Source organism: Macaca fascicularis, chromosome 19 (assembly GCF_037993035.2).
Source record: "Macaca fascicularis isolate 582-1 chromosome 19, T2T-MFA8v1.1".
NCBI classification, from domain to species: Eukaryota; Metazoa; Chordata; class Mammalia; order Primates; family Cercopithecidae; genus Macaca; species Macaca fascicularis.
In genome coordinates, this window is record NC_088393.1 from 61,541,800 (window position 1) to 61,611,769 (window position 69,970).

At 48.5% G+C, this 69,970-nt stretch overlaps 1 protein-coding gene, 3 long non-coding RNA genes and 1 pseudogene across 24 annotated transcripts in view; 3 read left to right on the plus strand and 2 right to left on the minus strand.

Annotated features, from left to right (window-relative positions):
* Positions 1-229: 229 nt before the first annotated feature.
* Positions 230-5,386, plus strand: LOC135968607 (uncharacterized). Its single transcript, XR_010583525.1, has 6 exons — positions 230-348; positions 936-983; positions 1,218-1,289; positions 1,443-1,565; positions 4,571-4,734; positions 4,824-5,386. It is a non-coding gene; the product is annotated as an uncharacterized lncRNA (long non-coding RNA).
* A 2,857-nt stretch (positions 5,387-8,243) lies between these two features.
* Positions 8,244-18,671, plus strand: LOC123570314 (uncharacterized). 5 transcript variants are annotated; one of them, XR_010583136.1, is made up of 9 exons: positions 8,244-8,404; positions 8,494-9,082; positions 9,599-9,763; positions 10,966-11,065; positions 12,866-12,987; positions 15,669-15,791; positions 16,037-16,159; positions 16,363-16,992; positions 18,320-18,671. It is a non-coding gene; the product is annotated as an uncharacterized lncRNA (long non-coding RNA). The 5 variants fall into 5 exon arrangements; XR_010583134.1 differs by having other exon boundaries at positions 16,363-18,671; XR_010583135.1 differs by having other exon boundaries at positions 9,641-9,763; positions 16,363-18,671.
* Positions 18,672-20,174: 1,503 nt separating this feature from the next.
* LOC123570272 (uncharacterized) lies at positions 20,175-37,731 on the plus strand. 8 transcript variants are annotated; one of them, XR_010583139.1, is made up of 10 exons: positions 20,175-20,278; positions 21,162-21,395; positions 22,214-22,336; positions 25,265-25,351; positions 25,486-25,608; positions 26,693-26,815; positions 29,536-29,634; positions 30,495-30,698; positions 35,487-35,577; positions 37,334-37,731. It is a non-coding gene; the product is annotated as an uncharacterized lncRNA (long non-coding RNA). The 8 variants fall into 8 exon arrangements; XR_012427961.1 differs by lacking the exon at positions 20,175-20,278 and having other exon boundaries at positions 20,382-21,395; positions 29,512-29,634; XR_010583141.1 differs by lacking the exon at positions 20,175-20,278 and having other exon boundaries at positions 20,390-21,395; positions 37,330-37,731.
* Positions 37,732-66,749: 29,018 nt separating this feature from the next.
* LOC135968393 (ubiquitin-ribosomal protein eS31 fusion protein-like) lies at positions 66,750-67,333 on the minus strand (annotated as a pseudogene).
* Positions 67,334-69,110: 1,777 nt separating this feature from the next.
* The window catches only part of NLRP12 (NLR family pyrin domain containing 12), a 32,185-nt gene continuing 31,325 nt past the window's right edge, over positions 69,111-69,970 (minus strand). For 9 of the 10 annotated variants that reach the window (XM_074024637.1, XM_074024636.1, XM_074024634.1 and 6 more), the window contains one exon: positions 69,111-69,852. In XM_074024637.1, the coding sequence (XP_073880738.1) occupies positions 69,765-69,852 (88 nt within the window). In that variant the 3' untranslated portion in view covers positions 69,111-69,764. The remainder of the gene's footprint in view (positions 69,853-69,970) is intronic. The other variant, XR_012427964.1, reaches the window with a different exon arrangement.

The window sequence follows — 69,970 nt, forward strand, 5'->3', positions numbered from 1 at the left end:
ATGGGGTTACACCATGTTGCCGGGGCTGGTCTCAAAGTCTTGAGCTCAGGTGATCCTCCCGTCGTGGCCTCCTAAAGTGCTGTGATTAGTGGTGTGAGCCACCATGCCACACCTGTACTTGTATATTTAGGTTCAAATTGTATTGAGGAGTTTTTACGGCCTAACCTGTGGTCTACCCTGCAGGATGTTTGTGTGTGAGACAATGTATGTTCTTGAACATCGTAGATTCCATTTTGGATGCTCCCTTCGTGACTGTGTGTCTCTGTCCTGGAACTCAAGTGAACACTTGGCTCTCCATCCATTGCTGTTCTCTAGAAATCCAGCTCAATTCTCTTGGTTAAAGATAAGGTATGTGTACTGGGCATTGCTTCTTCTTTCTAGAGACAAAACTCAGGAGGATTGTCCCTTGATGAACAAGGCTAACCTGCTGATTGTTTGAAGCAAGGAACTGGCGATGGTCCTTTTAGGGGTTTATGTTCTGGATTTCAGAAAACATGCAAACAGGGCCAATAAATGCATGTTTATTTTTGTGTCCATTTTAACCCAGTGAAGGAAGATTCCAACAAAAAACCCAGAGTGCTGGAGCAAGAAGATCTCATGATGTGACCCTCTAGAGCGAAGCGCTTTCTGTTGGCTAGAAAAGAATAGGAAGCGCTTCCCTTTAGAGTGTTACGCTTTGAGAAAAGCAACGCGGATCTTGGTAATACACTTGCAGAGCGTGCTTATAATCAAACGTGGAATATGGTGGGGTTTTGTGTTTGTTTTGTTTTGTTTTCTAAGACAGGGTGTCTGTTGCCCAGGCTGGAGTGTGGTGGCCCCTCCAACCTAGATCTCTTGGGTTCAAGGGGCCCTCTTTTTTGGGACAGCGTCTTGCTCTGTGACCCTGGCTGGATGCCCTGTCAGGAACTTCACTCACTGCAACCTCTGCCTCCTAGGTTCAAGCGATTCTCCTGCCTCAGCCTCCCGAGCAGCAGGGATTACAGGTATGTGCCACCATGCCTGGCTAATTTTTGTATTTTTATTATTTATTTGTTTTTTTTTTTTTCATTCATTCATTTATTTATTTATTTTTGAGACAGAGTCTCACTCTGTCGTCCATGCTGGAGTGCAGTGGTGCAATCTCGGTTCACTGCAAACTCCACTTCCCACCACAGCCTCCTGAATTAGTGTCTACAGGCGTGCACCACCACACTTGGCTCACTTTTGTATTTTTACAGATGAGGTTTTACCATGTTTCCCGGGCTGGTGTCTGACTCCTGAGCCCAAGTGTTCCTCCTGCCTTGGCCTACGTAAGTGCTGCAGTTGGAGGTGAGAGCCACCGCGCCCCACCTGTTCTTGTGTATCTCTGTTCAGATGTTACTGAGGAACATTTCCGGGGTAACCTATGGTCTGTCCTGGAGAATGATTGTGTGTGAGACAATGTGTATTCTTCAACATCTTAGATTCCATTTTGGACGCTCCCATCGGGAATGCGTGCTCATTTCCTGGAACTCCAGTGAACACTTGGCTCTCCATCCATTCGCTGTTCTCTAGACATCCAGCCCACTTCTCTGGTTAAATATAAGGTATGTGTATTGGGCATTGCTTTTTCTCTTTGGAGACAAAACTCAGGAGGATTGCCCCTTGATGAGCAAGGCTAACCTGCTGAGCCTTTGAAGCAAAGAACTGGAGATGGTCCTTTCCAGGGTTTTTATTCTGGATTCCAGAAAACATGCAAACAGAGGCAGAAATTGCATCTTTGTTTTTGTGTGCATTTTGACCTGGTCAAGGAAAATTTCAACAGGAAACCCGGAGTCCTGGAGCAAGAAGATCTCATGCTGTGACCCTCCAAAGGGAAACACTTTCTGTTGTCTAAAAGAAAAGAAGGCGCGTCCCTTTGGAGTGTTACAGTTTGAGGAAAGCAACATTGAAGTTGATGCTGATCTTGGTAATACATTTGCAGAGCATGCTTCTTATCTTCAGACTTCCATGATTATGGGGTTCTGTTTTGGTTTTGCTTTTTTATTCTAAGACAGGATCTCTGTTGCCCAGGCTAGAGTGCAGTGGCCCATCCAACCTAGGTCTCTTGGATTCAAATGGTCCTTTTTGGGGAGCAGAGTCTTTCTCTGTCACCCAGGCTGATGTGCAGTGGCATGATCTCAGCTCACTGCAACCTCTGCCTCCCAGGTTCAAGCCATTCTCCTGCCTCAGCTTCCCAAGCAGCTGAGATTACAGGCATTCATCACCACGCCTGGATAATGTTTGTATTTTTTTTTAATTAATTAATTTATTTATTTATTTATTTATTTTTGAGACGGAGTCTCCCTGTCACCCAGGCTGGAGTGCAGTGGCATGATCTCGGTTCACTGCAACCTCTGCCTCCCAGGTTCAAGCAATTCTTCTGCCTCAGCCTCCTGAGTAGCTGGAATTACAGGAGCCCAACCCCGCACCTGGCTACGTTTCGTATTTTTTTTTTTAGTAGAGATGAGATTTCATCATGTTGGTTAGGCTGGTCTCAAATTCCTGACCTCAAGTGATTCGCCCACCTCTGCCTCCCAAATTTCTGGGATTACAGGCATGCGCCCCCACGCCTGGCCTAATTTTTGTATTTTTAGCAGAGATGTGGTTTCACCATGTTGGCCAGGCTGGTCTCAGCTCCTGACCTTAGGTGATCTGCCTGCCTCGGCCTCCCAAAGTGCGGAGAATACAGGCATAAACCAACACACCTGGCCATTAACACTTTTTAGTCCGTGGAAATTATTCGGACACTGGTTTATAGAACCTCACATGGGGTCAGGTAGAATTGAAGGGGACCCCAATGTCCTTGCAGATGGGATGTGCACTGCTTCGCAAGAGTACGGAGGTAGAGTGTGTGGGGTTTGAGTTTTCATTGGGGAAATAAAGCCAAAATCTTGGGTGCATGACCAGGTCATATATGCAACGAGACGGGGTCTCACTATGCTGCCCAGGCTAAAGTGGGCTTAGATCCTCCTGCGTCTGCCCCTCGCCGGCCTTAGTAGCTGGGACTGCATGTGAATATTATTAACCTATGCACAGGAAGAGGAAAGTACGGACTGTTCTTCGATTCATGCCCCACCCCCAGTTACATTTGTATTTTAGATGAACTATGTGTTTGAGATGCACTTGAAGAACAAATGATTTGCTGTTTAGATGTGAGCATCCTTTTTTGCTCCTGATTTTAAATACAGGACAAGGCCGGGTACGGTGGTTCACGCCTGTAATCCCATCATTTGGGTAGGCAGAGACAGGAGGATCACCTGAGGTCAATTGCTTGAGACCAGCCTGGCCAACACGGTGAAACCCCATCTGTACTAAAAATACAAAATTTAGCCATTCTAAATTTGTGCTGTTGTTGTGCTGCACGCCTGTAATCCCAGCTACTCCGGCCACCGCACCCCAGCCTGGGTGACAGAGCGAGACTCCGTCTCAAAAAAAAAAAAGGCACCCACCAGCACACGCAGCTAATTTTTGTGTTTGTAGTAGAGACAGGGTTTTACCATGTTGGCCAGGCTGGTCTCGAACTCCCAACCTCAGGTAATCCGCTTGCCTCGGCCTCCCAAACTGCTGGGATTACAGGCATGAGCCACCGCGCCTAGCTTCAAGTGGTCCTCTTTTTTTTTTTTTTTTTTTTTTTGAGACGGAGTCTCGCTCTGTCGCCCAGGCTGGAGTGCAGTGGCGCGATCTCGGCTCACTGCAAGCTCCGCCTCCCGGGTTCACGCCATTCTCCTGCCTCAGCCTCCCGAGTAGCTGGGACTACAGGCGCCCACAACCGCGCCTGGCTAATTTTTTGTATTTTTAGTAGAGACGGGGTTTCACAGTGGTCTCGATCTCCTGACCTTGTGATCCGCCCGCCTCGGCCTCCCAAAGTGCTGGGATTACAGGCGTGAGCCACCGCGCCCGGCCAAGTGGTCCTCTTAAGTCAGTCTAGACTGTGGTCTATCCTGGAGGATGCTTGTGTGTGTGACAATGTATGTTCTTCAACATCTTAGATTCCATTTTGGAGGCTCCCAAGGGAACTGTGTGTCCCTGTGCTGGAACTCAAGTGAACACTTGGCTCTCCATCCATTGCTGTTCTCTAGAAATCCAGCCCGATTCTCTTGGTTAAAGATAAGGTATGAGTAGTAGGCATTGCTTTTTCTCTTTGGGGATAAAACTCAGGAGGATCGTCCCTTGATGAACAAGGCTAACCTGCTGAGCCTTTGAAGCAAGGAACTGGAGATGGTCCTTTTAGGGGTTTATGTTCTGGATTCCAGAAAACAGGCAAACAGGGCTAATAAATGCATTTTTATTTTTGTATCCATTTTAAACTGGTCAAGGAAAATTCCAACAAAAAACCCAGAGTGCTGGAGGAAGAAGATCTCAGGCTGTGACCCTCTAAAGGGAAGTGCTTTCTGTTGTGTGAAAGAAAACGAAATCGCTTCCCTTTGGAGCGTTACAGTTTGAGAAGCTCAACGCCGAAGCTGATATGGATTTTGGTAATACATTTGCAGAGCATGCTTATTATCAGGTGATGATGTGGTTCTGTGCCTTTTTTTTTTTTTCCCCCTAAGACAAAATCTGTGTTTTCCAGGCTGAAGTCCGTAAGCACTTCCAACCTAGGTCTCTTGTGCTCCAGTGGTCCTCCTTTTTGGGACAGAATCCTGCTCTGTGACCCAGGCTAGAGTGCAGTGGCGCGATCTCGGCTCACGGCAACCTCCGCCTCCCGGGTTCAAGCAATTCTCCTGCCTCAGCTTCGTGAGTAGCTGGGATTACAGGCACCCAACATCATGTTTGGCTAACATTTGTGTTTTTCTTTTTTATTCATTTATTTATTTACTTTTCAGATGGAGTCTCGCTGTCAACCAGGCTGGAGGGCAGTGGCGTGATCCCGGCTGACTCCAACCTCTGCCTGTCGTGGTCAAGCAATTCTCCTGCCTCAGCCTCCGGAGTAGCTGGAATGACAGGAACACACCACCATGCCCAGCTACTTTTTGTATTGTTTTTTTCATTTTTCATTTTTTTTTTTTAAGTAAACAGGGGGTTTCACCATGTTGTCCAGGCTAGTCCCAAACCCCTGACCTTAAGTGAGCCACCGTGTGTGGCCGTCACCACCTTTCACTTTATGGAAATTTTTCTGAACCTCACGTGGGGTCAGGTGGAGTTGAAGGGACTTCAGTGTCCCCTGCAGATGGGATGTGCACGGCTCAGCAGGAGCACGGAGGTGGAGTGCATGGGGCTTCAGTGTTTATTGGGGAAATGAAGCTGAAATCTTGGGTGCATGACCAGGAGATAAATGCATGAGATGGGGTCTCACTATGCTGCCCAGGCTAAAGTGGGCTTAGATCCTCCTGCGTCTGCCCCTCGCCGGCCTTAGTAGCTGGGACTGCATGTGAATATTATTAACCTATGCACAGGAAGAGGAAAGTACGGACTATTCTTCGATTCATGCCCCACCCCCAGTTACATTTGTATTTTAGATGAACCATGTGTTTGAGATGCACTTGAAGAACAAATGATTTGCTGTTTAGATGTGAGCATCCTTTTTTGCTCCTGATTTAAATACAGGACAAGGCCGGGTACGGTGGTTCACGCCTGTAATCCCATCATTTGGGTAGGCAGAGACAGGAGGATCACCTGAGGTCAATTGCTTGAGACCAGCCTGGCCAACACCGTGAAATCCCATCTGTACTAAAAATACAAAATTTAGCCATTCTAAATTTGTGCTGTTGTTGTGCTGCATGCCTGTAATCCCAGCTACTCAGGAGGATGAGGCAGGAGAATCGCTTGAAGCTGTGAGGCAGAGGTTACGGTGAGCTGAGATTGCACAAGTGAACTCCAGCCTGGGCAAAAGAATAAGATTCAATCTCAAAAAAATGAAAAACAGACCGGGCGCGGTGGCGCACGCCTGTAATCCCAGCACTTTGGGAGGTTGAGACGGGCGGATCACCTCAGGTCTGCCGCGGCATCATGGCAAAACCTCATCTCTACTAAAAATACAAAAATTAGCCAGGTGCGATGACAGGTGCCTGTAATGCCAGCTACTCAGGAGGCCAAGGCAGGAGAATCACTGGAACTGGGCGGCAGAGGTTGCAGTGAGCCAAGATCGTGCCACTACACTCCAGCCTGTCAACAGAATAAGACTTGGTCTAAAAAAAAAATACTTTTTTTAATTAAGAAAAAAAAAGATAAATATGGGACCATCATGAATTTGGTTGTCACCTTTGTGCAGGGGTCGTGGTAATCTCTGTCATTCCAATTATTTTTACGTGCCCTGCCAAAGCAAACACTTATGTGTAGGTATTCTTCTTCCTGTGAGAACACAATATATAGAACTTTATTTTCTTTGAGACATGGTCTCAAAAATGGATGATATGGCTGGGCACAGTGGCTCAAGCCTATAATCCCAGCACTTTGGGAGACCAAGGCGTGTGGATCACCTGAGGTCTGAAGTTCAAGACCAGCCTGGCCAACATGGCAAAAATCCATTTCTACTAAAAAACAAATAAACAAACAAACAAACAAAATATATATATATATATAAAAGCCGGGCATGGTGGCAGGCACGGGTAATCCCAGCTACTTGGGAGCCTGAGGCAGGAGAATAGCTTGAACCTGGGAGGTGGAGGTTATTCTTTATCACTTTGAGTTTGTTTTTTGTTTTTGTGTGTGTGGTTGTTTGTTTTAGAGACAAGGCCTGGCTGTGTCACCCAGGCAAAAGTGCAGTAATGTGATCTTGGCTCACTGTAACCTCCACCCCCCACCTACGCCTCCTGAATTAGTGTCTACAGGCATGCACCACCACACCTGGCTCACTTTTTTTTTTTTTTTTTTTTTTTTTTTTTTTTGAGGGAATTTTGCTCTTATTGCCCAGGCTGGAGTACAATGGCAAGATTTCAGATCACTGCAACCTCCACCTTTCAGGTTCAAGTCATTCTCCTGCCTCAGCCTCCCAAGTAGCTGCAATTACAGGCGCCCACCACCACACTCAGCTAATTTTGTATTTTTAGTAGAGACAGGTTTCCCCATGTTTGTCAGGCTGGTCTCCAACTTTTGACCTCTAGTGACCCACCCGCCGCAGACTCCTAAATTGCTGAGATTACAGGCAGGAGCCACCACACCTGGCCACCTGGCTAAAATTGTAGTTTTTGTACAGACAGGGTTTCACCATTTTACCTGAGCTGGTCTCCAACACCTGAGCTGAAGTGATCCTCCTGCCTTGGCCTCCTAAAGTGTTGGGATTAGAGGTTGGAGCCACTGTGCCTCATACTTGTGTATTTCTTTATTTTTATGTATGTATGTATGTATGTATTTTGAGACAGAGTTTCGCTCTTGTTGCCCAGGCTGGAGTGTAGTGGTACAATCTTGGCTCAATGCAACCTCCGCCTCTTAGGTTGAAGCGATTTTCCTGCCTCAGCTTCCCGGGTAGCTGGGATTAAAGGCACCCACCACCACACCCAGCTAATTTTTGTGTTTGTAGTAGAGACAGGGTTTTACCATGTTGGCCAGGCTGGTCTCGAACTCCCAACCTCAGGTAATCCGCCTGCTTCGGCCTCCCAAACGGCTGGGATTACAGGCATGAGCCACCGCGCCTAGCTTCAAGTGGTCCTCTTAAGTCAGTCTAGACTGTGGTCTATCCTGGAGGATGCTTGTATGTGTGACAATGTATGTTCTTCAACATCTTAGATTCCATTTTGGAGGCTCCCAAGGGAGCTGTGTGTCCCTGTGCTGGAACTCAAGTGAACACTTGGCTCTCCATCCATTGCTGTTCTCTCGAAATCTAGCCTGGTTGTCTTGGTTAAAGATAAGGTATGAGTAGTAGGCATTGCTTTTTCTCTTTGGGGACAAAACTCAGGAGGATCGTCCCTTGATGAACAAGGCTAACCTGCTGAACCTTTGAAGCAAGGAACTGGAGATGGTCCTTTTAGGGGTTTATGTTCTGGATTCCAGAAAACAGGCAAACAGGGGCAATAAATGCATCTTTATTTTTGTATCCATTTTAACCTGGTCAAGGAAAATTCCAACAAAAAACCCAGAGTACTGGAGGAAGAAGATCTCGGGCTGTGACCCTCTAAAGGGAAGCGCTTTCTGTTGTGTGAAAGAAAATGAAGCGCTTCTCTTTGGAGCGTTACGGTTTGAGAAGCTCAACGCCGAAGCTGATGCGGATTTTGGTAATACATTTGCAGAGCATGCTTATTATCAGATGATGATGTGGGTCTGTGCTTTTTTTTTTTCCCCCCTAAAACAAAATCTGTGTTTTCCAGGCTGAAGTCCGTAAGCACTTCCAACCTAGGTCTCTTGTGCTCCAATGGTCCTCCTTTTTGGGACAGAGTCTTGTTCTGTGACCCAGGCTAGAGTGCAGTGGTGCGATCTCAGCTCACGGCAACCTCCGCCTCCCGGGTTCAAGCAATTCTCCTGCCTCAGCTTCGTGAGTAGCTGGGATTACAGGCACCCAACATCATGTTTGGCTAACATTTGTGTTTTTCTTTTTTATTCATTTATTTATTTACTTTTCAGATGGAGTCTCGCTGTCAACCAGGCTGGAGGGCAGTGGCGTGATCCCGGCTGACTCCAACCTCTGCCTGTCGTGGTCAAGCAATTCTCCTGCCTCAGCCTCCGGAGTAGCTGGAATGACAGGAACACACCACCATGCCCAGCTACTTTTTGTATTTTTTTTTTAATTTTTAATTTTTTTTTTTAGTAAACAGGGGGTTTCACCATGTTGTCCAGGCTAGTCCCAAACCCCTGACCTTAAGTGAGCCACCGTGTGTAGCCATCACTACCTTTTACTTTATGGAAATTTTTCTGGTACTGGGATAGAACCTCACGTGGGGTCAGGTGGAGTTGAAGGGACCTCAGTGTCCCCTGCAGATGGGATGTGCATGGCTCAGCAGGAGCACGGAGGTGGAGTGCATGGGGCTTCAGTGTTTATTGGGGAAATGAAGCTGAAATCTTGGGTGCATGACCAGGAGATAAATGCATGAGACGGGGTCTCACTATGCTGCCCAGGCTAAAGTGGGCTTAGATCCTCCTGCCTCTGCCCCTCCCCAGTCCTTGGTCGCTGGGACTGCATGTGAATATTAACCCATGCATAGGCAAGAAGAAGGTAAGGACTGTTATTTTGTTCACACCCAGCCCCCAGTTAAATTTATCATATATATAATATATCATATATATAACATAATTATATACACACAAAATGCTGATTTGAATACAGAGAATACTCTGACATCACCTTGGGTATTTTTTGTTTCTTGTGTGTGTGTGTGTTTTATTTGGTTAGTTATTTCTGAGACAAGATCTGGCTCTATTGCCCAGGCTGGAGTGTAGTGGTGCGATCTCAGCTCACTGCAACCTCCACCTCCCACCTAATCCTGCTGAGTTAGTGTCTCCAGGCATGCACCACCACACCTGGCTCACTTTTGTATTTTTTGTACACATGGGGTTACACCATGTTGCCGGGGCTGGTCTCAAACTCTTGAGCTCAGGTGATCCTCCCGTCGTGGCCTCCTAAAGTGCTGTGATTAGAGGTATGAGCCACTGTGCCCCACCTGTGCTTGTGTATTTCTGTTCAAATTGTATTGAGGAGTTTTTACAGCCTAACCTGTGGTCTACCCTGCAGGATGTTTGTGTGTGAGACAATGTATGTTCTCGAACATCATAGATTCCATTTTGGATGCTCCCTTCGTGACTGTGGGTCCCTGTCCTGGAACTCAGGTGAACACTTGGCTCTCCATCCATTGCTGTTCTCTAGAAATCCAGCTCAATTCTCTTGGTTAAAGATAAGGTATGTGTATTGGGCATTGCTTTTTCTTTCCAGACAAAACTCAGGAGGATTGCCCCTTGATGAACAAGGCTAACCTGCTGATTCTTTGAAGCAAGAAACTGGAGATGGTCCTTTTAGGGGTTTATGTACTGGATTCCAGGAAACATGCAAACAGGGCCAATAAATGCATCTTTTTGTTTTTGTCCCTTTCAACCTGGTCAAAAAACATTCCAACAAAAAAATCCACCATGCACCGAGGAAGAAGATCTCAGGCTGTGACCATCTGGAGGTAAGAAGCACTTTCTGTTTTGTGAAAGAAAAGAAAGTGCTTCCTTTCAGAGGGTTACTCTTTGAGAAAAGCAACGTTGAAGGTTGAAATTGATGCTGATCTTGGTAATACATTTGGAGAGCATGCTTATCCTCAGACGTGGATGATGGTGGGGTTTGGTTTTTGTTTTATTTTTTATCTTAGACAGGGTCTCTGTTGCCCAGGCTGGAGTGTGGTGGCACTTCCAACCTAGATCTCTTAGTCTCAAATGGTCCTCTTTTTGGGGGCGGAGTCTCACTCTGTCCCAGGCTGGAGTGCAATGGCAGGAACTCCGCTCACTGCAATCTCCGCCTCCCAGGTTCAAGTGATTCTCCTGCCTCAGTTTTCCAAGTCGCTGGGATTACAGGCGCACTCCACCACACCTGGCTAATATTTGTAGTTTTCTTTATCATTCATTTATTTATTTGTTTTTGAGGAGGCATCTCGCTCGTTGCCCAGGGTTGAGTGCAGTGGCACAATCTCGCCTCACTGCAACCTCCACCCCCTCGGGTTCCAGCAATTCTCCTACCTCAGCCTCCCAAGTAGCTGGAATTATAGGAACACACCACCACACCTGGCTACTTTTGGTATTTTTTTTTCAGTAGAGACAGACCCCAGTGACAGGTGGGATGAGGGCAGCCCTTCTTATTGCCATAGTGAGCGATGCCTGTTCGTCCAGCCCTCAACACCTTTTACTCCTTGGAAGTTATGCCTGCACTGCTTTATAGAACCCCATTTGGGTTGAGGTAGAGTTGAAGGGGACCTCACTGTGCCTTGTAAATGGGATGTTCACTACATAGCAAGAGCATGGAGCTGGAGTGCATGGGGTTTGAGTTTTTATTGGGTAAATGAAGCTGAAATGTAAGGTGCATGACCATGTCATCAATGCACATTTGATTTAATTATTGTATTTTAGAGACGGGGGTCTCACTATGCCACTCAGGCTAAACTGGGCTCTGTTCCTCCCGACTCCATGGTAGCTGGGACTACAGGTGAAAGTTTTAATTCATGCACAGGTAAGAAGAGGGCAAGGAGGGTTCTCTGGTTCTGTCTTTGACTTTTTGAGGCAGTGTCGCTCTGTTACCCAAGCTGGAGTGCAGTAACGCAATCTCGGCTCAATGCAACCTCTGCCTCTTGGGTTCAATCAATTTTTTTTTTTTTTTTTGAGTCAGAGTCTCACTCTGTCCCCCAGGCTGGAGTGCAGTGACCCAATCTCAGCTCACTGCAACTTCTGCCACTGGAGTAGCTGGGATTTCAGGTGCGTGCCACCACGCTTGGCTAATTTTGTGTGTGTGTATTTTTAGACCCGGGGTTTTCCCATGTTGGCCAGGTTGGTCTGGAACTCGTGACCTCAGGTGACCCGTGCACCTCGGCCTCCCAAAGTGCTGGGATTCCAGGCATATGCCACCGCACCGGCCCTGTCTCTGACTTTTGTGAACTGAGGAAGTAACCTTTCGAAATTTACTGAAATGTGAATTATTTTAGCATATTTTCGACCACCAACATTCTAGTTTGGGAGATTTTCATCACCCCAAAGAGGCTTATTTCCATTTGCAGTCAGTTCCCACCCCACTCTTCCCCCCAGACTGTGGCAACCACTCCACGTCTCTCCAGTTCTGGATCTGCCTCGTGGGCATGTCATATAGAACAACCTTGAATGGGAGGTCTGTTGTGACCCCCGTAATTGAGGATAACAGGTTGGACCTGGTTGTCTGCTGTGTGAATCTTATCACTGAAGGGTGGTCCCTGGATGGAAGCAGGAGGCTGGGAGAACTGGGCAGAACATCCTTTGGGAATGGAGTGGGGCGGGCAGACCCTGGTGTCTGGGAAGCTCACGAGGGTGGAAGACCCCACGTTCCTCCCTGAGAACTGCAAGGTGACCCTCCTGGGACACTGGAAGGAGTGAAGGCATCCGGACTGGGAACACCAGGGCACTGCACCACTGCAGGCAGGATGAGCCAAGGGGAAAGGAGTGCCAGGCATCACTGGCTGGGGACATTTTGGGTTTGATCTGGATGGAGCAGGTGTCTTCTGGGAGAGAGAGCCCCTGGGATTTTCGCTCTGCTCCCTGGCTGTCTTTCAGTCCAAGAATCTGATGACGACAAAGGTCCTGCCCAGGGCCACTTCATTTGGTTTCTGGAGCCCCGTGGTCCTTCCTGCCTGGACTTGGGATCTTTTGGGGAAGTTTGGGATCTGGCAGGACGTCTGCATAATCCATAGAAATCCCTGAGAGTCCCTTCCCTTGGCCGACATCTCCGTGTTCCTACCTATTAGCTTCCAAAGGAGACCCTTATCTGAATTACCAAAGGCGGCTTCCCAGGCCAGGGATACCCAGTTAAATTTGTATTTCAGATCAACAGTATATTTGAGATGTATTTGAACAAGAAATGATCTGATGTTTAGGTGTGGGCATTTTATTTCCCAATTTTTTTTTTTTTTTTTTTTTTTTGACAGAGTTTCGCTCTTCTCGCCCAGGCTGGAGTGCAATGTCACGATCTCGACTCACTGCAACCTCCACCTCCCGGGTTCAAGCGATTCTCCTGCCTCGGCCTCCCGAGTAGCTGGGATTACAGGCATGCACCACCACAGCAGCTCAGTTTTTGCATTTAGTGGAGATGGGGGTTCACCATGTTGGCCAGGCTGGTCTCAAACTCCTGACCTCAGGTAATTCCCCTCCCTTGGCCTCCCAAAGTGCTGGGATTATAGGCATGAGCCTCCACGCCTGGCCTCAAGTGGCCCTCTTGAGTTAACCTAGATTACGGTCTATGCTAGAGAATGTTCATGTGTATGACAGTGTATGTTCTTGAACATCATAGATGCCACTTTGGATGCTGCCATCGGGACTGTGTGCTCCTGGGCTGGAACTCAAGTGACACTTGGCTGAAAATCCATTGCTGTTCTCTAGAAATCCTGCCCAATTCTCTTGGTTAAAGATAAGGTATGTCTAGCAGGCACTGCTTTTTCTCTTTGGGAACAAAACTCAGGAGAATTGTCCCTTGATGAACAAGGCTAACCTGCTGAGCCTTTGAAGCAAGGAACTGGAGATGGTTTTAGGGGTTTATATTCTGGATTCCAGAAAACATGCAAATAGGGCCAATAAATGCATCTTTATTTTTATGTCCATTTTGACCTGGTTAAGGGAAATTTCCACAAGAAACCCAGAGTGCTGGAGCCAGAAGATCTCGGGCTGTGACCCTACAAAGGGAAGCCCTTTCTGTTGTCTAAACGAAAAGAAAGTGCTTCTCTTTGCTGGGTTACGGTTTGAGAAAAGCAGCGTTGAAGTTGGTGCTGATCTTGGTAACATATTTGCAGTGCATGCTTATCACACTTGGACGATGGTGAGGTTCTGCTTTGGTTTTGCTTTTTTCATTCTAAGAAAGGGTTTCTGTTGCCCAGGCTGGAGTGCGGTGGCAGTGACATGTCCAACCTAGGTGTCTTGGATTCAAATGGTCCTTTTTTGGAAGCAAAGTCTCTGTCTGGCACCCAGGCTGGAGTGCAGTGATACAATCTTGGATCACTGCAACTTCTGCCTCCTGGGTGCAAGCGATTCTCCTGCTTCAGCTTCCCAGGTAGCTGAGATTACAGGTGCCCATCACCACACCTGGATAATGTTTTCATTTTTTAAAATTCATTTATTTATTTATCAGACAGAGTCTTGCTGTCACCCAGGCTAGAGTGCAGTGGCACAATCTTGGCTCACGGCAACCTCTGACTCCTGGGTTCAAGCAATTCTTCTGCCTCAGCCTCCTGTGTAGCTGGAATTACAGGAGTCCAACCCCGCACCTGGCTACTTTTTGTATTTTTTTTTTTTTTAGTAGAGATGGGATTTCACCATGTTGGTTAGGCTGGTCTCAAACCCTTGACCTCAAGTGATCCGCCCACCTCTGCCTCTCAAATTTCTGGGATTACAGGCATGCGCCCCCACGCCTGGCCTAATTTTTGTATTTTTAGGAGACATGGGGTTTCACCATGTTGGCCAGGCTGGTCTCAGCTCCTGACCTTAGGTGATCTGCCTGCCTCTGCCTCCCAAAGTGCTGAGAATATAGGCGTGAACCACCATGCCTGGCCATTAACACCTTTTACTCCATGAAAATTATTCTGGCACTGGTTTATAGAACCTCGCTTGGGGTCAGGTAGAGTTGAAGGGGACCCCAATGTCCCTGCAGATGGGATGTGCACTGCTTAGCAGGAGCACGGAGGTGGAGTGTGTGGGGTTTGAGTTTTCATTGGGGAAATGAAGCTGAACTCTTGGGTGCATGACCAGGTCATCTATGCAACAAGACGGGGTCTCACTATGCTGCCCAGGCTAAAGTGGGCTCAGATCCTCCTGCCTCTGCCCCTCCCCAGTCCTTAGTAGCTGGGACTGCATGTGACTATTATTAACCCATGCACAGGAAGAGGAAAGTACGGACTGTTCTTTGATTCACGCCCCACCCCCAGTTAAATTTGTTTTCAGATAAACAATGTGTTAACAACAAATGATTTGCTCTTCAGGTGTAGGCCACATTTTTTGCTCCTGATTTTAAATATAGGACAAGGCTGGGTACCGCGGCTCACACCAGTAATTCCATCATTTTGGGAGGTCGAGACAGGAGGATCACCTGAGGTCAGTTGTTCAAGACCAGCCTGACCAACGTGGCGAATCCCCATGTCTACTAAAAATACAAAAATTAGCCCGGTGTGGTCGTGGTTCACACCTTTAATCCTAGCTACTCAGGAGGCTGAGGCAGGGGAATCACTTGAAGCCGGGAGGCTGAGCTCTCAGTGAGCTGAGATGACACCACTGAACTCCAGCCTAGGCAACAGTGAGACTCAATCTCAAAAAAAAATAAAAAATAGGCCGGGTGCGGTGGCACACGCTTGTAATCCCAGCACTTTGGAGGTGGAGATGGGGAGATCACCTCAGGTCAGGAGTTTAAGAGCAGCCCCGCCAACATGGCGAAACTTTGTCTCTACTAAAAATGCAAAATATAGCTAGGCGTGGTGGTGCACACCTGTAGTCTCAGCCATCTGGGAGGGTGCAGCAGGAGAATCTCTTGAACCCGTGAGAAGGAGATTGCAGGGAGCCGAGATCACACCATTGCACTCCAGCCTGGGCGACTCCATCTCAAAAAAAAAAAAAAACAAAACCGGAGTATTGGAGCGAGAAGATCTCCTCATGCAGTGACACTCTAAATGGCAGCACTGTCTGTGGTCTAAAACAAGATCGTGCAGCCTTTTAGAGTGTTACTGTGTGAGAAAAGCAACGGTGAAGATGCTGCTGACCTTGGTAATGTATTTGCAGAGCATGCTTATCATCCGATCGCATGATGCTGAGGTTCTGTTTGTTCTGTTTGTTTTGTTTTGTTTTCCAAAACAGGTTTTCTGTTGCCCAGGAGGGAGTGGGTGGCACCTTCAACCGAGTTCTCTTGGGCTCAAGTGGTCCCCTTTTTATTGTTTGATTTTTTTGAGACACGTTCTCATTCCATTGGGAGTGCAGTAGCAGGATCTCTGTTCACTGGAAACTCCGCCTCTCAGGTTCCAGTGATTCTCTCACCTCAGCCTGCCGAATTGTTGGGAATTCAGGTGCCCGCCATCATGTCTTACTAACTATTATTATTATTATTTTTTTTTTTTTAGGTGGAGTTTCACTCTTGTTGCCCAGGCTGGAGTGCAATAGTGTGATCTCGGCTCACTGCAACCTCCGCCTCCCAGGTTCAAGTGATTCTCCTGCCTCAGCCTCCTGGGTAGCTGAGATTACAGGTACCTGCCACCACACCCAGCTAATTTTTGTATTTTCAGTAGAGATGGGGTTTCACCATGTTGGCCAGGCTGGTCTCAAACTCCCGACCTCAGGTGATCCACCAGCCTTGGCCTCCCAAAGTATTGGGAGTACAGGCGTGAGCCACCACCCCTAATCTCAAGTGGTCCTCTAGAGTCAGCCTAGACTGTGGTCTATCCTGGAGGATGTTTGTGTGTGAGACAATGTATATTCTTCAACATTGTAGATTCCATTTTGGATGCTCCCATCGGGACTGCGTGTCCCTGTCCTGGAACTCCAGTGAACCCTTGGCTCAAAATCCATTGCTGTTCTCTAGAAATCCAGCTCAATTCTCTTGGTTAAATATAAGGTATGTGTAGTAAGTGTTGCTTTTTCTCTTTGGGGACAAAACTCAGGAGGATTGCCCCTTGATGAACAAGGCTAACCTGCTGAGCCTTTGAAGCAAAGAACTAGAGATGGTCCTTTTAGGGGTTTATGTTCTGGGATCCAGAAAATATGCAAACAGGGCCAATAAATGCATCTTTATTTTGTGTCTCTTTTAACCCGGTCCAGGAAAATTCCAACAAGGAACGCAGAGTGCTGGAGTGGGAAGATGCCATGCTGTGGCCCTCTAGAGAAAGCACTTTCTGTTTGTTGTCTGAGGAAAAACAAAGTGCTTCCCTTCAGAGTGTGACCATTTGGGAAATGCCACGTTCAAGATGGTGCTGATCTTGGTCATGCATTTGCAGAGCATGCTTGTCATCAGACTTGGAGGATGTTGGGAGTCTGTTTTGTTTTTGTTTTCTAAGACGGGGTCTCTGTGGCCCAGGCTGGAGTACAGAGGCACTTCCGATCTAGGTCTCTTGGGCTCAAATGGTCCTCTTTTTTGGGACAGAGTCTTGTTCTGTGACTCAGGCTGGAGTGCAGTGGTGCAATCTCGGCTCACTGCACCCTCCATCTCTTGGGTTCGAGCAATTCTCCTGCCTCTGCTTCCTGAGTAGCTGGGATTACAGGCACCTGACATCATGCCCCAGCTAATATTTGTATTTTTCCTTTTTATTCATTCATTTATTTATTTCTGAGATGGAGTCTTGCTGTTGCCAAGTCTGGAGGGCCGTGGCATGATCCCGGCTGACTCCAACCTCTGCCTCTCAGGTTCAAGCCATTCTCCTGCCTCAGCCTCCTGAGTAGCTGGAATTATAGGTGCCCGCCACCATGCCTGGCTACTTTTTGAGTGTGTGTGTGTGTGTGTGTGTGTGTGTGTGTGTGTGTGTGTGAGAGAGAGAGAGAGAGAGAGAGAGAAGGAGAGAGAGAGATGGAGGTTCACTCTTGTTGCCCAGGCTGGAGTACAATGACATGATCTCAGCCCATGCAACCTCTGCCTCCCGGGTTCAAGTGATTCTCCTGCCTCAGCCTCCTGAGTAGCTGGGATTACAGGCACGTGCCAACACTCCTGGCTAATTTTGTATTTTTAGTAGATATGGGGTTTCTCCATGTTGGTCAGGCTGGTCTCGAACTCCTGATGTCAAATGATTCACCTGCCTCAGCCTCCCAAAGTGCTGCGATTACAGGCATGAGCCAACGTGCCTGGCCTGAATTTTTTTTTTTTTTTTTTTTTTTTTTTAAGTAAAGACAGGATTTTACCATGTTGGCCAGGCTGGTCTCAAACCTCTGACCTCAAGTGAGCCACTGGCCTCGGCCTCCCAAAGTGCTGAGAATACAGGCGTGAGCCACTGTGCGAGGCCATCACCACCTTTTACTTCATGGAAATTTTTCTGGCCCTGGGATAGAACTTCATGTGGGGTCAGGTGGAGTTGAAGGGACCTCAGTGTCCCCTGCAGATGGGATGTGCACGGCTCAGCAGGAGCACGGAGGCGGAGTGCGTGGGGCTTCAGTGTTTATTGGGGAAATGAAGCTGAAATCTTGGGTGCATGACCAGGAGATAAATGCATGAGACGGGGTCTCACTATGCTGCCCAGGCTAAAGTGGGCTTAGATCCTCCTGCCTCTGCCCCTCTCCAGTCCTTGGTAGCTGGGACTACATGTGAATATTAACCCATGCACAGGCAAGAAGAAAGTAAGGACCATTATTTGGTTTGTACCCGGCCCTCAGTTAAACTTGTATTTTAGATAAACAATGTATTTGAGATGTACTTCAACAATAAATGATTTGCTCTTTAGGTGTGGGCATCTTTGTTTTTCCTAATTTTAATGATGGGACTATTCTGGGTATGGTGGCTCACGCCTGTCATTCCAACACTTTGGGAGGTTGAGACAGGAGGGTCACCTGAGGTCAATTGTTCCAGACCAGCCTGGCCAACTTGATGAAACCTCGTCTGTACTAAAAATACAAATATTAGCAAGACATGGTGGTGGTGCATGCCTGCAATCCCAGCTACTCGGGAGACTGAGGCAGGAGAATGGCTTGAAGCCAGGAGGCTGAGCTTTCAGTGAGCTGAGATTGCACCACTGCACTCCAGCCTGGGCAACAGAGTGAGACTCAGTCTGAAAAAAGTAAAAAAGTAAGCCAGGTGTGGTGGTGCACACCTGTAATCCCAGCATTTCGGGAGGCCAAGACAGGAGGATCACCTGAGGTCAGGAGTCCAAGACCAACGGGGCCAACATGGCAAAACCTTGTCTCTACCAAAAATTCAAAAATTAGCTGGGTGTGGTGGTGCACATCTGTAATTCCAGCTACTCGGAAGTCTGAGGCAAGAGAATTGCTTGAACCCAGGAGGAGGAGATTTCAGTGAGCTGAAATCACGCCATTGCATTTCAGCCTCAGCCACAGAGCAAGATAAATAATATATAATAAAAATAAATAAATAAATAATAAAAATAACATGAAATCAATCAATAAAAATAAATACATAAACACAGGAACATCATGAATTTCGTTGTCACCTTTGTGCAGGGGCCAGGGTAATCTCTGTCATTCCAATTTTTTTTTTATGTGCACTGCCAAAGCTAGCACTCATGTAGGAATGATTCTTCCTGTGACCATATATGGAACTTTCTTTGAGACAGGGTCTCAAAAATATATGATGTATATTTCATCATATATATAATATAATCATTTACACACAAAATACTGTTCTAAATACAGAGAATACCCTGATATCACCTTGGGTATTTTTGTTTCTTTCTGTGTGTGTGTGTTTTATTTGTTTGGTTGGTTATTTCTTTTTTTTTTTTTTTTTTTTTTTTTTTTTTTTGAGACCGAGTCTTGCTCTGTCGTCCAGGCTGGAGTGCAGTGGCCAGATCTCAGCTCACTGCAAGCTCCGCCTCCCGGGTTCACGCCATTCTCCTGCCTCAGCCTCCCGAGCAGCTGGGACTACAGGGGCCCGCCACCTCGCCCGGCTAGTTTTTTTTTTTTTTTTGTATTTTTTAGTAGAGACGGAGTTTCACCGGGTTAGCCAGGATGGTCTCGATCTCCTGACCTCGTGATCCGCCCGCCTCGGCCTCCCAAAGTGCTGGGATTACAGGCTTGAGCCACCGCGCCCGGCCTGTTTGGTTGGTTATTTCTGAGACAAGGTCTGGCTCTATCGACCAGGCTGGAGTGCAGTTGTGCGATCTCAGCTCACTGCAACCTCCGCCTCCCACCTAAACCTGCTGCATTCGTGTCTACAGGTGTGCAGCACCACACCTGGCTCACTTTTGTATTTTTTGTACATGTGGGGTTACACCGTGTTGCCGGGGCTGGCCTCTAACTCCTGAGCTCATGTGATCCTCCCATCTCGGCCCCTAAAGTGCTGGGATTAAAGGAGTGAGCCATTGCACCCCAGCTGTACTTGTGTATTTGTGTTCAAATTTTATTGAGGAGTTTTTACCGCCTAGCCTGTGGTCTATCCTGGAGAATGTTTGTGTGTGAGACAATGTATATTCTTCAACATTGTAGATTCCATTTTGGACGCTCCCATCGGGACTGTGTGTCCCTGTGCTGGAACTCCAGTGAACACTTGGTTCAAAATCCACTGCTGTTCTCTAGAGATCTGTAGGGTCCAGCCCTACTGGACCTGTGGGTTTTTCTCTTCGTGTGCAGAGACAAGAAATTGTAGAAATAAAGACACAAGACAAAGAGAAAAAAAGACAGCTGGGCCCGGGGGACCACTACCACCAAGGCGCGGAGACCGGTAGTGGCCCTGAATGCCTGGCCGCACTGTTATTTATTGTATACAAGGCAAGAGGGAAGGGTAAGGAGTGTGAGTCACCTCTAATGATAGGTAAGATGACGTGAGTCACGTGTCCACCGGACGGGGGCCCTTCCCTATTTGGTAGCTTAGATGGAGAGAGAGAGGGAACAGGTTACGTCATTATTTCTTCTATGTATTTCTCGGAGAGTTCAAAGACTTTAGTACTCTCACTAATTCTGCTACTGCTATCTAGAAGGCCGAGCCAGGTGTGCAGGGTGGAGCATGAAAGTGGACCAGGAGCATGACTGCTGAAGCACAGCATCACAGGGAGACGTTTAGGCCTCCGGATGACTGCAGGTGGGCTTGACTGATGTCACGGCTTCCACAAGAGGTGGTGGAGCAGAGTCTTCTCTAACTCCCGTGGGGAAAGGGAGACTCGCTTTCCTGGTCTGCTAAGGGGCGCCTTCCCAGGCACTGGCGCTACGGCTAGACCAAGGTCTGCTAAGTAAATGGCGCCTTCCCACTGGCGTTACCACTAGACCAGGGAGCCCTCTAGTGGCATAACAGAGGGCTCCCACTCTTGCGGTCACTTCTCACCGTGTCCCTTCAGCTCTTATCTCTGTATGGCCTGGTTTTTCCTAGGTTATAATTGTAGAACACAGATTATTATAATATTGGAATAAAGAGTCATGCTACAAACTAATGATTAATAATATTCATACAAAATCATACCTGTAATCTATTTCTAGTATAACTATTCTTATTGTATATATTTTCTTTATTATACTGGAATGGCTTGTGCCAAGTTTCTTTATTATACTGGAATGACTTGTGCCTTCGGTCTCCTGCCCAAGTCACCCACAGAAATCCTGCCGATTTCTCTTGGTTAAATATGATGTATTTCTAGTAGGCTTTTTTTTTTTTTCTTTCTTTTTTTTGAGACAGAGTCTGGCTCTGTCGCCCAGGCTGGAGTGCAGTGGCGCAATCTCCACTCACTGCAAGCTCCGCCTCCCGGGTTCATGCCATTCTTCTGCCTCAGCCTCCCGAGTAGCTGGGACTACAGGCGCCCGCCACCGCGCCCAGCTAGTTTTTTGAATTTTTTAGTAGACACGGGGTTTCACTGTGTTAGCCAGGATGGTCTCAATCTCCTGACCTCGTGATCCGCCCACCTCAGCCTCCCAGAGTGCTGGGATTACAGGCGTGAGCCACCGCGCCCAGCGGCATTGCTTCTTCTTTCCAGAGACAAAACTCAGGAGGATTGTCCTGTGATGAACAAGGCTAACCTGCTGATTCTTTGAAGCAAGGAACTGAAGATGGTCCTTCTAGGAGTTTATATTCTGGATTCTAGGAAACATGCAAACAGGACCAATACATGCATCTTTATTTTTGTGTCCATTTTGACCTGGTCGAGAGAATTCCAACAAAAAATCCACGGTGTTGGAGCAAGAAGATCTCAGGCTGTGACTATCTGGAGGTAAGAAGTGCTTACTGTTGTCTTAAAGAAAAGAAAGTGCTTTCTTTCCGAGGGTTACGGTTTGAGAAAAGCGCGTTGAAGTTGATGCTGATCTTGGTAACACATTTGCAGAGAGAGCATGCTTATGATCAGACGTGGATGATGGTGGGGTTTGGTGTGGTTTGGTTTTTTATCTAAGACAGGGTGTCTCTGTTGCCCAGGCTGGAGTGCGGTGGCCCTTCCAACCTAGATCTCTTGGGCTCAAGTGATCCTCTTTTTGAAATAGAGTCTCGCTCGCTCTGTCACCCTGACTGGAGTGCAGTGGCAGGAACTTGGCTCACTGCAATCTCTGTCTCCTGGGTTCAAGCAATTCTCCGGCCTCAGCCTCCCAAGCAGGGTTACAGGCATATGCTACCACGCCCGGCTCATTTTTGCATTTTTAAAATTGATTTATTTGTTTGTTTTTGAGACAGAGTCTCACTCTGTCGCCCAGGCTATAGTGCAGTGGTGTGATCTCAGCTCACTGCAAGCTCTACCTCCCATGTCAGCCTCCTGAATAGCTGTCTCCAGGCATGCACCCCCACACCTGGCTAACTTTTGTATTTTTTGTACAGATGAGGTTTCACCACGTTGCCCAGGCTGGTCTCGAACCCCTGAGCTCAAGTGGTCCTCCTGCCTGGGCCTCCTAAACTGCTGTGATTAATGGTATCAGCCAGCGTGCCCCACCCTTACTTGTTTGTTTCTGCTCTAATTTTATTGAGGAGCTTTTACGTCCTAGCCTGTGGTCTATCCTGGAGGATGTTTGTGTGTATAACAATGTACATTCTTCAACATTGTAGATTCCATTTTGGATGCTCCCATTGGAACTGTGTGTCCCTGGGCTGGAACTCGAGTGAACACTTGGCTCAAAATCCATTGCTGTTCCCTAGGAATCCTGCCCAATTCTCTTGGTTAAATATAAGGTATGTCTAGTCGGCATTGATTTTTCTTTCTGGAGACAAAACTCAGGAGGATTGCTCCTCGATGAACAAGGCTAACCTGCTGATTCTTTGAAGGAAGGAACTGGAGATGGTCCTTTTAGGGTTTATATTCTGGATTCCAGAAAACATGCAAACAGGGCCAATAAATGCATCTTTATTCTTCTGTCCATTTTAACCTGGTCAAGGAAGATTCCAACAAAATATCCACGGTGCTGGAGCAAGAAGATCCCATGCTGTGACCCTCTGGAGGGAAGCGCTTTCTGTTGTCTGAAAGAAAAGAACGTGCATCCCTTTAGAGGGTTACTCTTTGAGAAGAGCAACGTTTAATTTGATGTTGATCTGGGTAATACGTTTGCAGAACATGCTTATCATCAGACTTTGCTGATAGTGGTATTGTGTTTTTTTGTGTTTTGTTTTTCCTAAGACAGGGTGTCTGTTGCCCAGGCTAGAGTGCAGTGGCACTTCCAACTTAGATCTCTCGTGTTCATAGGGTCCTCTTGTTTGGGGCAGAGTCTTGCTCTGTGACTCAGGCTGGAGTGCAATGGCAGGAACTCCGCTCACTGCAACCTCTGCCTCCCGGGTTGAAGCAGTTCTCCTTTTCTTTATTATTCATTTATTATTTTTATTTTTGAGACGGAGTCTCGCTGTTGCCCAGGGTGGAGTGCAGTCATGTGATCTTGGCTCTCTACAGCCTCCGCCTCTCAGGTTCAAGCAATTCTCCTGCCTCAGCCTCCCGAGTAGCTGAAATTACAAGAACACACCACCATGCTTGGCTACTTCTTTTCTTTTTTTTTTTTCTTTTTCTTTTTCTTCTTCTTTTTTTTTTTTTTCATGACGGAATCTCGCTCAGTCGCCCAGGCTGAAATGCAGTGGCGCGATCTTGGCTCACTGCAAGTTCCGCCTCCCCGGTTCACGCCATTCTCCTGCCTCAGTCTCCCGAGTAGCTGGGACTACAGGCGTGTGCCACCACACCCGGCTATATTTTTAGTAGAAATGGGGTTTCACCATGTTAGCCAGGATGGTCTTGATCTCTTGACCTCGTGATCCGCCCACCTCGGCCTCCCAAAGTGCCGGGATTACAGGCGTGAGCCACTGTGCCCAGCCAGAATTTTTTTTTTTTAGTAGAGACAGGGTTTCACCATGTTGGCCAGGCTGGTCTCAAACTCCTGACCTCATGTGAGCTGCCCACCTTGGCCTCCCAAAGTGCTGGGATTACAGGCATGAGCCATGACGTCTGGCCTAGTTTTTGTATTTTTAGAAGAGACAGCATTTCACTATGTTGGCCAGGCTGGTTTCAGCTCCTGACCTCAGGTGATCCGCCCCCTCGGCCTCCCAAAGTGCTGGGATTACAGGCGCTCACCACCATGCCCGGCTAATTTTTTGTACCAATTTTGTTTTAATGCATGCTGTTCTGTGTAGGAATTATTCTTCCTGTAAGCATACAACATATGGAGCTTTCCTTTTCTGACACAGGGGCTCAAACGTATGTAATATACATTTTATTATATTGTCTGATATTGATAATATGATTACCAGCACGAGCCACCGGGCTGTCCTCTTCAACATCTTAGATTCCATTTCGGACACCCCCATCAGGACCGTGTGTCCCTGTCCTGGAACTCAAGTGAACACTTGGCTCAAAATCCATTGCTGTTCCCTAGAAATCCAGCTCAGTTCTCTTGTTTAAATATAAGGCATGTGTAGTAGACATTGCTTTTTCTCTTTGGCGACAAAACTCAGGAGGATTGACCCTTGATGAACAAGGCTAACATGCTGAGCGTTTGAAGCAAGGAACTGGAGATGGTCGTTTTAGGGGTTTATATTCTGGATTCCAGAAAACAGGCAAACAGGGCCAATAAATTCATTTTTACTTTTCTGTCCATTTTAACCTGGTCAACAAAAATCCGAGAGTGCTGGAGCAAGAAGATCTCATGCTGTGACCCTTCAAAGGGAAGTACTTTCTGTTGTCTAAAAGAAAAGAACGCACTTCCCTTTGGAGTGTTACCGTTTGAGAAAAGCAACGTTGAAGTTGATGCTGATCTTGGTAATAACTTTGCAGAGCATGCTTATCATCAGACATGGACGACGGTGTAGTTCTGTTTTGGTTTTGGGGTTTTTTTTTTTCTTTTTTGTTTTGTTTTGCTTTTGAGATGGAGTCTCGCTCTGTCGCCCAGGCTGGATGCAGTAGCGCAATCTTGGCTCACTGCAAGCTCCGCCTCCCAGGTTCACACCATTCTCCTGCCTCAGCCCGGCTAATTTTTTGTTGTTTTAGTAGAGACAGAGTTTCACTGTGTCAGCCAGGATGGTCTCGATCTCCTGACCTTGTGATCCGCCCGCCTCGGCCTCCCAGAGTGCTGGGATTACAGGCGTGAGCCACCGCGCCCGGCCGAGACAGTGTCTCTGTTGCCCAGCCTGAAGTGTGGCGGCACTTCCAACCTAGGTCTCCTCGGTCAAATGGTCCTCTTTTTAGGGATAGAGTCTTGCTCTATGACCCAGGCTGGAGTGCAGTGGTGCGATCTTGGCTCACTGCAACCTCCACCTCCCAGTTGCAAGCGATTCTCCTGCCTCACATTCCCGAATAGCTGGGATTATAGGCGTTTGACACCATGGCTGACTAATATTTGCATTTTTTAAAATTCATTTATTTATTTTTGAGATGGAGTCTCACTGTTGCTCAGCCTAGAGGGCAGTGGCAGGATCTCGGCTCCCTCCAACCTTTGCCTCTCAGCCACCGCCCCGGGCCAGTTGGTTATTTTTGAGACAAGGTCTGGCTCCATCACCCAGTCTGGGGTGTAATGGGGCGATATCAGCTCACTGCAACCTCCACCTCCCATCTGAGCCTACTGAATTAGTGGCTACCGGCATGAACCACCACACCTGGCTCACTTTTGTATTTTTTTGTACACGTAGGGTTTCACGATGTTGCCGGGGCTGGTCTTGAACTCCTGAGCTCAGGTGATCCTCCCGTCGCTGCCTCCTAAAGTGCTAGAATTAGAGGTAAGAGCCACCGCGCCCCACCTGTCCTTGTGTATCTCTGTTCAAATGTTACTGAGGAGCATTTACAGTGTAACCTGTGGTCTATCCTGGAGAATGTTTGTGTATGAGACAATATATATTCTTCAACATCTTAGATTCCATTTTGGACGCTCCCATCTGGACTGTGTGTCCCTGTGCTGGAACTCAAGTCAACACTTGGCTCTCCGTCCATTGCTGTTCTCTAGAAATCCTGCCCGATTCTCTTGGTTAAATATGAGGTATGTGTAGTCAGCATTGCTTTTTCTTTCTGGAGACAAAGCTCATGAGGATTCCTTCTTGATAAACAAGGCTGACCTGCTGATTCTTTGAAGCAAGGAACTGGAGATGGTCCTTTTAGGGTTTTATATTCTGGATTCCAGAAAACAGGCAAATGGGGCCAATAAATGCATCTTTATTTTTGTGTCCATTTTAACCTGGTCAAGGAAAATTACAACAAAATATCCATGGTGCTGGAGCAAGAAGGTCTCAGGCTGTGACCCTCTAGAGGGAAGCGATTTCTGTGATCTGAAAGAAAAGAAAATGGTTCCCTTTAGAGTGTTACTGTTTGAGAAAAGCAGCGCTGATCTTGGTAATACATTTGCAGAGAATGCTTATAATCAGACGTGGATGATGTTGGGGTATTGTGGGTTTTTTTTTTTTTTTTTTTTTTCGTAGACAGGGTGTCTGTTGCCCAGACTGGAGTGTGGTGGCACTTCCAACCTAGTTCTCTTGGGTTCAGGTGGCCCTCTATTTTGGGACAGAGTCTTGCTCTGTGGCCCTGGCTGGAATGCAGTGTCAGGAACTCTGCTCACTGCAACCTCTGCCTCCTGGGTTCAAGAGATTCTCTTGCTTCAGCCTCCTGAGCAGCTGGGATTACAGGCATGTGCCACCACACCTGGTTAATTTTTATATTTTTATTATTTATTTATTTATTTATTTATTTATTTATTTTTGAGACAGAGTCTCACTCCGTCGCCCAGGCTGAAGTGCAGTGGTGCAATCTTGGCTCACCGCAACCTCTACCCCCAACCTCAGTCTCCTGAATAGCTGTCTCCAGGCATGCACCACCATACCTGGCTAACTTCTGTATTTGTTTTACAGACATGGTTTCACCATGTTGCCCGGGCTCATGTTGAACTCCTGAGCTCAAGTGACCCTCCTGTCTCAGCCTTCTAAAGTGCTGGGATTAGTGGTGTGAGCCACCGTGCCCCACCTGTACTTGTGTATTTCTGCTCAAATTCTATTGAGGAGCTTTTACAGCATAGCCTGTGGTCTCTCCGGGAGAACGTTTTTGCTTACGACAATGTGTATTCTTCATCGTAGATTCCATTTTGGATGCCCCCATCGGAACTGTGTGTCCCTGTCCTGGAACTCAAGTGAACACTTGGCTCAAAATCCGTGGCTGTTCTCTAGAAATTCAGCCCAATTCTCGTGGTGAAATATAAGGTACGTCTAGTAGACATTGCTTTTTCTCTTTGGGAACAAAACTCAGGAGGATTGCCCCTTGATGAACAAGGCTAACCTGCTGCTTCTTTGAAGGAAGGAACTGGAGATGGTCCTTTTAGGGGTTTATATTCTAGATTCCAGAAAACAGGCAAACAGGACAAATACATGCATCTTTATTTTTGTGTCGATTTTAACCTGGTCAAGGAAAATTCCAACAAGAAATCCACAGCGCCGGAGCAAGAAGATCTCAGGCTGTGACCCTCTACAGGGAGGCACTTTCTGTGGTCAGAAAAAGAAAGTGCACCCTTTTAGAGGATTACTGTTTGAGAAAAGGAACGTCAAAGCTGATGCTGATCTTGGTAATACATTTGCAGAGCAGGCTTACCATCAGACTTGGATGATGGTGGGCTTCTGGGGTGTTTGTTTGTTTGTTTGTTTTTTGAGACACAGTCTTGCTCTGTGACCCAGGCTGGAATGCAGTGGCATGATCTTGGCTCAATGCAACCTCTGTCTCCCAGGCTCAAGCAGTTCTCCTGCCTCAGCCTCCTGAGTAGCTGGGATTACAGGCCTGTGCCACCATGCCCAGCTAATTATTTGTATTTTTAGCAGAGACGGGTTTCACCATGTTGGCCAGGCTGGTCTCGAACTCCTGACCTCAGGTAATCTGCCCACCTCATCCTCCCAAAGTGCTGAGATGACAAGCGTGAGCCACCGCGCCGAGCCTGTTTTTTTCTCTATGACTCGGTGTCTGCTGCCCAGGCTGGAGTGTGGTGGCTCTTTTAACAGATCTCTTGGGCTCAAGCGGTCCTTTTTTTTGGTTCAGTCTCACTTTGTGACCCAGGCTGGAGGGCAGTGGCAGAAACTCTGCTCACTGCAACCTCTGCCTCCTAGGTTCAAGCCATTCTCCTGACTCAGCCTCCTGAGCAGCTGGGATTACAGGCATGAGCCACCACACCCAGCTAATTTTTGTTTATTTAATTAATTATTTATTTATTTATTATTGTTGAGACAGTCTTGCTCTATCTCCCAGGCTAGAGTGCAGTGCTACGATCTCCACTTACTGCAACCTCCTCTTCCTGGGTTCAACCAATTCTCCTGCCTCAGCCTCCTGAGAAGCTAGGATTACAGGCATGCGCCACCATGCCTGGCTAATTTAGATTCCATTTTGGATGCTTCCGTCGGGACTGTGTCCCTGTACTGGAACACAAGTGAACACTTGGCTCAAAATCCATTGTTGTTCTCTAGACATCCAGCCCAGTTCTCTTGGTAAAGATAAGGTATGTGTAGTAGGCATTGCTTTTTCTCTTTAGAGACAAAACTCGGGAGGATTGCCCCTTGATGAACAAGGCTAACCTGCTGATTCTTTGAAGGAAGGAACTGGAGATGGTCCTTTTAGTGGTTTATGTTCTGGATTCCAGAAAACATGCAAACAGGGCTAATAAATGCATCTTTATTTTTGTGTCCATTTTGACCTGGTTAAGGAAAATTTCCACAAGAAATGCAGAGTACTGGAGCAAGAAGATTTCATGCTGTGACCCTACAAAGGGAAGCCCTTTCTGTTGTCTAAACGAAAAGAAAGTGCTTCTCTTTGCTGGGTTACGGTTTGAGAAAAGCAACGTTGAAGTCGATGCTGATCTTGGTAATACATTTGCAGCTCATGCTTATCACACTTGAACGATGGTGGGGTTCCGTTTTGGTTTTGCCTTTTTATTCTAAGGCAGGGTCTGTGTTGCCCGTGCTGGAGTGCGACGGCATATCCAACCTAGGTCTCTTGGATTTAAATGGTCCTTTTTGGGGGGCAGAGGCTCTCTCTGTCACCGAGGCTGAAGTGCAGTGACGCCATCTTGGCTCACTACAACCTCCGCCTCCTGGGTTCAAGCGATTCTCCTGCTTCAGCTTCCCAAGTAGCTGAGATTTACAGGTGCCCATCACCACACCTGGATAATATTTGTTTTTTTGTTTGTTCGTTTTGTTTTTTAATTAATTAATTTATTATTATTATTATTTTTTTTTTTTTGAGACGGAGTCTTGCTCTGTCGCCCAGGCTGGAGTGCAGTGGCACGATCTCCACTCACTGCAAGCTCCGTCTCCCGGGTTCACACCATTCTCCTGCCTCAGCCTCCCAAGTAGCTGGGACTACAGGCGCCCGCCACCTCGCCCGGCTAGTTTTTTGTATTTTTTGGTAGAGACGGGGTTTCACCATGTTAGCCAGGACGGTCTCGATCTCCCGACCTCGTGATCCGCCCGCCTCGGCCTCCCAAAGTGGTGGGATTACAGGTGTGAGCCATGGCACCCGGCCCTTTTTTTTTTTTTTTTTTTTTTTTGAGATGGGGTCTCACTCTGTCACCCAGGCTGAATCTCAGCTCACTGCAACCTCCCTCCCGGATTCAGACGATTCTCTTGCCTTAGCCTCCCAAGTAGCTGGGATTACAGGCGCCCATCACTGCGCCTGGCTAATTTTTTGTATTTTTTGTACAGATGGGATTTTGCCATGGTGGCCAGGCTGGTCTCAAACTCCTGACTTCATGATCCACCGGCTTTGGCCTCCCAAAGTGCTGGGATTACAGGTGTGAGCCACCTTGCCTGGCCTTCTGTATTTCCGTTCAAATTTTATTGAGAAGTGTTTACGTCCTCGCCTGTGGTCTACCCTGGAGGATGTTTGTGTGTGAGACAATGTATATTCTTCAACTTCTTAGATTCCATTTTGGTTGCTTCCATAGAGACTGCGTGTCCCTGTGCTGGAACTCCGGTGAACACCTGGCTCAGTATCCATCGCTCTTCTCTAGAAATCCAGCCCAATTCTCTTGGTTAAATATAAGGTATGTATGTCTACAAGGCATTGCTTTTTCTCTTTGGGAACAAAACTTGGGGGGATTGTCCCTTGATGAACAAGGCTAACATGCGGAGCCTTTGAAGCAAAGAACTGGAGATGGTCCTTTTAGGGGTTTATGTTCTGGATTCCAGAAAACATGCAAATGGGGCCAATACATGCATCTTTATTTCTGTGTCCATTTTAACCTGGTCAAGGAAAATTCCAACAAAAAATCCACGGTGCTGGAGCAAGAAGATCTCAGGCTGTGACCGTCTCGAGGAAAGAAGCACTTTCTGTTGTCTAAAGAAAAGGAAGTGTTTCCTTCCCGAGGGTTACGGTTTGAGAAAAGCAACGTTGAAGCTGATGCTGATCTTGGTAACACATTTGCAGAGCATGCTTATTGTCAGACGTGGATGACGGTGGGGTTTTATGTCTGCTTTGTTTTTTATCTAGGACAGGGTGTCTGTTCCCCAGGCTGGAGTGCGGTGGCCCTTCCAGCCTAGATCTCTTGGGTTCAAGTGGTCCTCTTTTTGGGACAGAGTCTCGCTCTGTGGCCCTGGCTGGAGTGCAGTGGCAGGAACTCAGCTCACTGCAGTCTCTGCCTCCTGGATTCAAGCAGTTCTCCTGCCTCAGCCTCCCGAGCAGCTGGGGTTACAGGCATGTGCCACCACGCCCAGCTCATTTTTGCATTTTTATTATTGATTGATTGATTGATTTTTGAGACAGAGTCTGGCTCTGTCACCCAGGCTGTAGGGCAGTGGTGCGATCTCGACTCACTACAACCTCCACCTCCCACCTCAGCCTCCTGAATAGCTGTCTCCAGGCATGCACCATCACACCTGGCTAACTTTTGTATTTTTTGTACAGATGAGGTTTCACCATGTTGCCTGGGCTGGTCTCGGACTGCTGAGCTCAATTGATCCTCCCGCCTCGTCCTCCTAAGCTGCTGAGATGAATGGTGCGAGCCACCGTGCCCCAGCCTTACTTGTGTGTTTCTGCTCACATTTTATTGAGGAACTTTTACATCCTAGCCTGTGGTCTATCCTGGAGGATGTTTGTGTGTGTGACAAGGTATATTCTTCAACCTCTTAGGGTCCATTTTGAATGCTCCCATCGGGACTATGTGTCCCTGTCCTGGAACTCAAGTGAACACTTGGCTCAATGTCCATTTCTGGTCTCATGAATTCCAGGCCAATTATCTTGGTTAAAAATAAGTTATGTGGGCTGGGCGCAGGGGCTCACGCCTATAATCCCAGCACTTTGGGAGGCCGAGGTGGTCAGACCACTTGAAGTCAGGAGTTCAAGACCAGATTAACCTGCATGGTGAAACCATGTCTCTACTAAAAATACAAAAATTAGACCGGGCGTGTGGCTTACAGCTGTAATCCCAGCACTTTGGGAGACCACGGTGGGAGGATCACAAAGTCAGGAGTTCGAGACAATCCTGACCAACACGGTGAAATCCATCTCTACTAAATATACAAAAATTAGCCAAGCGTGGTGGCCTGCACCAGTAATCTCAGCTACTTGGGAGGCTGAGGCAGGAGAATTGCTTGAACCCAGGAAGCGGAGGCTGCAGTTAGTTGAGATCACGCCACTGCACTCCAGCCTGGGTGACAGAGCGAGACTTCATCTCAAAAAATAAAAAGGTATGTCTAGTAGTCACTGCTTTTTCTCTTTGGAAACAAAACTCAGGAGGATTGCCCCATGATGAACAAAGCTAACCTGCTGAGCCTTTGAAGCAAAGAACTGGAGATGGTCCTTTCAGAGGGTTATGTTCTGGATTCCGGAAAACACGCAAACAGGGCCAATAAATGCATCTTTATTTTTGTGTCCATTTTAACCTGGTGTAGGGAAATTTCATCAAAAAATCCGGATTGCTGGAGCAAGAAGATCTCATGCTGTGACTCTCTGGAGAGAAGCGGTTTCTGTTGTCTGAAAGAAAACAAATCGCTTCTGTCTAGAGTGTTTCGGTTTGAGAAAAGCGACGTTGAAGTTGGTGCTGATCTTGGTAATGCATTTGCAGAGCATGCTTATCAGACTTGGATGATGGTGGGCTTCTGATTTTGGTGGTTGTTGTTTCTCTAAGATAAGGTCTCTGTTGCCCAGGCTGGAGTGGGGGGGCACTTCCAACCTTGGTCTCTTGGGCTCAAATGGTCCTCTCTTTTGAAATAGAATCTTGCTCTGTGACCCAGGCTGGAGTGCAGTGGTGCAATCTTGGCTCACTGCAACCACTGCCTCTCAGGTTCAAGCAATTCTCCTGCTTCAGTCTCCTGAGTAGCTGGAATTACGGGAGCCCAATACCGCACCTGGCTACTTTTTGTATTTTTTTTTTAGTAGAGATGGAATTTCACCATGTTGGCTAGACTGGTCTCAAACCCCTGACCTCAAGTGCGCCACTCGCCTCAGCCTTCCAAAGTGCTGAGAATACAGGCGTGAGCCACCACGGGGCCATCACCACCTTTTACTTTATGGAAATTATCTGGCACTGGGATAGAACCTCACGTGGGGTCAGGTGGAGTTGAAGGGACCTCAGTGTCCCCTGCAGATGGGATGTGCACGGCTCAGCAGGAGCACGGGGGTGGAGTGCGTGGGGCTTCAGTGTTTATTGGGGAAATGAAGCTGAAATCTTGGGTGCATGACCAGGAGGTAAATGCATGAGACGGGGGTCTCACTATGCTGTCCAGGCTAAAGTGGGCTTAGATCCTCCTGCCTCTGCCCCTCCCCAGTCCTTGGTAGATGGGACTACATGTGAATATTAACCCATGCACAGACAAGAAGAAAGTAAGGAATGTTATTTGGTTCACGCCCGGCCCCCTGTTAAACACGTATTTTAGATAAACGATGTATTTGAGATGTACTTGAACAACAAATGATTTGCTGGTTAGTTGTGGGCATCTTTTTTTTTTCCTAATTTTAAATATGGGACTAGTCCAGATACGGTGGCTCAAGCCTGTCATTCCAGCGCTTTGGGAGGCCAAGACAGGAGGATCACCTGAGGTTAGTTGTTCGAGACCAGCCTGACCAACACGGTGAAAGCTCGTCTGTACTAAAAATAAAAAAATTAGCGAGACGTGGTCTTGATGCACGCCCGTAATCCCAGCTACTCGGGTGGATGAGGCAGGAGAATTGCTTGAGGCTGGGAGGCTGAACTTTCAGTGAGCTGAGATCGAGCCTCTGCACTGCAGCCTGGGCAACAGAGTGAGACTCAGTCTCAAAAAAAGTAAAAACTCAGCCGGGTGTGGTGGCACACACTTGTAATCCCAGCACTTTGGGAGGCCGAGACGGGAGGATCACCTGAGGTCATGTTCAAGACCAACAGGGTCAAAATGGCAAAACCTCGTCTCTACTAAAACTGTAAAAATCAGCGGGTGCGGTGGTGCACATCTGTAATTCCAGCTACTCGGAGGCCGAGGCAGGAGAATCGCTTGAACCCAGGAGGAGGAGATTTCAGTGAGCTGAAATCACGCCACTGCATTCCAGCCTGAGCCACAGAGCAAGATTGCATCTGAAAAATAAAATAAATAATAAAATGGAATCAAATAGATAAAAATAAATAGATAAATACGAGACCATCATGAATTTGGATGTCACCTTTGTGCAGGGGCCAGGGTAACTCTGTCCTCTGTCATTCCAATTTTCTTTTTTTTTTTTTTTTTTTGAAAAGGAGTTTCACTCGGCCGGGCGCGGTGGCTCAAGCCTGTAATCCCAGCACTTTGGGAGGCCGAGGCGGGTGGATCACGAGGTCAGGAGATCGAGACTATCCTGGCTAACATGGTGAAACCCCGTCTCTACTAAAAATACAAAAAACTAGCCGGGCGTGGTGGCGGGCGCCTGTAGTCTCAGCTACTTGGGAGGCTGAGGCGGGAGAATGGCGTGAACCCGGGAGGCGGAGCTTGCAGTGAGCCGAGATCACGCCACTGCACTCCAGCCTGGGAGACACAGTGAGACTCCGTCTCAAAAAAAAAAAGAAAAAAAAAAAAGAAAAGGAGTTTCACTCTTGTTGCCCAGGCTGGAGTGCAATGGCACGATCTTGGCTCACCACAACCTCCGCCTCCCAGGTTCAAGCGATTCTCCTGCCTTAGCCTCCCTAGTAGCTGGGATTACAGGCACGTGCCACTACGCCCAGATAATTTTGTATTTTCAGTAGAGACAGGGTTTCACCATGTTGGTCAGGCTGGTCTCGAACTCCCGACTTCAGGTGATCCGCCCGCCTTGGCCTCCCAAAGTGCTGGGATTACAGGCGTGAGCCACCGCGCCCGGCCCCAGTTTTTTTTATGTGCCCTGCCAAAGCAAACACTTATGTGCAGGAATGATTGTTCCTGAGGGCATACAATGTATGGAACTTTGAGACAGGGTCTCAGAAATATATGATGTATATTTTATCATATATTCTTTATATACAATATATACACACAAAATACTGTTCTAAATACAGAGAATACTCTGATATCACCTTGGGTATTTTTTTGTTTCTTTGTGTGTGTGTGTGTGTGTGTGTTTTATTTGTTTGGTTGGTTATTTTTGAGACAAGGTCTGGCTCTATCGCCTGGCTGGAGTGTAGTGGTGCGATCTCGGCTCACTGCAACCTCCACCTCCCACCTAAGCCCTGCTGAATTAGTGTCTCCAGGCATGCACCACCACACCTGGCTCACTTTTGTATTTTTTATACACACGGGGTTACACCATGTTGCCGGGGCTGGTCTCGAACTCCTGAGCTCAGGTGATTCTCCCGTCTTGGCCTCCTAAATGCTAGGATTAGAGGTGTGAGCCACCGTGCCTCACCGGTACTTGTGTATTTAGGTTCAAATTTTGACGGGTTTTTATGACCACGCCTGTGGTCTATCCTGGAGAATGTTTGTGTGTGACAATGTATAGTCTTGAACATTGTAAACTTGATTTTGGGTGCTCCCCTCGGGACTGTGGGTCCCTGTCCTGGAACTCAAGTGAACACTTGGGTCAAAATCCATTGCTGTTCTCTAGAAATCCAGCTCAATTCTCTCGGTTAAACATAAGGTATGTGTCGTAGGCATTGCTTTTTCTTCCAGAGACAAAACTCAGGAGGATCGTCCTTTGATGAGCAAGGCTAACCTGCTGAGCCTTTGAAGCAAAGAACTGGAGATGGTCCTTTTTGGGGTTTATGTTCTGGATTCCAGAAAACAGGCAAACAGGGGCAATACATGCATCTTTATTTTTGTGTCCATTTTAACCTGGTCAAGGAAAATTCCAACAAAAATTCCACGGTGCTGGAGCAAGAAGATCTCAGGCTGTGACCGTCTCGAGGAAAGAAGCACTTTCTGTTGTCTAAAGAAAAGGAAGTGTTTCCTTCCCGAGGGTTACGGTTTGAGAAAAGCAACGTTGAAGTTGACGCTGATCTTGGTAACACATTTGCAGAGCATGCTTATCGTCAGACGTGGATGACGGTGGGGTTTTATGTTTGCTTTGTTTTTTATCTAGGACGGGATGTCTGTTCCCCAGGCTGGAGTGCGGTGGCCCTTCCAGCCTAGATCTCTTGGGTTCAAGTGGTCCTCTTTTTGGGACAGAGTCTCGCTCTGTGGCCCTGGCTGGAGTGCAGTGGCAGGAACTGGGCTCACTGCAATCTCTGCCTCCTGGATTCAAGCAATTCTCCTGCCTCAGCCTCCCGAGCAGCTGGGGTTACAGGCATGTGCCACCACGCCCAGCTCATTTTTGCATTTTTATTATTGATTTTTGAGATAGGGTCTGGCTCTGTCACCCAGGCTGTAGGGCAGTGGTGCGATCTTGACTCACTGCAACCTCCACCTCCCACCTCAGCCTCCTGAATAGCTGTCTCCAGGCATGCACCATCACACCTGACTAACTTTTGTATTTTTTGTACAGATGAGGTTTCACCATGTTGCCTGGGCTGGTCTCGGACCGCTGAGCTCAATTGATCCTCCCGCCTCGGCCTCCTGAACTGCTGAAATGAATGGTATGAGCCACCGTGCCCCAGCCTTACTCGTGTGTTTCTGCTCACATTTTATTGAGGAACTTTTACATCCTAGCCTGTGGTCTATCCTGGAGGATGTTTGTGTGTGTGACAAGGTATAGTCTTCAACCTCTTAGATTCCATTTTGGATGCCTCCATGGGGACTGTATGCCTCTGTCCTGGAACTCAAGTGAACACTTGGCTCAGAATCCATTTGCTGTTCTCTAGACATCCAGCCTAATTCTCTTGGGCAATTATAATATATCTAGTAGGCATTGCTTTTTCTTTTTTTTTTTTTGAGACGGAGTCTCGCTCTGTCGCCCAGGCTGGAGTGCAGTGGCGCGATCTTGGCTCACTGCAAGCTCCGCCTCCCGGGTTCACGCCATTCTCCTGCCTCAACCTCCCCAGTAGCTGGGACCACAGGCACCCGCCACCGTGCCTGGCTAGTTTTTTGTATTTTTAGTAGAGACGGGGTTTCACTGTGTTAGCCAGGATGGTCTCGATCTCCTGACCTCGTGATCCGCCTGCCTCGGCCTCCCAAAGTGCTGGGATTACAGGTGTGAGCCACCGCGCCCGGCTGCTTTTTCCTTCTGGAGACAAAACTCAAGAGAATTGCCCCTTGATGAACAGGACTAACCTGCTGATTGTTTGAAGCAAGGAACTGGAGACGGTCCTTTTAGGGATTTATGCTCTGGATTCCAGAAAACACACAAACAGGGCCAATAAATGCATCTTTATTTCTGTGTCCATTTTGACCTGGTTAAGGAAGATTCCAACAGAAAATCCACAGTGCTGGAGCAAGAAGATCTCAGGCTGTGACCGTCTACAGGGAAGCACTTTCTATGGTCAGGAAAAGAAAGTGCATCCTTTTAGAGTGTTACTATTTGAGAAAAGCAACATTGAAGCGGATGTTGATCTTGGTAATACATTTGCAGAGCATGCTTACCATCAGACTTGCATGATGGTGGGCTTCTGTTTTTGCTTTGTTTTTTTTTTTTTCCAAGACAGGGTCTCTGTTGCCCAGGCTGGAGTGCGGTGGCAGTTCCAACCTAGATCCCTTAGGCTCGAGCAGTCTCTTTCTCTCTCTCTCTCTCTCTCTCTCTCTCTCTCTCTCTCTCTCTCTCTCTCTCTCTCAGCCCAGGCTGGAGTGCAGTGGGGCAATCTTGGCTCGCTGCAGCCTCCACCTCCTGGGTTCAAGCGATTCTCCTGCCTCGGCCTCCCGAGTAGCTGGGATTACAGGTGCGGACCATCATGCCCGGCTAATTTTTGTATTTTTAGCAGAGACAGGGTTTCACCATGTTGGCCAGGCTGGTCTCAACTCCTGTCCTCAAGCGATCCACCTCCCTTTCCTCCCAAAGTGCTGGGATTACAGGTGTGAGCCACCGTGCCTGGCCTCAAGTGGTCCTTTTGACTCAGCTCCCAAGTTTTGGGACTACATGGGGCGTGCCACCACACTTGGCTAAGTTTTTGATTTTTGATAGAAAGGGGGTCTGTCTTGCCCAGGATGGTCTCAACTCCTGAGCTCACAGGATCCTAAAGGTGTGACCCACCTTGTCCTGATGACCCATTTCAAACATAGCTGACATGGCCAGGCATTGTGGGCACACAGTCCCAGCTACTGCAGAGGCTGGGGTGGGAGGTTCCTTTGATTTCCAGGCTATACCATGCACTGATCACACCTTTGATCCCGAGTAGCTGGGATTACAGGCGGCCACCACCACACAGGCTAATTTTTTTTTGTTTTTGTTTTTGGAGACAGAATTTCCCTCTTGTTGCCCAGATTGGACTGCAATGGCGCGATCTCGGATCACTGCAACCTCCACCTCCCTGGTTCAAGCGACTCTCCTGCCTCAGCCTCCCGAGCAGCTGGGATTACAGACCGGCATTACCACGCCCGGCTAATTTTTTTTTTTTTTTTTTGAGACGGAGTCTCGCTCTGTCACCCAGGCTGGAGTGCAGTGGCTGGATCTCAGCTCACTGCAAGCTCCGCCTCCCGGGTTCACGCCATTCTCCTGCCTCAGCCTCCCCAGTAGCTGGGACTACAGGCGCCCGCCACCTCGCCCGGCTAGTTTTTTTTGTATTTTTTAGTAGAGACGGGGTTTCACCGTGTCAGCCAGGATGGTCTCAATCTCCTGACCTCGTGATCCGCCCGCCCAAAGTGCTGGGATTACAGGCTTGAGCCACCGCGCCCGGCCACGCCCGGCTAATTTTTTGTATTTTTAGTAGAGATGGGGCTTCTCCATGTTGGTCAGGCTGGTCTCAAACTCCCAACCTTAGGTGATCCACCCACCTCGGCCTTCCAAAGTGCTGGGATTACAGGTGTGAGCCATTGCACCCAGCTCATTTCATTTATTTTTATGTGTGCTGCCGAAGCAAGCACTTATGTGTAGGAATTGCTCTTCTTGTGAGCATATGTTGGCCAGCCTGGACCACATCGCAATATCCCATCTCTTTAAAAACACAGATTACATGGCACCTGGCACCCGGTTCCAGAGACTTCATTTGGGGTTGGTCATTTGAAACTCTACCCTCCCATCAATTTAGTGTAATCAATCCAAATCATGTTTCCTTCATTAAGAGACTGAGAAAGCCTCCACGTCTATCCAGTCTATTTTGTAATCCCCCACGGATGTCAATATTAATAAAATTTCTTTTTTTTCCTGTTCATTTGTGTCTTTAGTTTTTCTTCCCCGACAACTTGCCATCATTTCTCAGAATAGACCTGCTTTCTCTGCAGGAAAGGTGTAGCTGATTCAACCCTCACCCACTCATACCAACCCCAGTCAGTTCTTTTGACTGCAGCTGCCCTGTTTATCCTATCTTCTGTGGGTAACGATTCCAAGGTACCATTCCACCGGGCAAAACCTCGCATCTAAATGCCAGCTGCTTGGTAAGATGTGAAATGTTTGCTGTGACTAATATAAGAAACAAACTGTTGTAGACAAGATGAATCTCAGTGACAGTGAGAAATGTCACATGGGACAAAACCACAGATACTTCCACAAAAACCTTGAGGACCCTAAAAGGGGCTCCCTAGTAACAGGTGGGACGCACAGCCGCTCTTGTTGTTGCCATAGTGAGCGATGCCTGTTTGTCCAGCCCTCAGCACCTTTTCCTCCGTGGTAGTTAAGCCTGCACTGCTTCACAGAACCTCCCTTGACTTGGGTTGAGGTAGAGTCGAAGGGGACCTCAGTGTCCCTTGCAGATGGGATGTGCACTGCTTAGCAAGAGCATGGAGGTGGAGTGCATGGCCTTTGAGTTTTTCTTGGGTAAATGAAGCTGAAATGTAGGGTGCATGACCACGTCATCAACGCACACTTGATTTAATTTTTATATTTTATTTTTATTTATTTATTTTGAGATGGAGCCTCGCTCTGTGGCCCAGGCTGGAGTACATTGGCCTGATATCAGCTCACTGCAACCTCCGCCTCCCGGGTTCAAGCAATTATTGTGCCTCAGCCTCCCAAGTAGCTGGGATTACAGGCGTGCACCAGCATGCCTGCCCAATTTTTGTATTTTTAGTAGAGACAGGGTTTCACCATGTTGGCCAGGCTGGTTTCAAACTCCTGACCTCAAGCGATCTGCCCACCTCGGCCTCTCAAAGTCCTGAGATTACAGGCATGAGCCACCGTGGCCAGCCTAATTTTTCTATTTTAGAGACATGGTCTAGCTATGCCACCCAAGCTAAACTAGGCTTTAGAGATCTTCCTGCCTCCGCCCCTCCACAGTCTCGGGTAGTTTGGACTATGAATGAACATTAGCATATTTGCAACCACCACCACCCTAGTTTGGAAGATTTTCATCACCCCAAAGAGGCTTATACCCATTTGCCTTCAGTACCCACCCCCGTCTTCCACTCAGACCCTGGCAACTACTCTGCCTCTCTCTAGCTCTGGATTTGCCTCTTGTGGGCATTTCATAAAAACCAGTCTTGAATGGGTGGCCTGTTGTGACCACTTTTAGTATAATGGGTTGGTTCTGGTTGTCTGCTGTGTGAATCTTACCACTGAAGGGTGGTCCCTGAATGGAAGCAGGAGGCTGGGAGAACTGGGAGATCATCGTTTGGGAATGGAGTGGGGCGGGCAGACCCTGATGTCTGGGAAGCTCACAAGGGTGGAAGACCCCATGTTCCTCCCTGAGAACTGCAAGGTGACCCTCCTGGGGTGCTGGAAGGAGTGAAGGCATCCGGACTGGGAACACCAGGGCACTGCACCACTGCAGGCAGGACAGCCGAGGGGAAAGGAGTGCCAGGCACCACTGGCTGGGGCCATTGTGGGTTTGATCTGGATGGAGCAGGTGTCTTCTGGGAGAGAGAGCCCCTGGGATTTTCGCTCTGCTCCCTGGTTGTCTTTCAGTCATGGAATCCGATGATAAAGGCTCCCACCCTGGGCCAAGTCATTTGGTTTCTGGAACCCAGTGGTTCTTCCTGCCTGGACGTGGGATCTTTTGGGGAAGTTTGGGATCTGGCAGGGCGTCTGCATAATCCATAGAAATCCCTGAGAGTCCCTTCCCTTGGCTGACATCTCCGTGTTCCTACCCATTACCTTCCAAAAAAGACCCTTATCCGAATTGCCAAAAGGGGCTTCCCAGAGCAGGGAAACCCGGTTAAATCTGTATTTCAGATCAACAGCATATCTAGAATCTACCTGAACAAGAAATAGTTTGCTGTTTAAGTGTGAGAAATTTTTTTTCCCTAATTTTAAATATGGAACCCATCACGAATTTGGCTGTCCCCTTTGCACAGGGGCCATGGGACTCTATCATTCCATTGTTTAATGTTGTGCTGCCAAAGTGAGCACTTACGTGTGGGAATTATTCTTCAGATGAGAATACACTATATGGAACTTTATTGCTTTTTTCTTTCATAATTGAGATTTTATTGGTTGAAGATCAGTACGTTTCAATTTGTACACAATTCTTTTTTTTTTTTTTTTTTGAGACAGAGTCTCGCTCTGTCACCCAGGCTGGAGCGCAGTGGCCGGATCTCAGCTCACTACAAGCTCTGCCTCCCAGGTTTACGCCATTCTCCTGCCTCAGCCTCCCAAATAGCTGGGACTACAGGCGCCCGCCACCTCGCCCGGCTAGTTTTTTGTATTTTTAGTAGAGACGGGGTTTCACCGTGTTAGCCAGGCTGGTCTCGATCTCCTGACCTCATGATCCGCCCGTCTCGGCCTCCCAAAGTGCTGGGATTACAGGCTTGAGCCACCATGCCCAGCCCACAATTCTTAATATGTATTGTAATTCATTTTGTTTTGTTTTTTTGAGGCAGAGTTTCACTCTTGTTGCCCAGGCTGAAGTGCAATGACGCCATCTCGGCTCACCGCAACCTCCGCCTCCCGGGTTCAAGCAATTCTCCTGCCTCAGCCTCCCAAGTAGCTGGGATTACAGGCACCCACCACCATGCCCAGCTAATTTTTTGTATATCATCTGACCTCAGGTGATCCCCCGCCTCAGCCTCCCAAAGTGCTGGGATTACAAGCGTGAGCCACCGCACCCGGCCTCGCTTCCACTTTTGCAGGAGCAGGTTTAGCTGACAACCGTGCGACCTCCTTGTGGGCTCTTCCTTGGTGGCCCCTTCGGCGGAGCCAACCTTCCTCTTGGGCATCCTGGCGTCAGAGAGGGCACGTGCCGGGTGCCTTCGGGCTGCGGCTGCCTGGCCACTGCAGCTCCTCCTGCTGCCCGAGCTGCTGAGACCACAGCGGGGGCGGTGGGAGAACCAAATGGAACCCGGAACTTTCTTATTTTGAGACAGAATCTGGCTCTGTCACCCAGGCTGGAGTGCAGTGGCGTGATCTCGGCTCACTGCAACGCCCGCCTCAGGTGATCCTTCCACCTCAACCTCTGGAGTGGCTGAGATTACAGGCACACATGTCACTATGCCTGGCCAATGTTTGTACTTTTTGTAGAGATGGGGGTCTCGCTGTGTTGCCTAGGCTGGCCTTGAACTCCTGGGCTCAAATGATCCTCCTGGCCTGGCTTCCCAAAGTACTGGTTGTAATGCTAGCAGTTTGGGAGGCCACAGTTGGCCGGATGGATTAGCTAGCAACCAACATTCCAGGCAGAGAATGGTGCTCTCTCAACTCTCAGTGAGCAAGGGGCTAGTACATATCGAAGGGGCTCAGGGCATGTCACCCCAAAGGACATCGCGTCAGCATATGGATTATTTTGACCTGGAAGCCCGTGGGGAAAAGCAGATGCATCTGACCTCCCCCTTCCTACCTAAAAGTAGATCGTGGCCAGGCGCGGTGGCTCAAACCTGTAATCCCAGCACTTTGGGAGGCCGAGACAGGCGGATCACGAGGTCAGGAGATCGAGACCATCCTGGCTAACATGGTGAAACCCCGTCTCTACTAAAAATACAAAAAATTAGCCCGGCGTGGTGGTGGGCGCCTGTAGTCCCAGCTACTCAGGAGGCTGAGGCAGGAGAATGGTGTGAACCCGGGGGGGGGGGGGGGGGGGGGGCGGAGCTTGCAGTGAGCCGAGATGGCGCCGCTCACTCCAGCCTGGGGCACAGAGCAAGACTCCGTCTCAAAAAAAAAAAAAAAAAAAAAAAAAGGTAGATCGTAAAATTTCTCATGAGAAAAACGCCCTTCCTGCGCCTGGAAGAGAAGAACGTTCCTATCAGTGGAGGCTAGGAGTCCATACGCTAAACAACTCAGCTATTGACCCTTATCTTCCTTCAGTTCCCCACTGTTTCCTGGTCACTTCCCCTAGCCCAAGCCCCTGTGTCTTGTCACATCCCCACTAAACCTGCTCCTGCAAAAGTGGAAGCCAGGCCGGGCGCAGTGGCTCACCCCTGTAATCCCAGCACTTTGGGAGGCCAAGGCAGGCAGATCACGAGGTCAAGAGATCGAGGCCATCCTGGCCAACATCGTGAAACCCCGTCTCTAATAAAAACACAAAAATTAGCCAGGCGTGGAGGTGTGCACCTGTAGTCCCAGCTACTAGGGAGGCTGAGGCAGGAGAATTGCTTGAATCCGGGAGGCGGAGGTTGCAGTGAGCCGAGATAGCACCACTGCACTCCAGCCTGCCAATAGAGTGAGACTCCATCTCAAAAAATAATAAATAAATGAATACGCTGGGCACAGTGGCTCACGCCTGGAATCCCAGCACTTTGGGAGGCCAAGGGGTACGAATCACCTGAGGTCAGCAGTTCAAGACCAGCATGGCTACAATGGTGAAACTCGTCTCTACTAAAAATACAAAAATTAGCCAGGCGTGGTGGCGTGCACGCTACTTGGGAGGCTGAGGTACGAAAATAGCTTGTATCCAGGAGGTGCAGGTTGCAGTGAGCCAAGACCGCGCCATTGCACTCCAGCCTGGGTGACAGAGCGAGACCCTGTCTCAAAAAATAAATAAATGAATTATTATTATTATTATTATTATTATTATTATTATTATTGAGATGGAATTTCGCTCTTGCTGCCCAGGCTGGAGTGCAATGACCCCACCTTGGCTCACTGCAACCTCTGCCTCCCAGGTTCAAACAATTCTCCTGCCTCAGCCTCCCGAGTAGCTGGGATTGCAGGCGTGCACCACCACGCCCGGTTAATTTTGTGTTTTTAGCAGAGACCAGGTTTTTCCATGTTGGTCAGGCTGGTCTCGAACTCCTGACCTCAAGTGATTCACCTGCCTCGGCTTCCCAAAGTGCTGCGATTACAGGCGTGAGCTACCGCACCCAGCCAAATAATTATTTTATAGGGAGATTTTCTTTATATAAACAGCTACAAATCAATAAAATAACAATCCAACAGAAAAAAACACCAAAAGCAAGAAAATATAAAATAGCTTTTTCAAGCATATGAAATCCTAAATATATTTAAACCTTAGTTCATAAGAGAAATGCAAATTGAAACTCCCAAGAGATACCATTTCTAACTGTAAGGTCATATATATAATTTAAATATATAAATTAAACACTCAGTATATGAGAGAAGGACTCAAATAGACTTTGGGTGGTAGAGAAGACGGACGACTCCTGCAGCAAGTGTGTATGCAATGGGTATTGTAGGATATAATAAATTCCTCTTCAAAGGTTTCAGCCTGTAAATTGTTAAGTACAATGAGTTCTGAGATCCTCTCCAAAGGACCAGTGGATCAGTATGTTCAGCTCCCCTGTTCTTTGTGCAAGGCTCTTGGATTTGTTCCAACCCTGAGAGCACGTCAACAGACAACAGGAGGCTGTGTGGAGTAACAGGCTGTTTTAACGACAGCCTGGGTGCAGGAAACCTCAGGCCTAAAATGGCGTCAGGCCCAAGTGAGGATGGGGCAACGGTTTTATAGTCTCCTGTAAACAGGAAGTGTCCTAGTCTGAGGTAACTGCTACGTGATACCCGGATGGCCTCTTTCTCCATCTTCAGGGGTACCTGTCTTCCGGCCAAGGTAGGTGTCTTCCGGTCAGGGTAGGCGTCTTCCTGCGGGTCTCCTCCTGCTTCTGCTATCTTGCTGAGGCCCGCTGCTGGTGCAAGTGGCCTTGCCTGGGCCTTGGGACGGGGCCTGAGAAGGGAGGAGTTACTCATCCCTTCAAGCTTTCAGGCCGCAGGGACAATCTATCGCTTTGTTCTTCATTTTAAAGTTTAACTTCCTCGTTCTCTTCGTCTCCTTGCCCCTAGTTTTGGTAAACAACCCTCTCCTAGCCTCTATCACCTGCTCCATTCTGAGTCACCCCTGGTCACCTGCTCCATCCTGAGTCATCCCTGGTCACCTGCTCTGCCCCGAGTCATTCTGAGTCACCTGTTCTGTAACATACTTCCTGCCAAACTCACTCCGCCACTCCGGCTCAAGCCCCTGCTCTCTTTAAAATAGCCCATAGGGTTGGCCAGGCGCAGTGACTCACGCCTGTAATCCCAGCACTTTGGGAGGCCCAGGCGGGCGGATCACGAGGTCAGGAGTTCAAGACCAGCCTGGCCAACATGGTGAAACCCCATCTCTACTAAAAACACAAAATACAAAAAGTAGCAGGGTGTGGTGGCGCATGCCTGTAATCCCAGCTACTTGGGAGGCTGAGGCAGGAGAATCGCTTGAACCCAGGAGGCGGAAGTTGCAGTCAGCCAAGACCGCACCACTGCACTCCAGCCTGACAACAGAGCTAGATTCTGTCTCCAAAAAAAACAGCCAGTTAGGCTGGTCCCAGTGGCTCACGCCTGTAATCCCAGCACTTTGGGAGGCTGAGGCAGGTGGATCACGAGGTCAGGAGTTCAAGACCAACCTAGCCAGGATGGTGAAACCCCGTGTCTACTAAAAATACAAAAAAATTAGCCAGGTGTGGTGGCAGGTGCCTGTAATCCCAGCTACTTGGGAGGCTGAGGCGGAGAACTGCTTAAACAGGCGGGAGGCAGAGGTTGCAGTGAGCCAAGATTATGCCACTGCACTCCAGCCTGGCAACAGAGCAAGACTCTGCCTCAAAAAAAAAAAAAAAAAAAAAAAAAAAAATTGCCATTCGGAATTAGCTTAGACTGTGCGGTCCAACCCCAGCCAATAGGGGAACGACACAGCGGTAGCGGGTACCTGCGTCAGGTATAAGAAGCCCTTCCCCTCCCATGTTCAGGTATCCTCTCGCCATTGCTCCATCTGTGAGATGCACCCTCCTATAGAAGTAAACTGCCTTGCTGAGAAAATTTATGCTTGAGTGGTATTTCCTTTGTGGCACCGAAAGTTTATTTCTAACAGATATAATAGATGCAGGTCAGTACACCAAATTTGACCTAAATCCAAATTGAATTTCAAAATGGAATCTAGGGTCTTGCATGGTGGCTTAGGCCTGTAATCCCAGCACTTTGGGAGGCAGAGGTGGGTGGATCACCTGAGGTCAGAAGTTCGAGACCAGCCTGGCCAACATGGTGAAAACCCGTGTCTACTAAAAATACAAAAATTAGCCTGGCATGGTGGCATCCCTCTAATGCCAACTACTTGGGAGGCCCAGCCACAAGAATAGCTTGAACCCAGGAGGCAGAATTTGCAGTAAACCGAGATTGCACCATTGCACTCTAGCCTGTGCAACAGAGAACGATTGTGTTTCAACAACAACAACAACAACAAAACAAACAAAAAAATGGAATCTAAACTGCAAGCTTCCAAAATTCAGAAAATAGCAGCTCGAGATGCGCTTTTCCATTGCGGCCACCAGAGGGCGCGCCATAGAGGCCCTCTCAGGCACAACTGGGGCTCCTCTCCGGCAAGCATTTCCTCTTCTGGCCAGTAGGGGGCAGGGATGAACAACCCCAGAGTTGCCAGCGCTCTACCATTTGGTAGGTGAGAAAGTGTTTAGCGCCAGGGTCCTGAGTTCAAACCTGAACTCCACCAGTTGCCAGCGAGAGGACGCCCTTAACAGCAATCTCTAAGCTTCGTTTTCTCCTTTTCTTTTCTTTTTTTTTTTTTTTTTTTTTTTGAGACGGAGTCTCGCTCTGCCGCCCGTGCTAGAGTGCAGTGGCCGGATCTCAGCTCACTGCAAGCTCCGCCTCCCGGGTTCACGCCATTCTCCTGCCTCAGCCTCCCGAGTAGCTGGGACTACAGGCGCCGCCACCTCGCCCGGCTAGTTTTTTTTTTTTGTATTTTTTTAATAGAGACGGGGTTTCACCGTGTTAGCCAGGATGGTCTCGATCTCCTGACCTCGTGATCCGCCCGTCTCGGCCTCCCAAAGTGCTGGGATTACAGGCTTGAGCCACCGCGCCCGGCCTCGTTTTCTCCTTTTCTACAATAGGGCCAATAAAACACTTGTCCCAGCAGCGTCAATGTTAACATTTTGATATTATAACGTCAATGACCCTAAAACAGCCTCATATCCTGGCCCCAAATGGACTGGATGACCCTAGGTTCCAGGAACCTACTTTTCCCAAGCTGATGTCTGTCGGATGTGGAATGGCCTTCCAGGAAGATGGAAACAAAAATGCTCCTGGGCCGGGCGTGGTGGCTCACGCCTGTAATCCCAGCACTTTGGGAGGCCAAGGCAGGCAGATCACCTGAGGTCAGGAGCTCGAGACCAGCCTGGCCAACATGGCAAAACTCTACTAAAAGTACAAAAAAAAAAAAAAAAAAATTAGCCGGGCAGGGTGGCGAGTGCCTGTAATCCCAGCTACTCAGGAGGCTGAGGGAGGAGAAGCTTGAACCCAGGAGGCGGAGGTTGCAGTGAGCCAAGATCACGCCACTGCACTCCGACAAGAGTGAGACTCCATCTCAGAAAAAAAAAGAAAAAGAAAAGAAAAAAATGATGGTGCTGGAAGGAGTGAGGCCGTTAGGTGGCCTGCACGTGTGGTCCCACCTACTCGGGAGGAATCTGTAAAATGCAGAATCAAATGGCTTTCTTTTTTTTAATTTTCCCTCCTCAGACCCTATAGGACACTGTAGGGGAGTGAGAGGTCACCTCCAAACCCCCCTTATCGTTTATGTGGACTCTTTGGCTGGATCTAAAAACCAAATTGACTCAAGGCAGCTTAATAACAGAAAAGCATACACGTTTGATCAGTTTTTCGTGTATTCATACATTACACGGGGATCTTCACGAGATAGTGATCTGAAGAAGTGACCAAAACAAAATGCTTTTTTGTTTGTTTGGTTTTTGAGACGGAGTTTCCGGTGGCTCTGATGGAGTCGCCCAGGCTAGAGTGCAGTGGCACGATCTCAGCTCACTGCAACCTCCGCCTCCCAGGTTCAAGCGATTCTCCTGCCTCAGCCTCCCGAGTAGCTGGGATTACAGGTGTGTGCCACCACGCCCAGCTAATTTTTGTATTTTGTATTTTTGGTAGAGATGGGGTTTCACTATGTTGGCCAGGCTGGTCTCGAACTCCTGACCTTGTGATCTGTCCACCTCAGACTCCCAAAGTGCTGGGATTACCAGCATGAGGCACCCGCCCAGCCTAGTTGCTTGGTTTAAGGTTATTTGTTGATGATATGCTTAAAAAAAAAAAAAAAAAAAGGCAGGGGGTGGATTATTCATGCCTCTCCTTCTTAGACCTTATAGCGTAACTTCCCGACATTACCATGGCATGTGTAAACTGTCATAGGGCTGCTGGGGGTGTAGCAGTGAGGATGACCAGAGGTCACTCTTGTGGCCATATTGGTTTTGGTGGGATTTGGCGGCTTCTTTACTGCAGCTTGTTTTATCAGCAAGGTCTTTATGACCTGTATCTTGTGCCGACCTCCTATCTCATCCTGTGACTTAGAATGCCTTCACTGTTTGGAAAAGCAGCGCAGTAGGCCTCAGCCTCATTTTACCCAGTCCCTATTCCAGATGGAGTTCTCTGGTTCACATGCTTCTTGACAAAAGTACTGGGATTACAAGCAGGAGCCACATGCCCAGCCGGATGCTTTTATACAAAGGGGATAGATTTCTAGGGGAGTCTCCAGGAGGTGCATGGGGGTGGGGAAAACGAGTGGGAGCTAAGGGCTATCTCGTTACCGTATTTACTCCGGTCCATTGCAGCCTCTAATCCCCAGTCTCTGGTGATGAGGGCTGCCTTCTCTTCCTGGTATGGGGGCGCCCCTCCCGGAGGAATGTCTGGTTTGCTGCCTGCAGGAAGAGTTAAGTCAGCTAAGCCCTTCGGAAACTACAATTTCTCCAGTGTTTCCAACTCGAAACAGGCTACCAATTCAGGATCTTTTGGGATGGCACGTCCTTCATTCCTTCCACACTAAGACGCAGCACAGTGAATTTCCAAGAAGGAGAATGCAGGAGCCAGCATTCCCCTCATTTTTCTTATAGCTTCCTTTTTAAGAAATTAGTGGATATATGTGATTAAATTCGCTTGGTTTCAACATTTCACAGGAGTTTAAAAAAAAAAAAAAAAAAACACATAAAAATTGGCCAGCCGGGTGCGGTGGCTCATGCCTGTGATCCCAGCACTTTGGGAGGCCGAGGCAGGCGGATCACGAGGTCAGGAGTTCGAGACCAGCCTGACCAACATGGTGAAAACCCCTGTATCTACTAAAAATACCAAATTAGTCAGGTGTGGTGGCAGGAGCCTGTAGTCCCAGCTACTCAGGAGGCTGAAGCAGGAGAATCGCTTGAACCCGAGAGGCAGAGACTGTAGTGAGCCGAGACTGTGCCACTGCACTCCAGTCTGGGCAACAGAGCGAGACTCTGTCTCAAAAAAAGAAAAGAAAAAGAAATGCAGGATGCTTGCGAAGTACGTGGGATGCTGCTTAGCAAATAGTCAATGCCCAATCAATGTGAGCCATCATTCACCAAGCTACCTGATAGATCTGCTGACTCACAGATTCTCCCCCAAACCTGCCTCATCAGGGGTCATTAGCTCACTCATCCATCCATATGACAGGCTTCCTGCGTGCCAGCAACTAAGCTCTGTCACACCAGAGAAGTGGCTGATCATGCCTTGCCCTGGAGGAGCTCCCAGTCTGATGGGGAAGGTGGCCACGGCCACCGTGCCCCCAGCAATGGAATCTGGCTGGTGAGCTCACTGCAAAAGGAGCTCCTAATTGCAGACATTTGCTTCCCGGGGATTTGCACCTCTTTCTCATAGTCAGTTTATTTCTAGCCTATTTGTTCCCTTTTCTTGCTTCTCCACATTCTTGCGAAATGTGCTTCCCAGTCCAGTTAGCCAGGGTGAGAGCTGGGGCTGCAGACTCTAGAGATTACGTCCCCTCAGGGTTTCAGTGTTCCCATCAGTGAAATGGGTCAGTGATAAGAGACTTTGGGGTTGCTCTCTAACCTAAATACTCCCCATTAGCCAAGATTATTAAAAAATCAAGTCTTGGGCAGGCGCGGTGGTTCACACTTCTAATCCCAGTACTCTGGGAGGCCAAGGCCAGCAGGTCACCTGAGATCAGGAGTTCAAGACCAGCCTGGCCAATATGGTGAAACCCCATCTCTACTAAAAATACAAAAATTAGCTGGGTGTGGTGGCTCACGCCTGCCCTCTCAGCTACTTGGGATGCTGAGGCAGGAGAATCACTTGAAACTAGGAGGCAGAGGTTGCAGTGAGCTGAGATCATGCCATAGCACTCACTCCAGCACGTGCAACAGAGCAAGACTCCCTCTCAAAAACACATCTAGGCTCAGGCTGGGCGCAGTGGCTCACACCTGTAATCCCAGCACTTTGGGAGGCTGAGGCAGGTGGATCACCTGAGGTCGGGAGTTCGAGACCAGCCTGATCAACATAGAGTAAACCTCATCTCTACTAAAGATACAAAATTAGCCCGGCGTGGTGGCACATGCCTGTAATCCCAGCTGTCTCACGTGTCCGTGTGAAGAGACCCCCAAACAGGCTTTGTGTGAGCAACGAGGCTGTTTATTTCGCCTGGGTGCAGGCGGGCTGAGTCCAAAAAGAGAGTCAGCAAAGGGTGATGGGATTATCCTTAGTTTTTACAGGGTTTTGAGATAGGCGGTGGAGTTAGGAGCAATGTTTTGGGGGCAGGGGGTGGGTCTCACAAAGTACCTTCTCAACAGTGGGGAGGATTACAAAGAACCTTCTTAAGGGTGGGGGAGATGATAAAGAACCTTCTTAAGGGTGGGGGAGATTACAAAGTACATCCATCTGTTAGGGTGGGGCAGAAACAAATCACCATGGTGGAATGTCATGAGTTGAGCTATTTTCACTTTTGTGGATCTTCAGTTGCTTCAGGCCATCTGGATGTCTACGTGCAGCTCACAGGGGATATGATGGCTCAGCTTGGGCTCAGAGGCCTGACACCAGCTACTTGGGAGGCTGAGGCAGGAGGATTGCTTGAATCCAGGATTACAGGCATGACCCCCGTGCCTGGCTACTTCTGGGCAACCTTTTTAAGAGAATTTATCCCAGCACTTTGGGAGGCTGAGGCGGAAGGATCATGAGGTCAGGAGATGGAGACCATCCCGGCTAACAGGGTGAAACCCTGTCTCTACTGAAGGTACAAAAAATTAGGCCGGGCGCGGTGGCTCACGCCTGTAATCCCAGCACTTTGGGAGGCCAAGACAGGTGGATCATGAGGTCAGGAGATCGAGACCATCCTGGCTACCACGGTGAAACCCCATCTCTACTAAAAATACATTTAAAAAAATTAGCCAGGCGCGGTGGCGGACGCCTTTAGTCCAGCTACTCGGGAGGCTGAGGCAGGACAATGGTGTGAACCCAGGAGGAGGAGCTTGCAGTGAGCTGAGATGGTGCCACTGCACTCCAGCCTGGGCGACAGAGCGAGACTCCCGTCTCAAAAAACAACAACAGCCAGGCGCGGTGGCTCAAGCCTGTAATCCCAGCACTTTGGGAGGCCGAGACGGGTGGATCACAAGGTCAGGAGATCGAGACCATCCTGGCTAACACGGTGAAACCCCGTCTCTACTAAAAAATACAAAAAACTAGCCGGGCGCGGTGGCGGGCGCCTGTAGTCCCAGCTACTCCGGAGGCTGAGGCAGGAGAATGGCGTGAACCCGGGAGGCGGAGCTTGCAGTGAGCTGAGATCCGGCCACTGCACTCCAGCCCGGGCGACAGAGCGAGACTCCGTCTCAAAAAAAAAAAAAAAACAACAACAACAACAACAAAAAAGAGACCTTGTCTCCTCAAAAAACAAGAGCAAAAATTAGCCGGGCGTAGACTAGGGTAGGATACATTGCGCCCCGGAAATCACAGCTAGGGTGAGCCGAGACAGCACCACAGCACTCCTACTTGGGCAACGGAGCAAGAGACCCTGTCTGGGGGGCGGGGCGTGGTGAGGGAGAATTCACCAGTAAAGAAGACACAGCAGCCCGCCATTAGCATTAGAACCCCAATAGAACCTCCTTCATTTTCCCATAGAAGGCCAAAAAACGCCCTTGTTTGTTACGTTGATATATGTAAACCTTTTCTCCAGGCTGTTCCCTGAGGTTTCCATGACTAGGAACTTCTTCAAGCATGTGTAAATAAACCTTTTCACCTGTAGATCTGTCTACTTTCAGTTAATTTGCAGACCACCAACTATAGCACCCAAGTTGAAAGAAGTTTCTCTTCCCAGCACTTTCTGCAGGATGCTTTTCATGCTTCCCACCTGGAGGCCTCACCCCTCCACCCACCTGCCCTAGTCCTCAGCTGCCTCCAGTTCTGTCCACTTCCATACAGACTCCCGGTAATAGAGAACTCTGTTTTTATCATTATTTTTATGTATGTATTTATTTTTTTGACACAGGGTCTCACCCTGTCACCCAGGCTGGAGAGCAGTGGCGCAATCTTGGCTCACTGCAGCCTCTGCCTCCAGGGTTCCAGCGATTCTCCTGCCTCAGCCTCCTGAATAGCTGGGATTACAGACACCCGCCACCACACCTGGCTAATTGTTGTATTTTTAGTAGAGACGGCGGGGGGCGGGGGGAGTTCACCATGTTGGCCAGGCTGGTCTTGAACTCCTAACCTCAGGTGATGCTCCTACCTCAGCCTCCCAAAGTGCTGGGATTACAGGCGAGAGCCAATGTGTACACAGCCCAGGTATTAAGGAATTCAATCTCTATTTCTCACCAATGAATTAGGCTCTGGAAGTTAGTAGATTTTAACGAATACTTGTTAAACTAAGTTCTTCTAAAAGGTTTTAGGAATATTCAGTAAAAGAGGACTCTGTAAACTAAAAACCAGTTCTGTGCCAGTAAATCCTCAACAGATGGAGAAAATGAGACTATGCCTCACCCCTTCCCCTTAGGGCCTTAGAGGAGGAATTATCCTTTTAATGACTGACTGAGCTATCACTGCTCTCTGTCAGTAAAAACAGCAGCAAAAAAAATTTCTCGGCCAGGCGCCGTGGCTCATGCCTATGATCCTAGCACTTTGGGAGGCCCAGGCCAGCAGATCGCTTGAGGTCAGGAGTTCGAAACCACTCTGGCCAACATGGTGAAACCCTGTCTCTACTAAAAATATGAAAAAGTTAGCTAGGCATGGTGGCGGACACCTGTAATCCCAGGTCCTCTTGCCCAGAGGTTGAGGCAAGAGAATCGCTGGCACCCGGCGGGTGGAGGATGCAGTGACCACAGATGGCGCCACTGCCCTCCAGCCTGGGCAACAGAGTGAGACTCTAACAAAAAAAAAAAGAAAAAGAAAATTCTGGCATCAAGCTCATTGAAATGTATTCTTTGCATCTGGCATAGTGTGCTCAGTGCGTGTGATCCCAGCTATGCAGGAGGATCATTTGAGCCCAGGAGTTCGAGTCCAGCCTGGGTAACAGGTAGAACCCCTTCTCTGGAAAGAAAAAAAATTTTTAAAAAGGCATTTTTTATGTATTATTGTTTTGAAACAAGGTCTCCCTCGATATCCCAGAGTGGAGTGCCTTGGCATGATCATAGCTTACTACAGCCTTGACTTCCCGGGCCCAAGCAGTCCTCCCACCTCAGTCTCCGGAGTAGCTGGGACCACAGGTATGCACCACCATGCCCGGCTAATTTTTTTTTCTTTTCTTTTCTTTTTTTTTTTTTTTTTTGAGATGGAGTTCTGCTCTTGTTGCCCAGGCTGGAGTGTTGTGGCGCGATCTTGGCTCACTGCAACCTCCGCCCCCTCGGTCAAGCGATTCTCCTGCCTCAGCCTCCCGAGTAGCTGGGATTACAGGCGCCTGCCACTGCACCCAGCTAATTTTTGTATTTTTAGTAGAGACAGGGTCTCACTATGTTGGCCAGAATGGTCTCGAACTCCTGACCTCGTGATCCGCCTGCCTCGGCCTCCCAAAGTGCTGGGATTACAGGCGTGAGCCACTATGCCCGGCCCGTCCAACAGAACTTTATGAAAGGATGCACGTGTTCTGTGCCTGCACCGTTCAGTGTAGTCCTGATGTGGGCTGGGTGCGGTGGCGTGTGCCTGTAATCCCAGCAATTTGAGAGGCCGAGCTGGGCAGATCACTTGAGCCCAGGAGTTTGAGACCAGCCTGGGCAATATGGCAAAACCCCATCTCTATGGAAAATACAAAAATTATCTGGGCATGATGGTGGGGTTGTGTAGTCCCAGCTATTCAGGAGGCTGGAAGTGGGAGGATCTCTTGAGCCCACGAGGTCAAAACTGCTGTGAGCCCTGATAGTGACACTGCATTCCAACCTGGGTGACAGAGTGAGACCCTGTTTTTTTTTTTTAAATATATATTTATATATATTTGTTATATGTAGTATAATAATATATATATTTATCCTAACCTCCCAAAGTGCTGGGATTACAGTCATGAGCCCCCAATTTTATTTATTTATTTATTTATTTATTTATTTATTTATTGAGACAGAGTGTTGCTCTACTGCCCAAGCTAGAGTGTAATGGCACCATCTCGGCTCATTGGAACCTCCACCTCCCAGGTTCAAGCAATTATCCTGCCTCAGCCTCCCAAGTAGCTGGGGTTACAGGCACCTGCCACCACGCCCAGCTAATTTTTGTATTTCTACTAGAGATGAGGTTCTACCATGTTGTCCAGGCTGGTCTCCAACTCCTGCCCTCAAGTGATCCTCCCCTCTCTGCCTCCCAAAGTGCTGGGATTACAGGCATGAACCACTGCACCCGACCTATTGATTTATTTATTTAGGCTAGAGTGCAGTGGCTTGATCTCTGCTCACTACAACCTCTGCCTCCCAAGGTCAAGCGATTCTCATTCCTCAGCCTCCCCAGTAGCTGGGATTACAGGCTCCTGCCACCATGTCTGGCTTATTTTTGTATTTTTAGTAGGGGGGTTTCACCATGTTGGTCAGGGTGGTCTTCAACTGCTGACCTCAAGTGATCCGTCTGCCTTGGCTTCCCAAAGTCCTGGGATTACAGGTGTGAGCCACTGGGCCTGGCCTTTTTTTTTTTTTTTCTTTTTTCAGATAGAGTCTCACTTGGTTGTCTGGGCTGGAGTGCAATGGCCCGATCTCTGCTCACTGCAACCTCTGCCTCCTGGGTTCAAGCGATTCTCCTGCCTCAGCCTCCCAAGTAGCTGGGATTACAGGTGCCTGCCACCACGTCCAGCTTTTTTTTTTTTTTTTTTTTTTTGAGACGGAGTCTCTCTCTGTCGCCCAGGCTGGAGTGCAGTGGCGCGATCTCGGCTCACTGCAAGCTCCGCCTCCCGGGTTCACGCCATTCTCCTGCCTCAGCCTCCCGAGTAGCTGGGACTACAGGCGCCCACAACCGCGCCCGGCTAATTTTTTGTATTTTTAGTAGAGACGGGGTTTCACCGTGGTCTTGATCTCCTGACCTTGTGATCCGCCCGCCTCGGCCTCTCAAAGTGCTGGGATTACAGGCGTGAGCCACCGCGCCCGGCCCCAGCTAATTTTTTTTTTGTATTTTTAGTAGAAACAGGGTTTCACCATATTGACCAGGCTGGTCTCAAACTCCTGTCCTCAAATGATCTGCCCGCTTCAAACTCCAAATGTGCTGGGATTACAAGTGTGAGCCACCGTGCCCAGCCCTGTCCACATTTTCTAACAAGCACTCTATTAGCCAAATAACTCTCGAGCATGGAACCCAAATATAAATTGTATGGCTCAGAGTGCCTGGCAAGGCAGGTTCTAGAACAAGGCAGCTGGAAGATGGTGTCCCTGACCACTGCAGGGTTCAGCCACTTTAGAGATAATCGATAGTTCCAGCCGGGTGCGGTGGCTCACGCCTGCAATCCCAGCACTTTGGGAGGCCGAGGCGGGCGGATCACCTGAGGTCAGGAGTTCGAGACCAGCCTGACCCACATGAAGAAACCCCGTCTCTACAAACAATACAAAATTGGCCTGGCGTGGTGGCGCATGTCTGTAATCCCAGCTACTTGGGAGGCTGAGGCAGGAGAATTGCTTGAACCCGGGAGGCGGAGATTGCGGTGAGCCGAGATCACACCATTGCACTCCAGCCTGAGCAAGAGAGAGAAACTCTGTCTTGACAAAAAAAAAAAAGAAAGAAAGAAAAAAGAAACAGATTTTGAGCATATACCTTGACAAACTCCCCGCCTTGACCAAACTTTAGGCAGGCTCTCCTGAGCCCTCCTGACTAGGCCTGGACGTTGGCTGCTATCTTATCTTTGACCTGCCCAGCCCACTCTTAGCAGGGATTCCTGCTGAGTCATCTCCTGGCTCTTCCCATCTAATTGCCCCTGATATCTGATGAAGTGCCTCATCACCACCTTTGATGTACAAGGCCTCGGCCCACCTTTAGCAAGAATCCCATTAGGCCAGTTTAGGCAGAAACACTCTGTCCTGGGCGCCTCCTTTGTAATTTTCCATCCATGAACCCGTCTCGCTGTTCTTTGGCTAAATCCCATTTTTGCTTCTTTTTTTTTTTTTTTTTTTTTTGAGACAGGCTGGGGTGCAATGGTACGATCTCAGCTGACTGCAACTTTCGCCTCCCAGGTTCAAGCGATTCTCCTGCCTCAGCCTCCCGAATAGCTGGGATTACAGGTGCCTGCCATCACGCCTGGCTAAATTTTGTATTTTTTGTAGAGATGGGGCTTCGCCATGTTGGCCACGCTGGTCTTGAACTCCTAATCTCAGGTGAACTGCCCACCTCGGCCTCCTAAAGTGCTGGGATTACAGGCATGAGCCACCGCACCAGGCCTTTGTCCACTCCTTACCTCGATGTTGAGGTCAGCAAACATTTTCTCTAAAGAGCTAGATAGTAAATGGTTTAGGTTTTGAGGGTCACATGGTCTCTGTCACACTTTCTCAATTCTGCAATTAATATAGCAAGAAAGTGGCCACAGGGCCAGGCTCTGGCTCACTCCTGCGATTCCCACGCTTTGGGAGGCCCAGGCACGAGGATCACTTGAACCCAGGAGTTTGAGACCAGCCTCAGTAACATGGCAAAAACCCATATCTACTACAATTGCAAACAGTTAGCCAAGTGTGGTGGCGCGTGCCTGTAGTCCCAGCTACTAGGGAGCCTGAGGCAGGGGGTTACTGGAGCCCAGAAGTTCAAGGTTACAGTGAACCATGATCCTGCCACTGCACTCCAGCCTAGACTACAGAGTAAAACTCTGGCTCTTTATGAAATAAACATGAATAAATAGGGTGGGGGGCTAGGGGAGGGAAAACATTAGGAGAAAAACCTAATGTAGGTGACGGGTTGATGGGTGCAGCAAACCACCAGAGCACGCGTATACCTACGTAACGAAACTGCTCATGTAACGCAGAACTTAAAGTATAATAAAAATAAAAAATGAATACATAAATAAACAGACCACAGAGGTTCTTTTTTTTTTTTTTTTTTTTGAGACGGAGTTTCTCTCGTGTTGTCCAGGGTGGAGTGCAATGGCACATTCTCAGCTCAGAGCCTCTTCCCTTTCATCCCATAGACTCAGGAGGCTGACACAGGAGGGATATTTGAGACCAGGAGTTTGAGAACAGCCTGAGCAACATAGCCAAGACCCTATCTCTAATTTTTTAAAAATGCCCCCATGCCTGGCTAGTATGTATATATAGTATTTCTTGTAGAGACGGGGTTTCAGTATGTTGCCCAGGCTGGCCTCAAACTCCTGAGCTCAGGCAATCTGCCACCCTTCACCTCCCAAATGCTGGGATTACAGGCTTGGGCCGCCACACCTGGCCTAATCTTTCTTATACTATGTCCCCCCGACACCCCAGAATCGAGGTGATGTGTATCACATCGTGGAGGTGTTAAGAACACAGGCAAACAAAATAGGCAGCCATGAACCGGGGAAGGGTTTAATCTAGTCTGGCAAGAATCCTTCTCCTTCCTGAACTCATCCCATAGCAGAAAAGGTGGATGAAATGGTAATTTCCCCTCAATGCCATAAGGAGGTTTATCACTCACCCACCCAAAGGCTGTAGATAAACAGTGACTGAGAGAAAAATGGGATGACAGGAATGAATAGTGCACATAAAAGGATTTCTCCAACTGTTAGACTGTTTACAAAAAAAAAAAAAAGAGCTACTCTCATTGTTCTGGGGAGCTGGGGCAGATAATGGGAAGGGCTGGGTTTCAGGGTGGGGACACAGGGCGATTATCATGACAAGGAGGTCTGCTGGTTTGCAAACGACGACCTTTCAGCTCAGCAGGAAGAACTTCTGATTAGGCAAAGTTTCCCCTATCTATCCCCTCCTCCCAAGAAGCACCGGCTGTGAAATCTCATTTCCTAAATATTTGGGATTTCTGATTTGTTCTGTTATTTTATTTTTTATTTTTGAAACAGAGTCTCGCTCTTGTTGCCCAGGCTGGAGTGCAGTGGCATCATCTGGGCTCACTGCAACCTCCGTCTCCTGGGTTCAAGCGATTCTCCTGACTCAGCCTCCCAAGTAGCTGGAATTACAGGGGTGCGCCACCACACCCAGCTAATTTTGTATTTTAGTAGAGACGGGGTTTCGCCATGTTGGCCAGGATGGTTTTGGAACCCCTGACCTCAGGTGATCCACCCGCCTCAGCCTCCCAAAGTGCTGGGATTACAGGCGTGAGCTACCACGCCCGTCTGTCTTTTTTTTTTTTTTTTCCCCAAAGAGCTCATTTAAGAGTAAAGATAAATTGACTTGTAAAGTTAACGAACAGTTGATACAATTATTACAATTTGAGGCTTTAAGTTAAATATGCGTGTTGAATTACCACAATAATAAAAGACCAGATCCACTATACTTGTCAAGTCAGAATGAAACTCTAAGAAGCACATCTTTAATTTTAAATTTTTTTAATTTTATTTTTCTCGTCACGCCTGGTTGTCGGGGGGGAAGGGTCAAGTCTTATACTGGTCTCACCAGCAATGTCATGAATTGTCCAAAAAATGTCAAATTGGGCCAGGTGTGATGGCTTATGCCTGTAATCCCAGCACTTTGGGAGGCTAAGGTGAGAGGATCGCTTGAGCCCAGGAGTTTGAGACCACCCTGCAAGACTCCCATCTCTCTCTTTCTCTGTCATTTATTTTTTTGAGACAGTCTTGCTCAGTCACCCAGGATAAAGTGTAATGGTGTGATTTTGGCTCACTGCAACCTCTGCCTCCCAGGTTCAAGCATTTCTCCCTGCCTTAGCCTCCTGAGTAGCTGGGATTACAGGCGCCCACCCCCACACCCAGCTAATTTTTATATTTTTTAGTAGAGACGTGGTTTTGTTAATGTTGGCCAGGCTGGTCTTGAACTCCTGAACTCAAGTGATCCACCCGCTTCAGCCTCCCTAAGTGCTGGGATTACAGGCCTGAGCCACTATGCCCAGCCCATCTCTATATTTTTAAACAAATTATACAACAAAAAAAGTAAAATACCATATTGGATCTTTTTTCCTTTCTTTTTTTTTTTTTTTTTTTTGAGAAGGGATTTTGCTCTTGTTGCCCAGGCTGGAGTATAATGTCGTGATCTCGGCTCACCGCAACCTCTGCCTCCCGGGTTCAAGCGATTCTCCTGCCTCAGCCTCCAGAGTAGCTGGGATTACAAGTATGCGCCACCACCCCAGTTAATTTTGTATTTTTAGTAGCGATGGGGTTTCTCCATGTTGGCCAGGCTGGGCTTGAACTCCTAACCTCAGGTGATCCGCCCGTCTCGGCCTCCCAAAGTGCTGGGATTACAGGCTTGAGCCACGGCGCCAGGCCGGATCTTTTTTCTTTACTTTACTTTTTTTTTTTTTTTTTTTTCCAGGGATGGGGTCTTGCTCTGTCCACCAGGCTGGAGTACAGTGGCAGGATCAGGCCTCACTGCAGCCTGGGCTCAAGAGATCCTCCCACCTCAGCCTTCCAAATTGCTGAGATTACAGGCTTCAGCCACTGCCTGCAGGCCTCTTTTAAATGCACTTAAAAATCATCTTTGACTATACTCTTCGTTGGATGTTGATTAAATTCAATTGCACTAGTAACATTTTTTATATTCAAAAATACAAATTTTGACCGGGTCTGGTGGCTCATGCCTGTAATCCCAGTGCTTTGGGAGGCTGAGGTGGGTGGATCATGAGGTCAGGAGTTCATGAGCAGCCTGGCCAAGATGGTGAAACCGTGTCTCTACTAAAAATACAAAAACATGGGCTGGGATTATGGCTCACGCCTGTAATCCCAGCACTTTGGGAGGCCGAGGTGGGCAGATCACCTGATACCGGGAGTTCAAGACCAGCCTGACCAACATGGAGAAACCCCGTCTCTACTAAAAATACAAAACTAGCCGGGCGTGGTGGCACATGCCTGTAATCCCAGCTATTCGGAAGGCTGAGGCAGGAGAATCTCTTCAACCTGGGAGGTGGAGGTTGTGGTGAGCGGAGATCGAGCCTCTGCACTCCAGCCTGGGTGGCTCAGGGAGACTCCGTCTTAAAAAAAAAAAAAAAAAAAAAAAGTCAGCAATGAGCTAGATGTGCTGGCCCAAGGGCAGGAGAAGAAAGCCGCCCTGAAAGGAGAAATTTTCAAAGACAAAATGAGGTGATGAGAAAAAGCTGAGTTCTAGTAAATACCAGAGATCGTCCAGGTGGTTCCCAAATAGCAGCCAATCCAGGTGCAGTGTGAGAGGAGTGAGTAGGTTAGATAGGAATCTGGATGGCTGAGCAGCAGCCAGGACGAATGCACTGACCTCCCGCAACCTTGACAAAGAAGCAAAAAAAAAAATTTTTTTTTTTAAATTTTGAGATGGAGTCTGGCTCTATCATCCAGGCTGGAGTGCAGTGGCGCGATCTCCGCTCACTGCAACCTCTGCCTCCCGGGTTCTAGCGATTCTCCCCAAACAGGCTATTTACTGTCTCATTTCTTTTTTTTTTTTATTTTTTTTATTTTGAGACGGAGTCTCGCTCTGCCGCCCAGGCTGGAGTGCAGTGGCCCGATCTCAGCTCACTGCAAGCTCCGCCTCCCGGGTTCACGCCATTCTCCTGCCTCAGCCTCCCGAGTAGCTGGGACTACAGGCGCCCACAACCGCGCCCGGCTAATTTTTTTGTATTTTTTAGTAGAGACGGGGTTTCACCGTGTTAGCCGGGATCGTCTCTCGATCTCCTGACCTCGTGATCCGCCCGTCTCGGCCTCCCAAAGTGCTGGGATTACAGGCTTGAGGCACCGCGCCCGGCCTTACTGTCTCATTTCTATCTCTCGCCATCCTTTGCAGCAAATGCTGTACCTTTTTCATTGATGAAGGAACTAGGTTTAACCAGAAAGGTTGAGCACATACTTCCACAGCTGGCTAGGATTACAAATGGGAAGGAAACCTCGGCCTCCTGGGGCCCCAAGTCTTCCCTCTTCCTTGAGTCATTCATTATTTTGATCACTTGCCATTTTCAAGCCCCTGCTTACCTCTCCACCCCCCACCGCTTTGAGTTTCTCTCTATGCCTCAAGGTCAAAGGAGCTCTAGGGGTTTCAAGAAATAAAATCAGAAATGTTTCCTCTCTTTTATCAAAGTTGCTCTCAAAAATGTTCACTGCCACACTGTTTTTTTAAATTTTCTCTCTCTCTTTTTTTTTTTTTGAGACGAAGTCTCACTCTGTCGCCCAGACTGGAGTGCAGTGGTGCGATCTCGGCTCCCTTGCAATCCTACCTCCATGGTTCATCTCCCACCTCAGCCCCCTAAGTAGCTGGGATTATAGGTATGAGCCACTGCGCCCAGGTTTTTCTTTTTTTTTTTTTTTTGAGACAGAGTCTCACTCTGTCACCCAGGCTGGAGTGCAATGGTGTGATCTCGGCTCACTGCAACCTCTGCCTCCCGGGTTCACGCCATTCTCCTGCCTCAGCCTCCGACTGGCTGGGACTACAGGCACCCGCCACCATGCCCAGCTAATTTTTGTATTTTTAGTAGAGACGGGGTTTCACCATGTTGGCCAGGATGGTTTCGATTTCTTGACCTTGTGATCCCCTTGCCTTGGCCTCCTAAAGTTTTGGGATTACAGGCATGAGCCACCGCGCCCAGCCTATTTATTTATTTTTTGAGACAGGGTCTCACTCTGTCCCCAGGATGGAGTGCAGTGGCACAATCTTGGCTCACCACAACCTCCGCCTCGCGGGTTCAAGCGATTCTCTTTCCTTAGCCTCCCAAGTAGCTGGGATTACAGGTGTGAACCACCACGCCCGGCTAATTTTTGTATTTTTTGGTAGAAATGGGGGTTCACCATGTTGCCCACGCTAGTCTCGAACTCCCGGCCTCAAGTGATCATCCGCCTCGGCCTCCCCAAGTGCTGGGATTACAGGCATGAGCCACCGCGCTCGGCCAAAATATTATATTTAAATATTTGTTCAGTGGATGACTGAACCCCCAGATGGTGAAATGAATTTTGGCGTTAATAGTAATAGGGATTACCTAATTTCTATTTGAATCAGTGTTTGAAAAACTTTATGAAGGTGTGTCTAAGGCAAGCTAGGATCAAAGGGAGCAGGGTGGCTTGGGGCGGAGACCAGGAGGAATGAGAGGGTGGGAAGGGGTGGGCTTTAATCCTATGAAAGTTGAATAGGCCCTCGGCCTATATAAGAACCCAGCAGTAGTGTCCTGGTCTTTCTGGAAGAGCTGAGGTGTGGTCCTATCGTTGGTCTCTGTGAGTATTGCCATGGTCTTTTATTTTATTTTATTTTTTTTAGGGTCTGGATCTCAGTGACGCCCAGGAAGAAGTGCAGGGGTAGGATGATGGCGCCTTGCAGCCTCGACCTCCTGGGATTCGCCCTTTTAGCCTCCCCAGTAGCTGCGACCACAGGCTCGCACCACCATTTCTATGTGGGTTTTTTTGCCTTTTTTTTTTTTTTTTGGTAGAGATGGGGTTTTGCTATCATAGTCCAAGCTGGTCTCGAACTCCTGAACTCAATTGAAATCCTACCACCGCAGCCTCCCGAGTAGCTGGGACTACAGGCGTGAACCACTCCGCCCAGCCGGGCTGTGCTTTTGTTCTATTTCTGTGGCTTTTTTCAGTCTTCAGGACGAAGTCCCCACTGCCCCTCACACGTGTTCCTTCCTACCTACTTGCAATGTACTCAGTCCTCATGGCTTGGATCTGGAGGCTATGGGCGGGGGAGTGCTTTGAATATCTACGCGTGGAAAGCCTTGTTTTAGCTTCTTTTTAAGGGTAGTTTAACTTGTGTTTTGCAGACCTTCAACAGTTCAAGGGCTACTCTCTACCTCCTTGCTTAAAAGCCTCTTCTGATGGGTAAGTGCTTCCACTTGGGATCGCCGCCTTGCCGCATCCCCTCAGCCTGTGGCACTCAAACTGTGGGGGCACTTTCTGGTCTCTGGTGAAAAAAGTGCCGCCATGTTTTGAGTGTTACCGATTGAGAAAACCCGCCATTTTGGTAGTGGCGGAGGGGGGCGGGGTTTAGCATGATGGCCCTAGTCCGTGTCTACGGCCGTTTCCTCGTAATTTTAAATCTCTTGGCCAGGGCTCTTGCAGGTAGAGCTGCTCACCCTGTGATCCTCAAATGTGGAGCACTATTCTGATGTCCAAGTGGAAAGTGCTGCGACATTTGAGCGTCACCGGTGACGCCCATACCAACGGATGCCGTGGAGTTCGGTCTTCTGCAGGAACTAAATAACCTGTGGTTTTGGTTCCCAGCCGGAAGTGTCTTGGGTAAAAGGTCCCGTACAGCGTCTGGGTGTAATCCAGGGAAGCGGGGGGACTCTCCTGGGCTTTCACTTGGTCACTTGGCACAGTTAAGGGAATCTGGGTTAGATGGTGAAGAGAACGTTCAAAGAGCAGATGTGCGCCGGACGCAGTGGCTCGTGCCTGTAATCCTAGCACTTTAGAAGGCTGAGGCGGGCAGATCACGGGGTTCGAGACCAGCCTGACCAACATGGTGAAACCTCGTCTCTACAAAAGTTAGCCGGGTGTGGTGGTGGCGGGCGCCTGTAATCCCAGCTACTCGGGAGTCTGAGGCAGGAGAATCACTTGAACCCGGGAGGCCATTGCACTCCAGCCTGGGCAACAGAGCAAGAAGGGCTGGATGCACAAAGAAAGTCATACTTTTTGCTGTTGGTGTTGATATGTAACTTTCCTCTTTCCGCCCATAGCAAGCAAATTTGTTGCTGACATTTAACATGTGCTTGGATGATTGGAGGCCAAACATCTCTTGTAGGCAAGAAAGTCGATGGCAGATCCTTGCGAGCAGCTCATACTGGGATACCCAAAATGGGAGCACTTTCCCTTTTGTCTGTGCTGGGAAGTGCTTCGATTTTGGGGTGTCCCTGTTTGAGTAGGGCATCACGAACCATCCTGCTTCAAGGGAGCCTGCGGGTCTGGCTGCAGCTTCGCCTCCGGCCTGGAGTTCCGGGCCTTCTGCTCTGCGGGGTACCAGTCTGTATGTTCCTTTTTACATAATAAAAATTGGTGTATTCTGGGGTGGCAGGATCCAGGGTTCACCTGCAGATGAGCAGGGCAGGAAAAGCTTGATGGGTTGTCGGGAATCTGGTAGTTGGCCTTAAAGGGGGAATTAATTTGGGGCCCTGTTCCTGGATTTGGTAGGCAGCCTGGATGTAAGGCTGAAGTGCGTTTGGCCAGAGCATGGGCTGGAGTGCTTTCACCCTGCTATACGGACAATGCCAGTCTCACTTTTCCTAACTTTTAAGAATAAAATGAATAAACTTTTATGAATAAACTTAATAAACTTTTAAGAACAACAACACCACGTTATGTTTCTGGTCTGTTGGGCTCAAGTATTCCTCCGCCACACAAGTTGCTGGGATTACAGGCATGAGCCTGAAGCTGGCTTGAAGCCTAAAGCTTACTTTACCACCCCCAAGTACATTGCATAAAAATATTTGTCAGGATTTTGTGCTTCCCTTCTACCCCTGCTAGAACTGGGAGTTATGCTCTTTGAAATTAAAATAACTACCCAGGCTGGAGTGCAGTGGCACCATCACAGCTCCCTGCACCCCCGAGCTCCCTGGATCAAAAGATCTCCCGTATAAGCCACCCCCTCACCCCACCCTTAGCAGCTGGCACCAGGAGTGTGCCCCCATGCTCCACCATTTAGTAGAGACTTGGGTTTCATACATTTGCCAGCTTGGTCTGAAACTTGTGGGGAATCAAGACATCCCTCCTTTAGTAGAGATGGGGCTTTACCGTCTTTCCCTGGGTGGCCTGTGTGAGCCACAGTGCCAGGCCTAAGTTCATTTTTGGAAGGTTTTTTTTGTTTGAGACAGCCTACTTCTCTCAGGCTGGAGTGCAATGGTGCAATCTTGGCTCTTGGCTCACTGCAACCTGCCTCAGCCTCCTGATTAGCTGGGATTACAGGCATGAGCCACCATGCCCAGCTAATTTTTCAATTTTTTTAGTAGAGACAGGGTTTCTCCATGTTGGCCAGGCTGGTCTTGAACTCCTGACACCAGATGATCCACTCGCCTCGGCTCCCAAAGTACTGGGATTACAGGTTTGAGCCGCCGCACCCAGCATTTATTTGAGTTTCTTAAGCTTGTTGAGGGTTTGGACTGTACAGCCAGTGCGGGGGTAGGTGGGGGTGGTTTGTAAGCAGGGCTGTTTGCTTCAGAAGCAGCTGTGGAAACAGGACTGAATTCAGGCATACAAAGAATACTGGGTAAATAACTTTTTTTTTTTTTTTTTTTTTTGAGACGGAGTCTCGCTGTGTCACCCAGGCTGGAGTGCAGTGGCCCGATCTCGGCTCACTGCAAGCTCCGCCTCCCGGGTTTACGCCATTCTCCTGCCTCAGCCTCCGAGTAGCTGGGACTACAGGCGCCCGCCACCACGCCCGGCTAGTTTTTTGTATTTTTAGTAGAGACGGGGTTTCACCATGTTAGCCAGGATGGTCTCGATCTCCTGACTTCGTGATCCACCCGCCTCGGCCTCCCAAAGTGCTGGGATTACAGGCTTGAGCCACCGCGCCCGGCCTTTTTTTTTGTATTTCTTAATAGAGACGGGGTTTCACCGTGATAGCCAGGATGGTCTCGATCTCCTGACCTCGTGATCCGCCCGTCTCGGCCTCCCAAAGTGCTGGGATTACAGGCTTGAGCCACCGCGCCCGGCCGGGTAAATAACTTTTTTAAAACTTTTTTTGAAATTTAGAGAGAGGATCCCACTATGTTGCCCAATCTGGTCTTGAAACCTAAACAGTCTCTTACCCTAAAGCGCTGGGATTGCAGAAAGAGCTTAAGGCACAGTTTTACGTGGTAATGATGGGCCATTTGTAGTTTTTTTCATCCAGGCTGGAATGTAGTGGTTCCGTCGAGCTAGGTGTAGCCTCCACTCCCCGGACTCCGGCATTCCTCTTTCCTCAGCTCCAGTAGCTGGGTGTCCGCGTGAATACCCCTTCTGGGCTAATTTTTTTGTGTTCAGGCGGCACCTTACTAGGTTCCCCAGGTTGCTGTAGAAATTCTTGGGCTTGTAAAGAGCTGGAATTACAGACGTGAGCTGTTGCACCTGGCCAGTGGGACAATCGTCCACAGAACTGAGTATCTGATCTCCGGAGCTGTAAGGTCACCTTTTCTGAAATCGCCTACATTTCTGGTCTGTAGCTCTCGCGCATGGGCTGAGCACGGCATGGCGACGTGATTTCCCACCAGGCACTGACATAGTTTCAAGTTTCTTAGTTCGAATTCCCAGTAATGGGAATATAGATTTCTGTGTGTTGAAATGGGAATATGGATTTCTTTTTTGTATTTTTTAGATGGAGTCTTGCTCTGTCACCAGGCTGGAGTGCTGTGCCACAATCTCAGTTCACTGCAGCCTCGGCCTCCCAGTTCAAGTGATTCCCCTGCCTCAGCTTCCAGAGTGGCTGGGACTACAGGCGCCCTCTACCATGCCCTGCTAATTTTTTGTGTTTTAGTAGAGATGGGGTTTCACTATGAGATTCACCAGGAGATTCTTGATCTCCTGACCTTGTGATTCACCCGCCTTGGCCCCCCAAAGTGCTGAGATTACAAGCATAAGCCACCTGCACCTGGCCAAGGGAATATGGATTTATTTTTCTTTTCTTTTGCTTTTTTTTTGAGACAGTGTCTTGCTCTGTCGCCCAGGCTGGAGTGCAATGGCGTGATCTCTGCTCACTGCAACCTCCGCCTCCTGGGTTCAAGCGATTCTTCTGCCTCAGCCTCAACCACCAGGCCTAGCTAATTTTTATATTTATAATAGAGACGGGGCTTCACCGTATTGGCTAGGATGGTCTTGATCTCTTGACCTCGTGATCCGCCTGCCTCGGGCTCCCAAAGTGCTGGAATTACCGGCATGAGCCACCGTGCCCAGCCAGGAATATAGATTTCTATAGAATAAAATAGGGAGGTTATTTCTTCCCCCCTCCCTTTTTTTTCCCCAAGATGGGGTCTCACTATGTTGTCCAGGCTGGTCTCAACTCCTGGGCTTGAGATACTCCTGCCTCAGCCTCCCAAAATGCTGGGATTACAGGCAGAAAATCTGTTTCACTAGTAGGTTGGTTGTGTGTGTGTGTGTATATATGTGTGTGTGTATATATATATATGTGTATATATATATTCATGCCTTTTATTAACTCATACACAATTTTATTCTGGTTTGTTGAAACAGTAAGTCAGATAACATTGCCACAATGTTGAAATGGTTTGCCATGAACACTCCCAACGCCTTCATCTGAAGGCAAGTCATTTTGCCATTGTCATTCACCTGGTAGTATTTCAGGACGGCCAGCCTGACTCTCTTGTTGTTTTTGGGAGTGGTGAAAAACTTCTGCCTTTTCTTAGCACCACCACAAAGTCTCAAGAGGAGACTGTTCCTGAATGTTGTCGTCAGTCTTTGCTGATCAGTAAGAATTCCTTCCTTATCCTGGATCTTGTCCTTTACAACCTCAAGGGCGATGGTCTTCCCTGTAAGGGTTTTCACGAAAATCTGCATTTTGGTGGTGGCGCCACCACTGCAGACAGAGGATAGAAACGGAAGAGCACCCTGCCAGCCCATGGGCTTTCTCCGGTTCTGTGTTTTTTTTGTTGTTGGTTTTTTTTTTTGAGATGGAGTCTGGCTGTGTTGCCCAGGCTGGAGTGCAGTGGCACGATCTCAGCTCACTGCAACCTCTGCATCTCGGGTTCAAATGATTCTCCTGCTTCAGCCTCCTGAGTAACTGGGACTACAGGCGCCCACCACCACGCCCAGCTATTTTTTTTGAGACAAGGTCTTGCTCTGTCACCTAGTCTGGAGTGCAGTGACACGATCTCGGCTCACGGCAACCTCCACTTCCTGGGTTCAAGCAATTCTCCTACCTCAGTCTCCCAAGTAACTGGGATTACAGGCATGCGCCATCACGCCCAGCTAATTCTATATTTTTAGTAGAGATGAGGTTTCTCCATGTTGGTCAGGCTGGTCTTGAACTCCCAACCTCAGGTGATCTGCCCTCCTTAGCCTCCCAAAGTGCTGGGATTACAGGCATGAGCCACCGCACCTGGCATTTTTTTTTTTTTTTTTTTTCTGAGACAGTCTCGCTCTGCCACCCAGGCTGGAGTTCAGTGGCGTGATCTCGGTTCACTGCAACCTCTGCCTCCCAGGTGCAAGCGATTCTCCTGCCTCAGCCTCCCCAACAGCTGGGACTACAGGTGCATACCACCACACCCAGCTCATTTTTTGTATTTTTATTAGAGATGGGGTTTCACCGTGTTAGCCAGGATGGCATTGATCTCTTGACCTTGTGATCCGCCCACCTTGGCCTCCCAAAGTGCTGGAATTACAGACATGAGCCACTGCGCCCGGCCTAATTTCAGTATCTTTAGTAGGGTTCACCATGTTGGCCAGGCTGGTCTCGAACTCCTGACCTCAGCTGATCTGCCTGCCTCAGCCTCCGAAAGTGTTTGGATTACAGGCGTGAGCCACCGCACCTGGTGGGCTCTGTATTTTTGTTGAAAGCACAGTGTGTAATAGGTTACGGCTAGCCTACACGTGGCCTTGTAGGTGTCAGATTTTGGCAGGGCCCAGTGAATTCCAGGCAGGGGGCCATCCTGACATGCCTGCCACGTTAAGATTTCCGGAATTATCCCCTCCAGCAAGGGAGGGTCAGGGCTGTTGGCATAACAAGCATTCTGAGGGTTAGCTTGCATACGAGTCTCTTCCCAAATGCTGAGTGCCCCATGTATCCTGTGACATTTGAGAATAGGCTTTCCTCAACTTGGCACAGTATGCCTTTGGACTAAGTGCTTTGTCCTGTGCGTTCCTTACTGGATGTTGGCATGCATTTCTATTGTCGTCCACTAGATGGCAGTGGCACCCACCCCAGAGCTCAAATATTACTATCCTGATGCAGCCAGGGCTTGGCAGGGCTGGTGGCCCTCTGAGGGCCCCTACTGGCCATTTTTCCCGGGCACCTTCTGTTGCCCAGGCTGGGGCGCAGTGGTGCAGTTAGAGCTCACTGCAGCCTCGACCTCCTGGGCTCAAGCAATCCTCCCACCTCAGTCCCCGGAGTAGCTGGGACTACAGGCATGTGCTGCTACTCCTGGGTAAATTAATTGTACTAATTAATAGTAGTTGGCTAATTAGTAATAGTGGAGTCTTGCTATGTTGCTTAGGCTGGTCTCGAACTCCTGGACTTAAGCAGCCATCTTGCCTCCGCCTTCGAAAGTATAGGGGTTACAGGCATGAACCACCGCACCTGGCCCCCTGCTGGGCTTTTACCCCTCCTGTTGGGGCCATCAAACCTCTCATAGTTGGTCATCCCTTAAAGCTCCGTCAAAAGTTTCTCTTTTTTTGAGATGGAGTCCCACTGTCACCCAGGCTGGAGTGCAGTGGCACAATCTCGGTTCACTGTAGCCTCCACCTCCCGGGTTCAAGCGATTCTCCTGCCTCAGCCTCCCGAGTAGCTGGGACTACAGGCGCCCGCCACCACACCTGGCTAATTTCTTTTACTTTTAGTAGAGATGGGGTTTCACCATCTTGGCCAGGCTGATCTTGAACTCCTGACCTCATGATCCCCCCGCCTCGGCCTCCCAAAGTGCTGGGTGCTGGGATTACAGACATGAGCCACTACGTCCGGCCAGCTCCGTCAAACATTAATTTGATCCCAAGCAGAGGGACTTTTGACTTTTTTTTTTTTTTTTTTTGAGACGGAGTCTCGCTCTGTCACCCAGGCTGGAGTGTAGTGGCACGATCTCAGCTCACTGCAAGCTCTGCCTCCCGGGTCCATGCCATTCTCCTGCCTCAGCCTCCCTAGTTGTTGGGACTACAGGCGTGCGCCACCACGCCTGGCTAATTTTTTGTATTTTTTAGGAGAGATGGGGTTTCACCGTATTAGCCAGGATGGTCTCGATCTCCTGACCTCGTGATCCGCCCACCTTGGCCTCCCAAAGTGCTGGGATTACAGACATGAGCCACCGCACCCAGCCAGCTCCGTCAAACATTAATTTGATCTCAGGCAGAGGGACTTTTGATCTTAATCTGCATGAGTCTGTCTCTAGGAAGGAGCCTGATCATTATGCTGTGGGGGGTGACGACCCCCTCCCGTCTTCGTCTGTCCAGATCTCAGGGGGAGAGCCAGCAGACAGGACCATTCAGCAGCCAATGTCCAAATAAGGTTTTGTGACTCGAAGCGCTGCCAACCTACTGTGGGTCATTTTATTCAGGTCCATCCCAAATAACCTGTGGACACAAGAGTTGATATTATTCCAGCCCCACAACTGTGGCATTCAGTTAATAAGCCTTAAGTATCTATTGTGCAGTGTCGTGGTAAGACCATTCCATGATCCTCCAGAAATTC